The sequence below is a fragment of the Oncorhynchus tshawytscha genome, linkage group LG02 (assembly GCF_018296145.1).
Source record: "Oncorhynchus tshawytscha isolate Ot180627B linkage group LG02, Otsh_v2.0, whole genome shotgun sequence".
In the NCBI taxonomy this organism is placed as follows: domain Eukaryota; kingdom Metazoa; phylum Chordata; class Actinopteri; order Salmoniformes; family Salmonidae; genus Oncorhynchus; species Oncorhynchus tshawytscha.
The window spans coordinates 48948383-49010026 of NC_056430.1; the positions used below are offsets into that span (position 1 = coordinate 48948383).

Sequence of the window (61644 nt, forward strand, 5' to 3'; positions counted from 1 at the left end):
CAGTAGTGGGTGGTATAAGGTGCTTTAGTAACAAAATGGATGGCACTGTGATAAACTGCATCCAGTTTGCTGAGTAGAGTATTGGAAGATATTTTGTAGATGACATCGCCGATGTCGAGGATCGGCAGGATAGTCAGTTTTACTAGGGTAAGTTTTGTGGCGTGAGTGAAGGAGGCTTTGTTGCGAAATAGAAAGCCGACTCTAGATTTGATTTTGGATTGGAGATGTTTGATATGAGTCTGGAAGGAGAGTTTACTGTCTAGCCAGACACCTAGGTACTTATAGAAGTCCACATATTCTAGGTCGGAACCATCCAGGGTGGTGATGCTAGTCGGGCGTGCGGGTGCAGGCAGTGAACGGTTGAAAAGCATGCATTTGGTTTTACTAGCATTTAAGAGCAGTTGGAGGCCACGGAAGGAGTGTTGTATGGCATTGAAGCTCGTTTGGAGGTTAGATAGCACAGTGTCCAAGGAAGGGCCAGAAGTATACAGAATGGTGTCGTCTGCGTAGAGGTGGATCAGGGAATCGCCCGCAGCAAGAGCAACATCATTGATATATACAGAGAAAAGAGTCGGCCCGAGAATTGAACCCTGTGGTACCCCCAGAGGTCCGGACAACAGGCCCTCCGATTTGACACACTGAACTCTGTCTGAGAAGTAGTTGACGAACCAGGAGACTCACTCATTTGAGAAGCCTGAGACCAAGGCTGTTGAGTCTGCCGATAAGAATACTGTGATTGACAGAGTCGAAAGCCTTGGCCAGGTCGATGAAGATGGCTGCACAGTACTGTCTTTTATCGATGGCGGTTATGATATCGTTTACAGCTCTGTTTGCCATTACTACATACCCTTGTCCCTTCATTATTAATTGTGATTGTGCAACATGGAATTTTAACAGATGTTATGTGACCAATACAATATGATTTGTTTAAATGGAATCCACAAAGATTCTTACTGTATGATGATTGATTGCATGTCTACATCACTACAGCCTGCAGTTTATTTCTTTACTTCTCAACCATTGTTGCTTTTGTCAGTAAACATGTAATGATCATAAAGATCATCAAGGACAACAACCACCCGAGCCACTGCCTGTTCACCCCGCTATCATCCAGAAGGCAAGGTCAGTACAGGTGCATCAAAGCGGGGACCGAGAGACTGAAAAACAGCTTCTATCTCAAGGCCATCAGACTGTTAAACAGCCACCACTAACATTGAGTGGATGCTGCCAACATACTGACTCAACTCCAGTCACTTTAATAATGGAAAAATTGATGTCAAAAATGTATCACTAGCCACTTTAAACAATGCCACTTAATACTGTATAATGTTTACATACCCTACATTACTCATCTCATTGTTAGGTTAGATTACTCGTTGGTTATTACTGCATTGTCGGAACTAGAAGCACAAGAATTTCGCTACACTCACATTAACATCTGCTAACCATGTGTATGTGACAAATAAGATTTGATTTTGATTTTAATTCAATCACATGAAGGACAAGCCCTTCATTGTACAGAAAAGGATTAGACTATACATGTACATCAGTTCACATAAGTTACTTGGTAAACAATATGAAAGGACTAGACTACATGTACATCAGTTCACATAAGTTACTTGGTAAACAATATGCCAAGCGATGTGCCAATCAGCCAAATGCACTTGATATTGATCCCACAACGGGTGTCTGGGGTGCTTTCTCATTAAGGGTTGGTTTTCCGGGCACAGATTAAGCCTCTGAAATTGCCAGTGTAAAAATCCCCTACAATAAACAATGTGTAGCCTATAATTATGTATTCAGTTTTATTCACACTTAATAGACAATCAACACATTTGTATTGGTTTGGAGACAACAATACTACAGACGTGACAAATTGTAGGCTGTAACATGGGACACATTACAGTAACATCTAGATAAATACATTAACTCGGAAGTATTGGGACCCATTGAATTTTCACCTTTTGTTAGGTTACAGCCTTGTTCTAAAATGGATTAAATCTTTTTTTCCTCATCAATCTATACACAATATCCCATAATGACAAAGAAAAAACACGATTTTGACATTTTTGCTAATGTATTAAATATTTTAAAAAGTGAAATATCACATTTACATAGTGTTCAGATCCTTTACTAAGTACTTTGTTGAAGGATCTTCGGCAGCGATTACAGCCTCAATTATTCTTGGGTATGACGCTACAAGCTTGGCACACCTGTATTTGGGGAGTTTCTCCCATTCTTCTCTGCGGATCCTCTCAACCTCTCTCAGGTTGTATGGGGAGCGTTGCTACACAGCTATTTTCAGGTCCCTCCAGAGATGTTTGATCCGGTTCAAGTCCCTGCTCTGGCTGGGCCACTCAAGGACATTCAGAGACTGGTCCCAAAGCCACTCCTGCGTTGTCTTGGCAGAGTACTTAGGGTCATTGTCCTGTTGTAAGGTGAACATTCGCCCCAGTCTGAGGTCCTGAGCGGTCTAGAGCAGGTCTCATCAATGATCTCTCTGTACTTTGTTCTGTTCATCTTTGACTAGTCTACCAGTCCATGCTGCTGAAAAACATTCCCACAGCATGATGCTGCCACCACAATGCTTCACCGCAGGGGTGGTGTCAGGTTTCCTCAAGAAGTGACACTTGGCATTCAGGCCAAAGAGTTCAATCTTGGTTTCATTAGACCAGAGAATCTTGTTTATCATGGTCTGAGAGTCTTTAAGTGCCTATTTGCAACTCCAAGTGGGCTTTCATGTGCTTTTTACTGAAGAGTGGCTTCTGTCTGGCAACTCTACCATAAAGGCCTGATTGGTTGAGTGTAACTCTTACATAGGGACACTCAAAGTCAATCTTAAATGAATCACTCCTTATTGTCAGCAAGCTGGAAAGGTCACCATTTTTATTTCACCTTTATTTAACCATGAAGGCCAGTTGAGAACAAGTTAGAATTTATAACTGCGACCTGGCCAAGATAAAGCAAAGCAGTGCGACTAAAACAACAACACAGAGTTACACATGGGAATAACAAACGTACAGTCAATAACACAATAGAAACATCTATATACAGTTTGTGCAAATGTAAGATTAGGGAGGTAAGGCAATAAACAGGCCATAGTGGCGAAATAATTACAATTTAACATTAACACTGGAGTGATAGATGTGCAGATGATGATGTGCAAGTAGAGATACTTTGGTGCAAAAAATAAATAACATTATGGGGATGAGGTAGTTGGGTGGGCTATTTACAGGTGGGCTGTCTACTGGTGCAATGATTGGAAAGCAGCTGACCTGGAGCCAGTGGGTTTGGCGACAAATATGAAGCGAGGGCCAGCCAATGAGAGCATATAGGTCACAGTGGTGGGTAGTATATGAGGCTTTGGTGACAAAACAGATGGCACTGTGATAGACTACATCCAGTTTGCTGAGTAGTGTTGGAGGCTATTTTGTAAATGACATCGCCGAAGTCAAGGATCGGTAGGATAGTTTTACGAGGGTATTTTGGCAGTGTGAGTGAAGGAGGCTTTGTTTTGCGAAATAAGAAGCCGATTTTAGATTACATTTTTGATTGGAGATGCTTAATGTGAGTCTGGAAGGAGAGTTTGCAGTCTAACCAGACCGGTATTTGTAGTTGTCCACATATTCTAAGTCAGAACCGTCCAGAGTAGTGATGCTAGTCGGGCTGACAGATGCGGGCAGCGATCGGTTGAAGAGCATGCATTTAGTTTTACTAGCATTTAAGAGCAGTTGGAGGCCACAGAAGGAGTGTTGACTGGCATTGAAGCTCGTCTGGAGGTTTGTTAACACAGTGTCCAAAGAAGGGCCAGATGTATACAGAACGGTGACGTCTGCGAAGAGGTGGATCAGAGAATCACCCGCGGCATGAGCGGCATCATTGATATATGCAGAGAAAAGAGTCGGCCTGAGAATTGAACCCTGTGGCACCCCCATAGAGACTGCCAGAGGTCCGGGCAACCGGCCCTCAGATTTGACACACTGAACTCTATCTGAGAAGTAGTCGGTGAACCAGGTGAGGCAGTCATTTTAGAAACCAAGGCTGTAGTGTCTGCCGATAAGAATGTGGTGTTTGACAGAGTCGAAAGCCTTGGCCAGGTCGATGAAGAAGGCATCACTGTACTGTCTTTTATCGATGGCGGTTATGATATCGTTTAGGTCCCTGAGTGTGGCAGACGTGCACCCATGACCAGCTCAGAAACCAGATTGCATAACAGAGAAGGTACGGTGGGATTCGAAATGGTCGGTGATCTGTTTGTTAACTTGGCTTTCGAAGACTTTAGAAAGGCAGGGTAGATATAGGTCTGTAACAGTTTGGGTCTAGAGTGTCTCCCCCTTTGAAGAGGGGGATGACCGCGGCAGCTTTCCAATCTTTAGGGATCTTAGATGATACGAAAGAGAGGTTGAACAGGCTAGTAATAGGGGTTGCAACAATTGTGGCATATAATTTTAGGAAGAGAGGATCCAGATTGTCTAGCCCAGCTGATTTGTATGGGTCCAGAATTTGCTTGGGCAAGTTGTTGCAAGGGGTACAGAGCTGTTGGCCGGGGTTGGGGTAGCCAGGTGGAAAGCATGGCCAGCTGTAGAGAAATGCTTTTTAAAATTCTCGATTATCGTAGATTTATCGGTGGTGACGGTGTTTCCTAGCCTCAGTGCAGTGGGCAGCTGGGAGGAGGTGCTCTTATTCTCCATGGACTTAACATTGTCCCAAAACTTTTTGGAATGTGTGCTACAGGATGCAGATTTCTGTTTGAAAAAGCTAGCCTTTGCTTTCCTAACTGACTCTGTATATTGATTCCTTTCCTGAAAAGTTGCATAACGCAGGGGCTATTTGATGCAAATGCAGTACACCACAGGATGTTTTTGTGCTGGTCAAGAGCAGTCAGGTCTGGAGTGAACCAAGGGCTATATCTACAGTCAAACGTAGATGCATAAGTACTGGTCTGAAGTGAGTTCTAAAAGGGTATTCCTTACATAGTCTTATATACTGCTATCTAAACCTACATCAACATGATTCCTTGGATCGGTTCCTACATGTGACTGGCTCCGTCTCGTATCCTAACTCAAAGTACATATTGTGGGAGTTATGCCAGATGTGTGCCTTTCCAAATCATGTCCAATCAATTGAATTTACCACAGGTGGACTCCAAAAAAGTTGTAGAAACATCTCAAGGATGATCAGGATGCACCCGAGGATGCACCCGAGCTCAATTTCGAGTCTCATAGCAAAGGGTCTGAATACTTATGTAACTAAGGTATTTCTGTTTTTTTATTTGTTATTAATGTGCAAAAAAATCTAAAAACCTGTGGAAAAAGTCAAGGGGTGTGAATGCTTTACGAAGGCACTGTATGTTGTCGCAAGTAGGATATTTAACTTATTTATGTCAGCAATTTGCACATGTAGGTCTATGTCATTTGATACAGCTGTTTTACATTTTTAAATAGTCATCCACCCAAAACAGTAAACATGCAGTGAAAACAACCAATGATAGGTGGCGACATCAACCATTTCTGAGCATGTAGTGCTTTTTGCTTCTAAAATAAACAGAAGGTGGTCTCCCACAATGCTTTAGCTCCAACTTGAAGTTGCAGTTGGTGAGGAGCAACTGCAGAAATTTCCTGTCGAAAGTTCATAACCTTTGATCACATGGTTGTAAAGGTCATGCAGTTGACATGTAGGTGGTGGGAGGTAGCTAGCCCTTGATCATGACTCGGTGCCATTACATGACACACTAGAGTCATTGGACAAAGGCGTCTTCTGTGCGTGGGAGTTTTGTTGAGAGCCCTGATGCTTGGTCTGAACATTAACATGCATCACTTGTGGTATGGTTTTGGAAGCATAAGGACCTTATTTTTGATGTCAGCGAGCAAAAAAAAAAAAGAAAAGTTAAATTGATACACAACTTTATAGGGTTAGTGTTCCCACACGGCCATATTACAGTGTGTGTTTACGGAAGACAGACGGAAGACAAAGGGACCACCTGTGCTAATTAGCTATCTAGTATGCTGCCAGAAATCGGTTGTACCTGAAAAATACTGTAGGCTGCAACTGTGCCAAAGCCAGTTAAAACAGTGTACAGTAAGTGTATATTTTGGATTTGTGAAATTATTTTGATGATGTATGAAAGTAAAATGCTTTAGGTTTCTAGAACCATATCGTAATTGAGAGATCAGAGAGAGAGACACAACTGCATGTGAGCTCCTGCATTTATCATCATGTTTTTACAAAAAGATAGATCTGCTTTAGTTTTCAAGATGATCTCTCTGCCAAGGGAAGAGCTGGTTTTTACATATTGTGTATATTTATTTATTCTGAACACATTTCCTTTTGTTGGCAATGTCAATTCTTGCAATTTTTTTCGAAATACTTTTATGTTTCGCTAGCTAGACAGGAAAACGCCTCGGTAAGTACTAAATTGTAAACAAATCAAAACTCATGTACTATCCATGGCACTATCTCTGCTGATCATGTCTGTGAATCACTTGATCCATATCTAATGTGGTAGATAGATAGCAATAGAGGGTTGGAGGAGGTGAGATGATGCGAAAGCGTAAGTATGGCACAGTGAAGAGCGCTCTGACGTTGAGCCAGTCCAAGATGAAGTGGGACTACTTGCAGCGACAGGTGTAGTGGAGACTTCCAATGTTTGCCCTGAGAATCCTACCAGAAAGGATTTGAGACCGGTAGGAGTGAGATTTTCTGGATTCCTGCTTTTTGGCCGACCCATACATTGTGTCAGGCTGGGTAATGGACAAACTGGCAATGGTTACATCTGTGAACATTTCGAGAAGTGGAATTGCTTCAATTTGTTTGAGTATCCGCCTCCCAGAAGAAGCAGGTGCTGTGAGTCACGTGGCTCGGGGCTCAACCTATGGTAGTGCTTTGCTCTCCGGAGCAGGGCGGTGCTGAAAGTGTTGTAGCGTTGAGTTTGTATGGGGGATACAAGCATTCCAACTCTGCAGATTTTGCTGGGAAGAAACAGAATCATTAGGCCATTTTTTTTGTTGGTATTTAGCTTGTTATCAGTCGCAGGTTTAGGAATGCAAATGTTCTAACTCTGCAAATAGCACTGTGGGTGATTTAAAAAAGTCATAGTCAATTTCTCAATAATATCAATTTTGGACTCATCAGACCAAAGGACAGATTTCCACTGGTCTAATGTCTATTGCTCCTGTTTCTTGGCCCAAGAAAGTATCTTATTATTATTATTGGTGTCCTTCAGTAGTGGTTTCTTAACATCAATTCCACCACAAATGCCTGATTCACGCAGTCTCCTCTGAACAGTTGATGTTGAGATGTGTCTGTTACTTGAACTCCGTGAAGCATTTATTTGGGCTGCAATCCGAGGTGCAGTTAATTGCTGATTTCTGAGGCTGGTAACTCTAATGAACTTATCCTCTGCAGCAGAGGTAACTCTGGGTCTTTCTTTCCTGTGGCGGTCCTCATGAGAGGCAGTTTTATCATAACGCTTCATGGTTTTTGCGACTGCACTTGAAGAAACTTTCAAAGTTCTTGAAATGTTCCAGATTGTCTGACCTTCATGTCTGGAAGTAATGATGGACTGTCATTTCTCTTTGCTTATTTCAGCTGTACTTCTATATACCACCCCTACCTTGTCACAACACACCTGATTAGCTCAAACGCATTAAGAAAAATAACTTCCACAAATTAACTTTTAACAAGGCACACCTGTTAATTCAAATGCATTCCAGGTGACTACCTCATGGAGCTAGTTGAGAGAATGCCAAAAATGTGTGAAGCTGTTATCATCTGTCCTTTGGTCTGATGAGTCCAAAATTGATATTATTAATAAATTGGCTACTTTGAAGAATCTCAGATATAAAAATACTTATATTTAACACATTTTTTTGGTTACTACATGATTCCATATGTGTTATTTTATAGTGTTGATGTCTTAACTATTATTCTACAATGTAGAAAATAGTAAAAATAAAGAAAAACCATGGAATGAGTAGGTGTGTCCAAACTTTTGACTGGTACTGTATATGTTTTTTGCAATTCGTATGATATGCTACGAATCCAATTTGTACTATATACAAACAAATGTGTTGTGCTTAAGATCCTGGAGTGCATCTTGAAGTACCAGTACTTTAGTTTCCACCACTGCTGATAGCATCCCAACCCACCATATTTCAGCCTGCACAAGCCCTGTGATATGTGTTAGCCAACTGAAAACCGATCTCCTCATTGGCACAACTCTGCTTAGATCGCCATTTTTTAATTTACTTGTTTAGCGAGCTGGTTAATGCTGTCACTACTGGCAAGTACTAAGCTAGCCTAGCTATTAATGTTAATTATAAACTGTGTGGTTCAAGCCCTGAATGCTGATTGGCTGACAGCCGTGGTATATTATATCATATACTGGTATGACAACTTTTATTTTTACTGCTCTTTTTACATTGGTAACCAGTTTATAATGACAATAAGCCACCTCTGGGGTTTGTGGTATATTGTCAATATACCACGACTAAGTGCTGTGTCCAGGCACTCCACGTTGTGTCGTGACCATATACCACACCCCCTCGGGCCTTATTGCTTAACCTGGCTTCCAAAAGCACCCGACCTCAACCCAATTGAGATGGTTTGGGATGAGTTGGACCGCAGACTGAAGGATAAGCAGCCAACAAGTGCTCAGCATATGTGGGAACTCCTTCAAGACTGTTGGAAAAGCATTCCAGGTGAAGCTTGTTGAGAAAATGCCAAGAGTGTGCAAAGCTGTCAAGGCAAAGGGTGGCTACTTTGAAGATTCTAAAATATATTTAGATTTGTTTAACACTTTTTTGGTTACTACATGATTCCATATGTGTTTTTTCCTATTTGTGATGTCTTCACTATTATTCTACAATGTAGAAAATTGTACAAATAAAGAAAAACCCTTGAATGAGTAGGTGTGTCCAAACTTTTGACTCGTACTGTATACTGAACAAAAATATAAATGCAACCATTGTTGGACCCATATTTCATGAGCTGAAATAAAATAAAACATCCCATATACACAAAAAAAGCTTATTTCTCTCAAATTTGTTTACATCCCAGTTAATGAGAATTTCTCCTTTGTCAAGATTATCCACCCACCTGACAGGTGACATATCAAGAAGCTGAATAAACAACATGATCATTACACAGGTGCACCTTGTGCTGGGGACAATAAAAGGCCACTCTAAAATGTGTAGTTTTGTCAAACAACACAATGTCATAGATGTCTCAAGTTTTGAAGGAGTGTGCAATTGGCATGCTGACTGCAGAATATCCACCAGAGCTGTTGCCAGATAATGTAATGTTTACTTTTCTGCCATAGCCGCCTCCATTGTCGTTTTAGAGGATTTGGCAGTACGTCCAACCGGCCTCACAAGTGCAAACCATGTGTAACCATGCCAGCCCAGCAGTTTAATGAAGTAGCCTACAAGTTGCTGCAGTTCCTTCTCACCAACTACACCATGCAGCCATCGCCTGTTTTCGGTTTACCCATGCACACGTGACCAAATACATGACTGAAACAGGAACCAACTTTGCCTTTATTCTAAAAGCTACAGGGGAGACACATGAAAGTGATCTTTAACAAATTAATTGTACACCTGTTATGTTTTAAGTTTATGAGTGTGTGATTTATAGATTTAATTTATTTTGACATTTAGAAAGAACAACTTTTATGAACAATAGCAGGTATGTTGACACTGCCATGTTGGTCTGAGCCTATGACTGTATATATGAAAGAACAAAGCCATCGATCACGTGACACCGTTCGTTGTGGAAAAAGTACCCAATTGTCACTCTTGAGTAAAAGTAAAGATACTTTAATAGAAAATGACTCAAGTAACGGTGAAAGTCATCCAGTAAAATACTACTTGAGTAAAAGTACTTGGTTTTAAATATACTTAAGTATAAAAGTACATGTAATTGCTAAAATATACTTAAGTATAAAAAGTAAATATATAAATAATTCCTTATATAAAGCAAACCAGACGGCATCATTTTTATTTTATTTTTAAGGATAGCCAGGGGCATGCTCCAACACTCAGACATCATTTACAAACGAAGCATGTGTTTAGTTTGTGAAGCATGTGTTTTGAGTCTGCCAGATTTGAGGCAGTAGGGATGACCATTGATGTTCTCTTGATAAGTGTGTGAATTAGGCAATTGTCCTGTTGTGCTAAACATTCATAATATAACGAGTACTTTGGGGTGTCAGGGAAAATGTATGGAGTAAAAAGTACATAATTTCTTCAGGAATGAATTGAAGTAAAAGTTGTCAAAAACATAAACAGTAAAGGTAAGTCGAGATACCCCCAAAAACGACTTAAGTAGTACTTTCAAGTATTTTTACTTACACACGTTAAACCACTGAAGAAACAAAAGTGCATTGAAGCCAAATGAAGTTAGTTAACCTCTATGGGATCAGTCCCCCCACAGGACATATATGATATCGTCAGAAAGCTTAAATTCTTGTTAATCTAACTGCGCCTTCCAATTTACAGTAGCTATTACAGTGAAAGAATACCATGCTATTGTTTGAGGAGAGTGCACAATTATGAGCTTAAATGTATTAATAAACCAATTAGGCACATTTGGACAGTATTGATACAACATTTTGAACATATATGCAATGGTTCATTGGATCAGTCTAAAACTTTGCACATACACTGCTGCCATCTCATTGACAAAATCTAAATTGTGCCTGGGCTGGAATAATACATTATGGCATTTCTCTTGCATTTCAAAGATGACAGTAAACATACATGTTTTTTTCTTTGTATTATCTTTTACCCGATCTAATGTGTTAAATTATCTTACATTAATTTAACATTTCCACAAACTTTAAAGTGTTTCCTTTCATATGTTATCAAGAATATGTATATCCTTGCTACAGGCAGTTAGATTTGGATATGTCATTTTAGGCTAAAATGGAGAGAAAAAAATACAAATAAAAAAAAGGGTCCAATAGTTCTTAATATGGTGTCTCATGGAGACGTAACATGTGCATTTTGAGTTACTCCAGGAAGTGATATTGCAGGCTAGCTCATTGAGTAACTCAATTGAAGGCCGACCGGGGTACTGCAGGCTGCCATTAGCAACTAAATAATCCTAAAAACTTCTTCTGTGTGCGATAAAAAAAAAACTAGGTTCAATGACATACATCTGGTGTATTCGAATGCATTATTGGTACCATGATTGTCTTCTAAAGATGTTTGTATTTACATGAAGATTGACCACGAAGATTACAATATTTCCATTCACTTTAATGGATGGGGGATCCTGTTTTCGGCTAACGATGCTTGCAGTATCGCAGTCGTTCTCCTCTGGGTTGTTGTTGTCATTCACCAAAAATTGAGACCTCTGCAAAAACGTCAAAATTAATTACAGGTGTGTTTTCTTGATGTTTCTTCGATGAATTCAGACTATTTTGAGGAGGTGTATACTAGCTATTTTGTTGCCACATGCCGCAAGAGGGACAAACAGTAATGTTGCCTAGTATGCGGGCGGGCGCTTTTAACCTAACTAATCGAACACACCCAATGCGTGCAGTGTGCACCCATCCATGAAAATCGAGATAAGAGTAATTATCTCGGGCAAATGTAATTAGCATTCAGTAGTAGTTTAATCAGATTTATTGGAGACGGTCAAGGGTCTTTATTTAAACTAAATCTAATTTCTTACATGGGATAGAGTAATTCATCAAATGAAAAACAATATATTGCAGAAATCAGAATACTCAAAATTGAAATCGTAATTGTAGCACTGTAATGTTATAAATCAGAAAACTAATTATTACTGTAGTTTACGAAGTTTATCAAACAAAAATACCTTTAATAACTTACTCTGGCCACCAGAGGGAAACCTTTGCTTGTATACAGCCCATGAAATGACACAATGGGGCTCCAGTTTGCTCCTCACAGTAGTAGTATAAAGCAAGGTATAAGTTTTCATTAGTGTCATTCCATGCTGACATTTATACACATTGCATTTATACCCATTGGGTGTAAAATAAATGGGATAACTTTGGCTACTGTTGTTTGACTTCTTATAAGAAATTGAACTGGAACTGGAATGAAAATGTGATGTTGACAAAAGTGCCCAAAAAATATTTAGCTCCTCCCTCTCAAATATTGTAGTGCCCTTAACCCAACACCTATAGTGACCTCATCAAGAGGTTCAACACTTTTGGCGCAACGGCAAAGGAAGGGCTCAATTTAATCCGTAGCGCTGAAGAACCGTTTTATAGTGTGATTGACCAATTTAAAGGCAATGTTCCAGTGGTCGTGGAGACTGCATTCACAGTAAAGGCTGCATATGTCAGCTTAATCGGAAATTAACTTTAAATGTGAGAGTCGCTGGACCCGAGTTTGAGTCCCAGTCGTGGCTACCCCCTGAATTTGCTACAATATTATTCTTCGTTGTGGGGTTCAATAAAATATAAAGATAAAAGGCCTAACTAATCATGAAAAATATTTCTAACCATTTCAAAGGGAAATTGGGCAGACATGCATGTTTTTCCAACCTCTTGGTTTTTCTCATATCTAAATTCTGAATTTTAAATTAAGAGCCCTCTGTTTATGCATAAACTGTTGTTTTATGTTAAATAAAACATTTACATTTGAAGTACAGGTTATTTTGCAAATGTAAAATGTGGTCAATGCAAATGTAAAATGTGGTCAATGCAAAACTATCTTATTGCAATAATTTGCATAGGTCTGCTTAAAGAACCTTACATCCTTTATTCACGATTTTATACAATTCTTTAGAGAATAACAATTTATATAAAGGTCTCGTTTTTCATCCATGCTCATGCTTGAGTCGTCTTTGGGGTGTGGTTTGATGTGTGTGTTTCTTGGGTGTGTCTTTGTCATTCAATCACGACAAACAATTGCAGCAATGAGTACAGCGAGGTAAACTAAACTAGCTTTGCTATGGAGAAAACAAAGTTGAGGGCTTGACTCGCCATCTTAAGATGGTCAGCGAATTCAATTCTATGTGTAGGCTAAAGCCTGCACTAACCTTGTGTTCAGTAGTGGAAAAGTTGAGGTAAAGTAAAGATACCTTAATAGACAATGACTCAAGTAAAAGTGAAACTCACCCAGTAAAATAATACTTGAGTAAAAGTCTAAAAGTATCCCACTTTAAAATGTACTTAAGTACAGTGGTGGAAAATGTACTCAATTGTCATACCTGAGTAAAATTTAAAATAAAAGCTATACATAAAATTCCTTACATAAAGCAAACCAGACGGCACAGTTGTTTATTACATTTTTTATTTACGGACAGCCAGGGGTACACTCCAACACTCAGACATAATTTACAAAAGCAGTATTTGTGTTTAGTGAGTCCACCAGATCAGAGGAAGAAGGGATGACAATGCGTTATATTGATAGGTGTGAATTGGACCATTTTGTCCTGCCTGAGCATTCGAAATGTAACAAGTACTTTTGGGTGTCAGGGAAAATGTATGGGAGTAAAAAGTATATTTTCTATAGAAATGTAGTGGAGTAAAAAGAAAAGTTCTCAAAAATATAAATAGTAAAGTAAACTACAGATACCCCAAAAAACAACTTAAGTAGTACATTAAAGTATTTTTACTTAAGTACTTTACACTTTTGCTTGTGTTTAGCCAAGCTGACAGCAGCTAGCTAGCATAGCTTTTTAATAGCTGCAGCTGGTTATCCTCCTAGCTGATATGTCTCTGTCAAAATCAGTTATTGCAACATGGCAAGAGCCAGTGTCTGGAATGTGTTTCATAAGACACTCGTTCTACAACGTCTTGCTACCAAAGTAGCTTGCAAATTAGTTTCAACGTTTCATCATGTCATGTAAATACATGTTACCGTGGAAATGATATCGACTACTGCGAGTTGAATGCCCGAGGTCTTCAGTCAGCTCAGCTGTCCTACAACACAAAATTCTATAACTGGATGGTTTTGTCTCATCTCTCCTCATGTCCGCTGTTAGATCTTTCCCGGGAGACAAATCCCAGAACTAATATCCCTACAGGTGTAGGATTAGATTCAGGCCGGTGATGCCGTTACACTATGTAACCAACTGTGACATGTTGTTCTATCGCCCTGGGTTGGTTTGGGTTTGTTGTAACCGTTTATAGTCAGAAATCAGTAGTACCACCATAGCAAGTCTCCAAAGTGCTGCCTCCATACAGGTATCTGTGAACATAGTCACTGTTCTATTACCAAATAGCAGTTAGAATAGGTCATATCTGACACACAAACAGATACGTATGTTGAAGTTTGAACGGGTCAGACTAAACCTACCTGATTCTGTTCTCCCCGTCGACATCCGTTGGTGAGGAGGCAAGAGGTGAGGTCTTTGCCAGAGCTCCATTGATGGGCATAGCAGCGTAGATCAGCTCCTCGGTCGGTCGTCCGTCAGGTCGGTCGCATGCGCACACACAGAGCACTGGTTGCATTATCAATAATGGTTATGATTAGCCTGGCGGAACCAACCTGATCGCTGCGTTCACCTTTCTATTTCACTTCTGATATCATAAAATGTCAAGTGAAATAGAATGGTGAACACAGCGATCAGACTGGTTCCACCAGGCTACATTATGCCCATGGGCATCATATGCATCTAAGAAGTAGAAAATAAGAACCAAATAATGTCAGTATAGATAAATGTTTCACAATTGGGTTATCAAATGTATCAAAGGAATGAAGTGGTTTACCTTCTGTATTTGTACAAATGATGAGCCTGTGAAAGTTGTTGATACTGACAAGTGAATGTTTCTGGACGGATACTTGCCAATATGTGGCTGACTGATCAAATTCATAGGAATGCTCACAGCGAGGGTTGGTCTGCATGATACTGATGAGGGCCCCTCCCACCCATCTCTTGAACAACTGCAGCAGGCAATCTTTCGAGGTGGTGTTAACTGGGAGGACCTGTGACGGGGTGATGTGATCGACAGCCAAGTGGTAAATTGCATTTTGTTCGAAAGAAAGGAAAAAACTTTTTGCTAATGCACTTCACAACCAAAATTAGTCTACTAGTTCCAACTGGCCTACTACTTTATCAAGCCAGGTATTTTGTTATAAAACTTTTCGCATGACACACATTACTTGTCGTTGTTGATGAAGCTGTTAGTGACCCTAATTACTGTCTTGATGACACTAACAGAGAGAGGCCTTGTGATTATGTGTCCTTTTCAAAGGGAGTCGAGGGAGACTGGCAACAACGGAGGTGTGATAAAGGGTACTTGTGTCGCATGACACACTTTTATTATGAGGCTTGCCTGACATGCTGTGAAAGTAGCAAGTGAACAGTGAATTCAAATATTTTTGGAGGTCGATGAACCATTGCAACCACATTTCTGGACATGTTACCTTTACTCCTTCTGGTAGGTTCCAGCATCCATTCATGTCCAGGGGATCAGTTTGGCACCCAGCTGTGCACTTTATCTAACTGAAAAAACAGGATCAACGATTGTCATCATCCCTCAATTATAAACATAGTTTGAGAAACAACGTAATCTCGTTTGGAAACTAATTCTATGCTTTTCAGATGTAGACTGACTGGCTCCAGATTGGATTAGATTTTGGCCGGTGACGATGTTACACTATGTAACCAACTGTGACATGTTTTACTATGGCCCTGGGTTGGTTTGGGTTTGTTGTACACTGTTGTAGTCAGACGTGACTTAGCTAGTACCACCACACCTATATACAAAATATACAGTTGAAGTCAGAAGTTTACATACACCTTAGCCAAATACATTTAAACTCAGTTTTTCACAATTCCTGACATTTAATCCGAGTAAAAATTCCCTGTCTTAGGTCAGATAGGATCACTACTTTATTTTAAGAATGTGAAGTGTCAGAATAATAGTAGAGAGAATAATTTATTTAAGCTTTTATTTTGTTCATCATATTCCCAGTGGGTCAGAAGTTTACATACCTCAATTAGTATTTGAGGTATGTAAGAGATGACAGAGATGGCCGCCTCGCTTCGCGTTCCTAGGAAACTAGGCAGTATGTTTTTTTTACGTGTTATTTCTTACATTGGAAACCACATATCCTGAGGCTGCATTCATTGTAGCTGGGGATTTTAACAAGGCTAATCTGAAAACAAGACTCCTTAAATTCTATCAGCATATCGATTGTGCAACCAGGGCTGGTAAAACCCTGGATCATTGTTATTCTAACTTCCGCGACGCCTTTAAGGCCCTCCCCCGCCCTCCGGAAAAGCTGACCACGACTCCATTTTGTGGCTCCCAGCCTATAGACAGAAACTAAAACAGGAAGCTCCCTGTTTAACGCTGGTCCGACCAATCTGATTCCACGCTTCAAGATTGCTTCGATCACGTGGACTGGGATATGTTCCGCATTGCGGCAAACAACAACATTGACGAATACGCTGATTCGGTGAGCGAGTTTATTAGCAAGTGCATCGGCGATGTCGTACCCACAGCAATTATTTAAAACATTCCCAAACCAGAAACCGTGGATTGATGGCAGCATTCGCTCGAAACTGAAAGCGTGAACCACTGCTTATAAATCAGGGCAAGGTGACCGGAAATATGACCGAATAGAAACAGTGTAGCTTTTCCCTCCGAAAGGCAATCAAACAAGCTAAGCGTCAGTATAGAGACAAAGTAGAGTCGCAATTCAACGGCTCAGACACGAGGTATGTGGCATGGTCTACAGTCAATCATGGATTACAAAAAGAAAACCAGCCCCGTCACGGACCACGATGTCTTGCTTCCAGACAGACTAAACAACTTTTTTGCTCGCTTTGAGGACAATACAGTGCCACTGTCACTGTCCACTACCAAAACCTGCGGACTCTCCTTCACTGCAGCCAACGTGAGTAAAACATTTAAGCGTGTTAACCCTCGCAAGGCTGCAGGCCCAGACAGCATCCCCAGCCGCGTCCTCAGAGCATGCGCCGACCAGCTGGCTGGCTGGTGTTTACGGATATATTCAATCAATCCTTATCCCAGTCTGCTGTTCCCACATGCTTCAAGAGGGCCACCATTGTTCCTGTTCCCAAGAAAGCTAAGGTAACTAAGCTAAACGACTACTGCCCGTAGCACTCACTTCCGTCATCATGAAGTGCATTGAGAGACGAGCCACCCTACCTGACACCCTAGACCCACTCCAATTTGCTTACCGCCCCAATAGTTCCACAGACGACGCAATCGCAACCACACTGCACACTGCCTTAAACCATCTAAACAAGAGGAATACCTATGTGAGAATAATGTTCATCGACTACAGCTCAGCATTTAACACCATAGTACCCTCCAAACTCGTCTCGACCCCGCCCTGTGCAACTGGGTACTGGACTTTCTGACGGGCCGCCCCCAGGTGGTGAGGGTAGGTAACAACATCTCCACCCCGCTGATCCTCAACACTGGGTACCCACAAGGGTGCGTTCTCAGCCCTCTTCTGTACTTCCTGTTCACCCACGACTGCGTGGCCATGCACGCCTCCAACTCAATCATCAAGTTTGCAGACGACACTACAGTGGTAGGCTTGATTACCAACAACGACAAGACAGCCTACAGGGAGGAGGTGAGGGCCCTCGGCGTGTGGTGTCAGGAAAATAACCTCACACTCAATGTCAACAAAACAAAGGAGAAGATCATGGACTTCAGGAAACAGCAGAGGGAGCACCCCCCTATCCACATCGACGGGACAGTAGTGGAGAGGGAAGTAAGTTTGAAGTTCCTCGCACACATCACGGACAAACTGAATTGGTCCACCCACACAGACAGCGTGGTGAAGGCGGCGCAGCAGCACCTCTTCAACCTCAGGAGGCTGAAGAAATTCGACTTGTCACCAGAAGCACTCAAACTTTTACAGATGCACAATCGAGAGCATCCTGTATGGCTGTATCACCACCTGGTACGGCAACTGCTCCGCACATAACCATAAGGCTCTCCAGAGGGTAGTGAGGTCTGCACAACGCATCACCGGGGGCAAACTACCTGCCCTCCAGGACACCTACACCACCCGATGTCACAGGAAGGCCAAAAAGATCATCAAGGACAACAATCACCTGAGCCACTGCCTGTTCACCCCGCTATCGTCCAAAAGGCGAGGTCAGTACAGGTGCATCAAAGCAGGGAACGAGAGACTAAAAAAAAGCTTCTATCTCACGGCCATCAGACTGTTAAACAGCCACCACTAACATTGAGTGGCTGCTGCCAACACACTGACTCAACTCCAGCCACTTTAAAAATTGAAAAATTGATGAAGCTTTAAACAATGCCACTTCATATAATGTTTACATACCCTACATTACTCATCTCATATGTATATACTGTACTCGATGCCATCTACTGCATATTGCCTATGCTGTTCTGTACCATCACTCATTCATATATTTTTATGTACATATTCTTCATTCCTTTACACCTGTGTGTATAAGGTAGTTGTTGTGAAATTGTTAGGTTAGATGACTCCTTGGTTATTACGGCATTGTCAGAACTAGAAGCACAAACATTTTGCTGCACTCGCATTAACATCTGCTAACCATGTGTATGTGACAAATAAAATTTGATTTGGTAGCATTGCCTTTAAATTGTTTAACTTGGGTCAAATGTTTTGGCTAGCCTTCCACAAGCTTCCCACAATAAGTTGGGTGAATTTTGGCACATTCCTCCTGACAGAGTTGGTGAAACTGAGGTTTGTGGGCCTCCTTGCTCGCACACGCTTAGTTCTGCCTACAAATGTTCTATAGGAATGAGGTCAGGGCTTTGTGATGGCCAACTCCAATGCCTTGACTTTGTTGTCCTTAAGACATTGTACCACAACTTTGGAAGTATGCTTGGGATCATTCTCCATTTGGAAGACCAACTTCCTGACTGATGTCTTGAGATGTTGTTTCAATATATCTACATAATTTTCCTCCCTCATGATGCCATCTATTTTGTGAAGTGCACCAGTCTCTACTGCAGCAAAGCACCCCCACAACATGATGCTGCCACCCCCGTGCTTCACGGTTGGGATGGTGTTCTTTGGCTTGGCACACCTTTTAATATAATGCATTCCAGGTGACTACCTCATGAAGCTGGTTGAGGGTCTACAAAGCTGCCATCAAGGCAAAGTGTGACTACTTTGAAGAATCTGAAATATAAAATAGATTTTGATTTGTTTAACACTTTTTTGGTTACTACATGATTCCATATGTGTTATTTCATAGTTTTGATGTCTTCACTATTATTCTACTATGTAGAAAAAACCCTTGAATGAGTATGTGTGTCCAAACCTTTGACTGGTACTGTACATAACCACACCTAGACTCTATCCACTCGGGCCAGTACATGGACCCCATGCTTGTGAAGTTGTGGACCACACTGTAGATACATAACCAGCAATCTATGGTCTAGCTAGAGGTATACTCAACAAACTCCAACAACTTATTCTGCATGGTAGGGTCTTTTTGGCAGGGCATGTAAACCATAGTTGGCTGTGCATCCTTCTGGAAGCATGCATTGTCGCATGGTCAATCTGTATAGGGCATTTTTAGTCTCAAAACGGGCCGTGATCCTTTGAACGTGTTCGGGGAGAGGAAACAAAGAAGCGCCGTTCAATGAAGGGAAGCGAAGTGGGCGGAGGGGCCATTTGTATGTGGAGCTTGGCAAAAGGCATCATTCATGGTTGACATAATTATAATCCAAACCCAACCTCCATTTACTCGTGACGCACTCAGGTTCCAAACTCTGAGATTGACTTTATGACAAATTATTCTATTTACATGTTGTAGTCCATTTTGACACTAGAATAAATGTCTCTGACTTATATTGATAACACATACGTTGTTTTCAAATGGATTAGTTGGTTTTTAGGGGCAGTCGTTAATGTGATAAACAGATTTGTTTCTTTGCACCCCATGTATGGAACAATCTACAGAGTTCCCTACAACTGGATGTACTGGTGCCTCTCGGCAGTTCAAATTGTTGGTTGGGGACATCTTTGCTGAGGAATGTCAATGTGTTTCTTGAGTGTGTTTGTAATTTTGTATATTTGTATTATATTGTATTTTGACATTTGAGTACATGCTGAGCCAAGAGACCTTGGTTTCAATGGTGACTCCCTGTTAAAAAAAAGGTCAAATAAATAAGTGACTTGGCTATACATGGTAATTACAGATAAGGTATACACATCAATGGATACATTTGGATAATAACACCACAAAGTACTGTGACTACATCTGTGCAAGGGTTAGGGTTAGATACTTTGTTTCTTGGTAGGTATTTGCAAAATTCTAATCGGAACAGCACAACAAAAAAATCTAAATAAAAACACAGAACTGATGCTACTGCCATGACAAAAGGTGGTGCCTAGAGATCCAGACAGTAGCTTGGCCGTGCAGACTGCCTTTTTAAGGAGTCCCCTAGGCAGCTTGAAAAACAACTAGGGGCTCTCCTTTAGGGGCCGGGTTCTCTGGTGTTCTATCTTCTCTTCCATCCCCTCCATCCCTCCCAGATACAAAAGCAGAAACCATAGACAACTCCTTTGCACGCTGCCCCTTTATTTTCTCTCTCTAAATAAGGCAGCCTTATCAGAGTTCCTGTCATTTCAGCCCCATTCCCAAACATCCCCTGCTCCGCTATGGCAGTGGGGAGCAGCAGGCCTGCACATTCTTTTCCCTTGTATGGGTAAACGCCTGAGCTGGGCCAGCTCTGTTTGGGACAGCCAGGACAGGCGATTGGCCAGGGGCGGAGTGGGAGGGGCCGGTTAGCAGACTGATGCTTTCAACAAACTTTTCAGCAGAGCTGCCTGCTTCCCTTCCAACTAAACAGTGAGACCCAGACAAAGAACTAGGAGGACTCCTGAAACAACTACTATTCCCTTGAAGCCAAGGTAAGATACGTTTTTTCTTCCATTTTGCCTTCTGTTTTAATGTTGTTTAGTTGAGAGGGATTTATGTTGGGATTAGATTTGTGGCACTTTAACACATTAGCCAGAGTTGTATGGGAAACTGTCAACAGTGGTAAGAGCTGGGCTAAAGGTGGGGGTGGGATAGGGTTTCTGAGTTCACCTTGTATGACAAAAGTAACCGGTCATAGGTTTAGGGTCATCTGGAGTAGCGTCTCATCATGCTGGTGCTCTGTAAGTCCCCACAACTTGTGGAAGGAAGGCTTTACTAATGTACTCCCATCATCACACCAGATTAGACAGTGGAATTTCACCACTCTGTGACCCACATAAACTCAGTCTCACTTCTAATCTAAAGCCTGTCATGTTTAGCTGTTTTCAGACAAGAGGTTGGTTAGGTTTGTTGGACTGTGTTGCGTTGTGAAACGACCCCAGTGCTGACCCCTCGGTAGTAGTAGTGACCTGTGTTGAGAGGTTAGGTGGTCAGGTCAAGGCTGAGTGATTGACTGTCTGGTGACTAACAGTCTGAGTGAGTGTACGTGTCTGCAACACAGAGGGGAGGGATACATAGAGTGCATTGGGCAAGGATGAGGTACACCAGTAAACAGTTATCAGAGAATAGCACAACACACAAACCAATGATTGAGTTGATCCTGAAACGTTTTCAACACCTCATCGGTGAGACAGGCAGTCGAGAGTGCTGAGGAATTCAATAGGTTTCAGAAGCAGTGAGGTCATTGGGGCGTAGAAATCCACTTGAATGTTACACACAAAGGTTGGCAAACACAGGTTTCCAAGGTGGCTTCAGACTGAAGAGATTTAGTTAGTTGGGATTAGATGAGGGGGTTTGGACTAGACTAATTGATCCATTTTAACAGTTGTGCTAGCCGTCACTACAAGGGGATAGGGATCTCGTTGTCCCTTGCCCTCTGGAGTCACACAAGAATGTGAAAGAGAACGGGAACATTCCAGAATTCCACCGATGAATGTTTACAGGAAGTCAGTTAACTTGGCCCTGAAAGTCACTTCTTCTAACAATCTCATTTTTGAACAGCCCCCTTTGTCATAGTGGTGTGTTATAAAGCTCTGGAAAAGAGGACTGTGAGAACTTCTGAGAAGAAACAATTTCCCCCTGGCCCAAAATCCTAATCCTCCATCTTCGAATTCCTTCATCCTCTGAAAAGGAGCTGGACAATGTTTTGTTTTGGGCTTCCTCATGTAGCAGCAGGGAGAATTAGTTAGCTTTCACACTCCCTCAGATCTCTGTTACCTCTGACGGCAAGCAGAGAGACCGAAACAGAGTAACGTAAACAAACCTAATTAAAGCAAACAAGCAACTGCTTGGAGTGCAATGCTGTGTGATTGTCAACTTTGTTAGTGAGGGCATAAGGTGCAGGTTTTACACACAGGCCTGTTTACTTCTACTGGGTCATATACAGTTGGCTGGCTGATAGCAGTAAGGATGGTTTGCATTGGAGATCTTAACCAGGTTGAAATGTGGTTACATATTACAGAGCACTGTCTGTTATTGCAGGTTGATCCAATTGGGAAAATGACTGTCCCTTTGTACCAGAGAGAGGCAGAGAGGGGGAGAGAGAGAGAGAGCAATAAAGGACAGTGAAGATAGGCAAACGACAAGCCTTAGCTAACATAGCCTTCCTTGGAAGTCTGAGTATTGCCTCTGAAACCAACTTTGGAGAAATATTCTAACCACTCGTGGCTTATGAACTGGAAACAGTTACTTGTAACTAGAGGGTTCTGTAGAAACAAGTAATGCAATATGTTTACCTGTCCGCCTTCATATGTTCCAGTTGTTCCGCGTTAACAACCTCATCAAGTCTATGTCCAGAGCGGAGTTGCCCGCAACATATGAAGGTGGACTGGTAGGCATATTACGTAACTTGTTTCTGCAGAACCCTCAAGTTTACAAGTAACCGTGTTAACGACAAGTAAGGGCGAAACAGTAGATTTTTGTTTATAATACCTGAATTTGGACGATAAGAACGCTCATTTTAGTTTAAGTTTTATAACGTTCTCCTGTTTGTTTTTTTGCCTGAACACAATCACTATTTAGTGTTCTACCATTCTACAACCTGCTATCACACGCACACACATTGTTCCAATCTACCCCTCAAAAAAGGCTTGCTAAATGACAGTATTTGCAGTGCATTCCAAAAGTATCAGACCCTTGACTTTTTCCACTTTGTTACAGCCTTATTCTAAAATAATACCCCATGACAAACCCAAAACAGGTTTTTATACATTTTTTACACAAAACAAATTAAATTTTACATTTAAATAAGTATTCAGACTCTTTACTCAGTATTTTGTTGAAGCACCTTTGGCAGCGATTACAGCATTGACTCTTCTTGGGTATGATGCTACAAGCTTGGCACACCTGTATTTGGGGAGTTATTCCCATTCTTCTCTGCAGATCCTCTCAAGCACTGTCAGGTTGTATGGGGAGCATTGCTGCAGGTCTCTCCAGAGATGTTCGATTGGGTTCAAGTCCGGGCTCTGGCTGGGGTACTCAAGAACATTCAGAGATTTGTCACAAAGCCACTCCTGCATTGTCTTGGCTGTGTGCTTAGGGTCATTGTCCTGTTAGGTGAACATTCACCCCATTCTGAGGTTCTGAGCGCTCTGGGGCAGGTTTTCAGCAAGGATCACTCTGTACTGCTACATTCATCTTTCCCTCAATACTAACTAGTCCCCCAGTCCCTGCCACTGAAAAACATCCCCACATCGTGATGCTGCCACCATCAAGCTTCACCGTAGGGATGGTGCCAGGTTTCCTCAAGAACATGAGGCTTGGCATTCAGGCCAAAGAATCCTGTTTCCATTGGTCTGAGTCCTTTAAGTACCCTTTCGCAAATTCCAAGTGGGCTGTCATGTGTCTTTTCCTGAGGAGTGGCTTCTGTCTGGCCACTCTACCATAAAGGCCTGATTGGTGGAGTGCTACAGAGATGGGAGAACCTTCCAGAAGGACAACCATCTCCACGTAGGAACTCTGGAGCTCTGTCAGTGATCAGGTTCTTGGTCACCTCCCTGCCCAAGTCCCTTCTCCCCCCTTTTGCTCAGTTTGGCCAGGTGGCTAGCTCTAGGAAGAGTCTTGGTGGTTCCAAACTTCTTCCATTTAAGAATGATGGCGGCCTCTGTGGACCTTCAATGCTGCAGAAACTTTTCAGTACCCTTCTCCAGATCTGTGCCTCGACGTAATCCTGTCTTGGAGCTCTATGGACAATTCATTTGACCACATGGCTTGGTTTTTGCTCTGACATACAATGTTGACTGTACGACCTTATATAGACAGGTGTGTGCCTTTCCAAATCATGTCCAATCAATTGAATTTACCACAGGTGGACTCCAATCAAGTTGTAAAAACATCTAAAGGATGATCAATGGAAAATTTAGCTTAATTTTGAGTCTCATAGCAAAGGGTCTGAATAATTATGTAAATAAGGTATCTGTTGTTTTTTTTGCTACAATTTCTAAAAACCTGTTTTCGCTTTGTCATTTATGGGGTATTGTGTGTAGATTATTTATTTTTTTAAATCCATTTTAGAATAAGCCTGTAACCTAAAAAAATGTGGACAAAGGGAAGGGGTCTGATTACTTTCCAAATGAACTGTATATCTCCTGTACTTAATGCCAGTAGAGAGAGAAACAATAGATACTCCATCAGTCACTGATTCAAATCCAACATATTTCTTTAATTACCTGTTCCTTCCTGCATGGCATTGGCTCTCTCATAATCAGCATTCTGAAGTGCCACCGCCCAGCAGCACTATCATCTCCTGTACACACTTCCTCAATGATGCACACTGAGCCCCGCGTGTGAGTGATAGGTCTATATTTGGCCCGTTCTCCAGGAAAGAAGGTGGCCGTCTTTTGTCATCTTGACACTGTTCACTGCAGGTGACACTTTAGGCGTAGCACCACCGGTGTCTTCAGTGCATTGAGAGAGAAAGTATGATTTGGAGGTTGATGGCATGATCTTTCTCACAAATGCAGAGAAACTGAAGATGGTAGAGATGCACGACATATCAGTGAACATAACGGAATCGGACGATATTAGCTAAAAATGCCAACGTCAGTATCGACCCGATGTATAGTTTAATGCCGATGTTAAAAACTGATGTCAAAGCTACCGTGCTTACCTATATAATGTAGGTCCATAATGACGCAACATAATATTTTGCGCAACACTAACCTAAACTAGCCCACAATGTCTGCTTTGTGGATTGAGCAGTCAACAAGTCGAGCCGTCATTTGAAAAATAACATTTCAGCGAGACAACTCGAAAGCGAAGATAACAGACAGATCACCAACCATTTCGAATCCCACCGTAACTTCGCCACGATGCAATCTGGTTTCCGAGCTGGTCATGGGTGCACCTCAGCCATGCTCAAGATCCTAAACAATATCATAACCGCCATCGATTAAAAGACAGTACTGTGCAGCCGTATTCATCAACCTGGCCAAGGCTTTCGACTCTGTCAATCAATTCTTATTGGCAGACTCAATAGCCTTGGTTTCTCAAATGACTGCCTCACCTGGTTCACCAACTACTTCTCAGAGTTCATTGTGTCAAATCGGAGGGCCTGTTGTCCAGACCTCTGGCAGTCTATGGGGGTGTCACAGGGTTCAATTCTCGGGCCGACTCTTTCCTCTGTATATATCAATGATGTCACTCTTGCTGCTGGTGATTCTCTGATCCACCTCTACGCAGACGACACCATTCTGTATACATCTGGCCCTTCTTTGGACACTGTGTTAACAAACATCCAAACGAGCTTCAATGCCATACAACACTCCTTGTAAAACTAAATGAATGCTCTTCAACCGATTGCTGCCTGCACCCGACTGACCAGCATCACTACTCTGGACGGTTCTGACTTAGAATATGTGGACAACTACAAATACCAAGGTGTCTGGTTAGACTGTAAACTCTCCTTCCAGACTCACATTAAGCATCTCCAATCCAAAATGATATCTAGAATTGGCTTCCTATTTCGCAGCAAAGCCTCCTTCACTCATGCTGCCAAACATACCCTCTTAAAACTGACTATCCTACCGATCCTTGACTTCGGCGATGTCATTTACAAAATGGCCTCCAACACTCAGCAAATTGGATGTAGTCTATCACAGTGGCATCCGTTTTGTCACCAAAGCCCCATATACTACCCACCTTTGCGACCTGTACGCTCTCGTTGGCTGGTCCTCGCTACATATTCGTTGCCAAACCCACTAGCTCCAGGTCATCTATAGGTTTTTGCTAGGTAAAGCCCCGCCTTATCTCAGCTCACTGGTCACCATAGCAACACCCACCCGTAGCACTAGCTCCAGCAGGTATATTTCACTGGTCATCCCCAAAGCCAACACCTCCTTTGGCCGCCTTCCAGTTCTCTGCTGCCAATGACTGGTCAGACAGCTGATGTGTTGTGCACTGAAGTCCACAGGCGAAGAGAAGAGGTGAGAGGAAGAGAGTGCGTAGAGGCGAGAAGGAATTATATAACGATTTGGCTGCTATGAAAGTGAACTGTGTTTGCATGTGATCAGGGGTGTATTAATTCCGTCGATTCTGTTGAAAAACGTTTCTTAAACGGAAGCGAACGAAACGGAGATAAACATACCTGAATTTGTCCAATAGAAACTCTCATTTGCAACTGTTGGACTAATGATTACACCCTAGGTCAGCTAGACGCAGGCAAGATTGTGCAAGGCGGTATTGAATGTGTCAAAGTCTGTCACCTTGATTACTCAAATTTCTCTCAACTGTGCACCTATGTTGTAAACTTTCAGTCATAGGCTAGGTTGTAGCAACCTCATGATGGTTATAGGGAGAATTTGAGTGTCATGTAGTAAGTAGCCTAAACCTATTCTATTTACATTGAGCTGGGTGAATGGAATATGAATGACAGTCATCCAATATGCTCTAATAGAAATAAGGCCATGCTTCTAAAAAATAATCATCCTCCATCATCTTAAATAGCACTGACCGTCACTAACTCATGTATGATCATTTAAAATGCACATCGTAATGACACCGACTGATTTAGTCTTGTAAAGCGTCACTGTCTACATTTTCACTTTATATACTCTTGTTGAGTGCCAAGCTTTATCCAAGAGCATTTTTCTCTAATTATTTTTTGGGACATTCCCCTTCGACAATATGCAAGTCTCTATCTTTCATCTGACTAACTATCCATGTCCTATTCTGCAACCCGTAGGCCAATCCAACCGCCACCATGTCGAGCAAACGCGCAAAGGGGAAGACCACCAAGAAGCGCCCCCAGAGGGCCACGTCCAACGTGTTCGCCATGTTTGACCAGTCTCAGATCCAGGAGTTCAAGGAGGCCTTCAACATGATCGACCAGAACCGAGATGGCTTCATCGACAAGGAGGATCTGCACGATATGCTGGCCTCACTAGGTAAGACACGGGCCAAAGGGGAACCCATTGGAAACTGTTGTTAGAGGGTTGACTATATTCTAAACATCTCTTTTTCAGGACCCTGTCTTTCAAAGATAATTCATAAAAATCCAAATAACTTCACAAATCTTAATTAAAAAGGGTTTAAACACTGTTTCCCATGCTTGTTCAATGAACCATAAACAATTAATGAACATGCACCTGTGGAACGGTCGTTAAGACACTAACAGCTTACAGAAGGCAGGCAATTAAGGTCACAGTTATGAAAACTTAGGACACATAAGAGACTTTTCTACTGACTGAAAAACACCAAAAGAAAGATGCCCAGGGTCCCTGCTCATCTGCGTGAACATGTGGTGTGTCACAGCATCATCAGACTGAGCTTACTGTCATTGCAGGCAATCACAACGCTGTGCGTTACAGGGAAAACATCCCCCTCCCTCATGTGGTACCCTTCCTGCAGGCTCATCCTGACATGACCGTCCAGCATGACAATTCCCCCAGCCATACTGCTCGTTCTGTGCGTGATTTCCTGCAGGACAGGAATGTCAGTGTTCTGCCATGGCCAGCGAAGAGCCCGGATCTCAATCCCATTGAGGTCTAGGACCGTTTGGATTGGAGGGTGAGGGCTAGGGCCATTCCCCCCCCAGAAATGTCCGGGAACTTGCAGGTGCCTTGGTGGGAGAGTGTGGTAACATCTCACAGCAAGAACTGGCAAATCTGGTGCAGTCCATGAGGAGATGCACTGCAGTACTTAATGCAGCTGGTGGCCACACCAGTTACTGACTGTTACTTTTGATTTTGGCCCCCTTTGTTCAGGGACACATTATTCAATTTATGTTAGTCACATGTCTGTGGAACTGTTTCAGCTTATGTCTCAGTTGTTGTATCTTGTTATGTTCATACAAATATTTACACATTTTAAGTTTGCTGAAAATAAACGCAGTTGACAGTGAGAGGATGTTTCTTTTTTGCTGAGTTTATATACAAGGCCTAAACATTCAACTTATGAGTTGAAAATCAAATTGGCCACACCCCACACAATGTTGTGTTTGAGTGACAGGAAGTAGAATTGAATTCAGTGCAATTAAAAGAAATTCCACTCAGTCATAGAACATGAGTTTCATTGAATCTGTATTGCAACAGAAATGCATTTCCCAGCTAAACACGAGTATACTGTAAAATAGAGATAACAATAAGCAGGCAGATCAATAATAACATTTAACCATAATCTACCAAAAAACAAAGCCTGACCTAATTAATCAATGGCTACTGTTGAACAAAATTCAGATTTGACTACTTAAAGACATGCTCCAGAACTTTGGCGATATCTAAGTATTTTTTAAACCTCCCGCTTTGGGCTGGATGTGTCAATGTGTAGTTCATACATGAATATTCTATGAGCAGAATTACTGTCTTACCTAGTTTGAAAGCAACTGTTTTTCTGTAAACTGTGCAGCGCCATTTTCCCCCACGTACGGTTGGCCAGCCCCCTAGAAATTTGAGTTCAGCCCCTCGCCATATGAGTGACAGCTAGCAAGAGGAACATCATGCACCCACAGCAGAGCGAGAGATAGAGCAACGATGTGGTGCGCATATCTGCACAGTGTGAAATAGTATGCAATTTTCGGGAACCACTTTTGGCTAGTGAAGCTACTTTCAGAACTACCGGCTAAAAAGTATTCAAACGACCGGAGAAGCGCTGAAATGTTGACCATGGTGTGTGTGTTTTGTTGTGTTCCTCAGGTAAGAACCCATCTGATGAGTACCTGGAGGGGATGATGGCTGAGGCGCCGGGGCCCATCAACTTCACCATGTTCCTCACTATGTTTGGAGAGCGCCTCAACGGCACCGACCCCGAGGACGTCATCCGCAACGCCTTCGCCTGCTTCGATGAGGAGGGCTCTGGTGAGACACACAAACACACACAAACACTCTCCAATGTCAACCCCTAGCCTCCACCATAACAAACATCAAACGCTAAAAAGGAAAAACAAATGGGAAAATTATAGGAATTTAATGATACACAGATATGCATCAGTCCCCGGTTTAAAGTTGAACTATGCAGAAAATGCTCCACCTTTTCCTGGTTGCTAAAAATCTAATTTCAGTTTATGTAACAAAATAAGCTAGTCTAATGTAGAGAATCATTGTACCTAAACTGCTGTGAAATATATTTTCCATAACCAAAAATATTGTTTCAGCTGTCTGAAGCTGGTGTACAAAACCAAAAGTAAAAGAAGCAAAAACAAATGTTAAGAACCAGAAGCATAGAAATAGTGCACATAACAGATCTACTGCTTCTTAGACTTGCTTTCAAGTAGGATGACAGATCAATAACTGACATTTCTATGTGAATTTGGTCAGCTCACCCAAAAAGTTACATATTGCTACTTTAAAAGGCCCACCTCAGAGGAAGTTGCTTCAACTATTGAGTAATTCCTGTCGGTTGAAAAACATTATTTCAGAAAATGACTACCTGTCACGCTGTATAATGATAGGAGACAAGCGCAGGAATACATAACAGGGGTTTTTATTTTCTCCACCCAAACAAAGAGCGAGGTATAAACCTCTAAATAATACACGGGACGAGACCCGTAGAAAAAAGTGCACAATAACACGTAGCATGGAAGCCGATACAACAGCACAGGTGCTCACAAGACCAACGGACATGGTAACAATAACCGACAAGGACAATGGGGAACAGAGGGCTCATATATAACATACTAATCAGGGGGAATGGGAACCAGGTGTGCATAATGAGACAAGACAGTCCTGGGTTGGTGGTAATGAATCCAGTTCAGTGACGCCTAGGAGCTGGTGAACGGAATGAGCAGCAGTACCGGGGATCAGTGACACTACCAGCCTACCTGTCAAGAGATGAGTCTCAGCTAAACCGTGCCTATATGAGCTGTTGATAGCTATGTATCAATGCATTATCTGAATTGCGGCCGCAAATCCGTCATAGAAATAGAAAGAATATTGCTGGTAATATGGATAAAGTAACTACTGAACGGTTCTTCTTCTTTTAAAGTTTTATGGCAGACTACACCTATTGGTGTATTGCCCCGCCTACTGTACAGGGTATTGAAATAAAACTAAAATAATATATTCAATTGCGGGAAGGGATAATACAAAAATAAATCAAAATAACCATCCCACTCCTTCAGTCACATTCAAATCACAATCCTACTCAGGCTCAGGTGCCTGTGAGGACGGAGCATTCATCGACAGGATTACTTGTAATGCCTGCAGAAAAGTCACCAAAAAACGCTCAGCCGCACTCTCAATGATGCCTATCTTCTCTGTGCAGTTGATAACCAAAGTAATAAATGCTACAAAGTCCACTTTCTTAACATGCAACATGTCAGGATCCCTCTTGACAAGGAATATCATCTTGTGTCTCTACTCCTACTACCATTTCTGATTCAACTTCACGCCTTTCTTCCATTCTTCTCAATGCCACCGGATAGGAGATATTCTGGACAGACCTTATTCTTGCCACCTCTGTCTCCTTCACCCTAACAGGACACTTCAGAAATTCGGGTGCATGTTCACCACCACATTTGCAGCATTTAGGCTCAGCTGGCATATAATACTCCTCCTGTCTACATACTAGAGGTTGACCGATTAATCGGAATGGCTGATTAATTAGGGCCGATTTAAAGTTTTCATAACAATCAGTAATCAGCATTTTTGGACACCGATCATGGCCGATTACATTGCACTCCACGAGGAGACTGTGTGGCAGACTGACTACTTGTTTTGCGAGTGCAGCAGGGAGCCACGGTAAGGTGCTAGCTAGCATTAAACATATCTTATAAAAAACAATCAATCTTAACATAATCACTAGTTAACTACACATGGTTGATGATATTACTAGTTTATCTAGCTTGTCCTGCGTTGCATATAATCGATGCGGTGCCTGTTCATTTATCATTGAATCATAGCCTACTTCGCCAAACGGGTGATTTAACAAGCGCATTAGCGAAAAAAGCACTGTCGTTGCACCAATGTGTACTTAACCATAAACATTAACGCCTTTCTTAAAATCAATACACAAGTATATATTTTTAAACCTGCATATTTAGTTAATATTGCCTGCTAACATGAATTTCTTTTAACTAGGGAAATTGTGTCACTTCTCTTGCGTACTGTGCAACAGAGTCAGGGTATATATGCAGCAGTTTGGGCCGCCTGGCTCGTTACAAACTGTGTGAAGACTATTTCTTCCTAACAAAGACAGCCAACTTCACCAAACGGGAGATGATTTAACAAAAGCGCATTTACACAGAAGTATATATTTTTTAAATCTGCATATTTAGTTAAAAGAAATCCAGGTTAGCAGGCAAAACAAATTAGGGAAATTGTGTCACTTCTCTTGCGTTCATTGCACACAGTCAGGGTATAGGCAACAGTTTAGGCCCCCTGGCTTGTTGCAAACTAATTTGTCCGAATTTTATGTAATTATGACACAACATTGAAGGTTGTGCAATGTAACAGGAATATTTAGACTTATGGATGCCACCCATTAGATAAAATATGGAGCGGTTCCGTATTCCACTGAAAGAATAAACATTTTGTTTTCGAAATGATAGTTTCCGGATTTGAACATATTAATGACCTAAGGCTCATATTTCTGTGCGTTATTATGTTCTAATTAAGTCTATGATTTGATATTTGATAGAGCAGTCTGACTGAGCGGTGGTAGGCAGCAGCAGGCTCGTAAGCATTCATTCAAACAGCACTTTAGTGCATTTGCCAGCAGCTCTTCGCTGTGCTTCAAGCATTGAGCTGTTTATGACTTCAAGCCTATCAACTCCCGAGATTAGGCTGGTGTAACCAATGTGAAATGGATAGCTAGTTAACGGGGTGCACGCTAATAGCGTTTCAATCGGTGATGTCACTCGCTCTGAGACCTTGAAGTAGTTGTTCTCCTTGCTCTGCAAGGGCCGCGGCTTTTGTGGAGCGATGGATAACGATGCTTTGAGGGTGGCTGTTGTCAATGTGTTCCTGGTTTGAGCCCAGGTAGGGGCGAGGAGAGGGACGGAAGCTATACTGTTACACTGGCAATACTAAAGTGCCTATAAGAACATCCAATAGTCAAAGGTACAGTGCCTTGCGAAAATATTCGGCCCCCTTGAACTTTGCGACCTTTTGCCACATTTCAGGCTTCAAACATAAAGATATAAAACTGTATTTTTTTGTGAAGAATCAACAACAAGTGGGACACAATCATGAAGTGGAACGACATTTATTGGATATTTCAAACTGTTTTAACAAATCAAAAACTGAAAAAGTGGGCGTGCAAAATTATTCAGCTCTTTACTTTCAGTGCAGCAAACTCTCTCCAGAAGTTCAGTGAGGATCTCTGAATGATCCATTGTTGACCTAAATGACTAATGATGATAAATACAATCCACCTGTGTGTAATCAAGTCTCCGTATAAATGCACCTGCACTGTGATAGTCTCAGAGGTCCGTTAAAAGCGCAGAGAGCATCATGAAGAACAAGGAACACACCAGGCAGGTCTGAGATACTGTTGTGAAGAAGTTTAAAGCCGGATTTGGATACAAAAAGATTTCCCAAGCTTTAAACATCCCAAGGAGCACTGTGCAAGCGATAATATTGAAATGGAAGGAGTATCAGACCACTGCAAATCTACCAAGACCTGGCCGTCCCTCTAAACTTTCAGCTCATACAAGGAGAAGACTGATCAGAGATGCAGCCAAGAGGCCCATGATCACTCTGGATGAACTGCAGAGATCTACAGCTGAGGTGGGAGACTCTGTCCATAGGACAACAATCAGTCGTATATTGCACAAATCTGGCCTTTATGGAAGAGTGGCAAGAAGAAAGCCATTTCTTAAAGATATCCATAAAAAGTGTTGTTTAAAGTTTGCCACAAGCCACCTGGGAGACACACCAAACATGTGGAAGAAGGTGCTCTGGTCAGATGAAACCAAAATTGAACTTTTTGGCAGCATTGCAAAACGTTATGTTTGGCGTAAAAGCAACACAGCTCATCACCCTGAACACACCATCCCCACTGTCAAACATGGTGGTGGCAGCATCATGGTTTGGGCCTGCTTTTCTTCAGCAGGGACAGGGAAGATGGTTAAAATTGATGGGAAGATGGATGGAGCCAAATACAGGACCATTCTGGAAGAAAACCTGATGGAGTCTGCAAAAGACCTGAGACTGGGACGGAGATTTGTCTTCCAACAAGACAATGATCCAAAACATAAAGCAAAATCTACAATGGAATGGTTCAAAAATAAACATATCCAGGTGTTAGAATGGCCAAGTCAAAGTCCAGACCTGAATCCAATCGAAATCTGTGGAAAGAACTGAAAACTGCTGTTCACAAATGCTCTCCATCCAACCTCACTGAGCTCAAGCTGTTTTGCAAGGAGGAATGGGAAAAAATTTCAGTCTCTCGATGTGCAAAACTGATAGACATACCCCAAGCGACTTACAGCTGTAATCGCAGCAAAAGGTGGCGCTACAAAGTATTAACTTAAGGGGGCTGAATAATTTTGCATGCCCAATTTTTCAGTTTTTGATTTGTTAAAAAAGTTTGAAATATCCAATAAATGTCGTTCCACTTCATGATTGTGTCCCACTTGTTGTTGATTCTTCACAAAAAAATACAGTTTTATATCTTTATGTTTGAAGCCTGAAATGTGGCAAAAGGTCGCAAAGTTCAAGGGGGCCGAATACTTTTGCAAGGCACTGGTATAAGAAATACAAATGGTATAGAGAGAAATATTCCTATAATAACTACAACCTAAAACTTCTTACCTTGGAATGTTGAAGTCTCATGTTGAAAGGAACCACCAGCTTTCATATATTCTCATGTTCTGAGCAAGGAACTTAAACGTTAGCTTTTTACAGCTTTTTTACTTTCTTCTCCAACACTTTGTTTTTGCATTATTTAAACCAAATTGAACATTTTTCATTATTTATTTGAGGCTTAATTGATTTTATTGAGGTATTTTTTAGAGTTAAAATAAAAGGGTTCATTCAGTATTGTTGTAATTGTCATTATTACAAATAAATAAATAAAAATTGACCGATTTTAATCGGTATCAGCCTTTTCTGGTCCTCATGACCAAATCAGTTACATTCATCACACTGCATGGATTTGGGCACGAAGGCTCACGAGCGATGGTGTGGCAATGACTAAAATACAGTAGAATAGAATGAGTAAAGCAGTATGTAAACATTATTAAAGTGACCAGTGATTCCATGTCTATGTATATAGGGCAGCAGCCTCTAAGGTGCAGGGTTGAGTAACTGGGTGATGACCGGCTAGTGATGGCAATTTAGAGATAGAAGCTGTTTTTCAGTCTCTCAGTCCCAGCTTTGATGCACCTGAAATGACCTCGCCTTCTGGATGGTAGCGGGGTTTGAGGGGCCAAGACAAATTTCTTCAGCCTCCTGAGGTTGAAGAGGCACTGTTGCGCCTTCTTCACCACACTGTCTGTGTGGGTGGGCCATTTCAGATTGTCAGTGATGTGTAAGCCGAGGAACTTGACGCTTCCACCTTCTCCACTGCGGTCCCGTAGATGTGGATAGGGGCGTGCTCCCTCTATTGTTTCCTGAAGTCCACGATCAGCTCCTTCATTTTGTTGAGGGAGAGGTTATTTTCCTGGCACTACTCCGCCAGGGCCCTCACACCTCCCTGTAGGCTGTCTCGTCATTGTTTGTTAATCAGGCCTACTACTGTTGTGTCGTTTGCAAACTTGATGATTGAGTTGGAGGCGTGTGGCCATGCAGTCATGGGTGAACAGGGAGGACGGGAGGGGGCTGAGCATGCACCCTTGTGGGGCACCTGTGTTGAGGATCAGAGAAGTGGAGGTGTTGTTTCCTAAATTCACCACCTGGGAGCGGCCCGTCAGGAAGTCCAGGACCCAGTTGCACAGGGTGGGGTTCAGACCCAGGGCCCCGAGCTTAATGATGAGCTTGGAGGGTGTTGAAGGCTGAGCTGGAGTCAATGACCAGCATTCTGACATAAGGTATTCCTCTTGTCCAGATGGGATAGGGCACAGTGCAGTACGATGGCGATTGCGTCATATGTGGATCTATTGGGGCGGTATGCAAATTGAAGTGGGTCTAGGGCGTCAGGTAAGGTAGAGGTGATATGATCCTTGACTAGTCTCTCGAAGCACTTCAAGACGACAGAAGTGAGTGCTACGGGGTGATAGTAATTTAGTTCAGTTCCCTTTGCTTTCTTGGTTACAGACACAATGGTGGACATCTTGAAGCAAGTGGGGACAGCAGACTGGGATAGGGAGAGATTGAATATGTCTGTAAACATTCCAGACCGCTGGTCTGCGCCTGCTCTGAGGACGCTGCTAGGGATTCTGTCTGGACCGGCAACCTTGCGCGGGTTAACATGCTTAAATGTCTTACTCCTGTCGGCCACGGAGAACGAGAGCCCACAGTCCTTGGGAGCGGGCAGCGTTTGATTGCTTTACAGATGGAATAACTACACTTTTTGTATTCAACCATATTCCCAGTCACCTTACCATGGTTATCAACATCGATCCAAAACCCTTATTCCAACCCCCCAAAATTTTATTCAGAACTAGGTTTGGATTTACTGTTTTCCAAAACCACTTTACTTCTCTTATTTCCTTTTGTGTTCGCCACTGTAATCCAACTCTTCTCACTGTCATCTCCACGTCATCTGATTCAAACAGAACATCCGATTCAAACAGAACATCCGCTTCTGCCATTTTCCCCTAACGCCCCCTATTGAACTGTTTGGAGCGTGTATTGAAGCAAAGTTTGCCTTAAACTTTAGTGGACAAAACCATACATCTTGGGGTGAATGGTCATGTTTGTTTTGTTGTTGCAAACTAGGTCAAAAATAAGTTCAATTGGACAAATTATCCAATGGATTATGATAATCTGCTGGTAAAGAAGGGGAGGCACAAAAACATTTGTTTTACTTGAATTTTCTTCATGGTAAGCCGGCCAAGTGTAGGGTAGTCCCTAGTTAAGCCACAAAGTCATAAACCCTGTCTATTTCTACATTTTCTCTTAATAAAATCTGTTTGATGACCTGATTAGAAAAAATCTTGTCCCATCATAGCAGATTTATCACTGTCCTACTGTAAGAATATTCCGAAGATAAATACACAACGCAGAGGACGAGAGGTCAATAGAGTACTAACGATCAATGGAAATAGTGTTTTTTTCCTGCAATATCAACGGGCCAGTGACATGGGAGGAATTTCAGTCCGGGACTCATAGCAAGTTCGCATTGGCCCAAATTGTTTATACATTGAATCTGAAATAAGATACTTGTTATTTGGCCATTGGCCTCCTTCTCTCACAGGAGAGAATCACTGAGGACAGGGGAGCATGAACATCTCCCTCCCCACATGATTTGTTCTCTTTGAATAAACCTATTTTCCTCCCCTTGATTTGCTTTGGAGTCTGTGTTATTGAAGAGTAACATCAAATGCTAATAATACCATCCAACTAGGGTGCAAAGTTTTAGCTGGTTAGGTTAGCCCAGTGGTTCTCAAACCTCTCCTCTGAGACCCCCAGACATTTCACAATTTTGTTTTAGCCCTGAAATAGTTTATCTGATTCACATTAATCAAGGTTAAGTTGATATGTTGAATCAGATGTGCTAGTTCTGGAATAGATAAAATACATGAACTGTCTGAGGGTACCCGAGGAGAGGTTTGAGAACCACTGGGTTAGCCTAACACATTAGGAAATCTCTGGGCCACAGGGAAACAAATCTTGAAATTTCGACTTACACTGAACAAAAAACATAAACGCAACATGTATGGTGTTGGTTCAATGTTTCCTGAGCTGAAATAAGAACCCAGAAATGTTCCATACGCACAAAAATATAATTTCTTTCAAATGTTTACATCCCCGTTAGTGAGCATTTCTCCTTTGCCAAGACTATCCATCCACCTGACAGGTGTGGCATATCAAGAAGCTGATTAAACAGCATGATCATTACACAGGTGCACCTTGTGCTGGTGACAATAAAAGGCCACTCTAAAATGTGCAGTTTTGTCACACAACGCCACGAATGTCTCAAGTTTTGAAGGGGTGTGCAATTGGGATGCTGACTGCAGGAATGTCCACCAGAGCTGTTATTCAGATAATTGAATGGTCATTTCTATATCATAAGCCGCCTCCAACGTTGTTTTAGAGAATTTGGCAGTACAACAGCAGACCACGTGTAACCATGCCAGCCAAGGATCTCCACATCCGGCTTCTTCACTTGCTGGATCGTCTGAGACCAGCCACCTGGACAGCTGATGAAACTGTGGGTTTGCACAACAGAATAATTTCTGCACAAACTGTCTAATGAAAGCTCATCTGCGTCCTCACCAGGGTCTTGACCTGACTGCAGTTCAGCGTCATAGCCGACTTCAGTGGGCATATGCTCACCTTTGATGGCCAGTGGCATGCTGGAGAAGTATGCTCTTCACGGATGAATCCCGTTTTCAACTGTACTGGGGCAGATGGCAGACTGCATATATGTCGTCATGTGGGCGAGCAGTTTGCTGATTCCAATGTTTTTAACAGAGTCCCCATGGTGAGGTTATGGTATAGGCAGGCATAAGCTAAGAACAACGAACAAAATTGCATTTTATCGATGCCAATTTAAATGCACAGAGTTACCCTGTCGAGATCCTGAGGCCCATTGTCGTGCCATTCATCCGCCGCCATCGTCTCATGTTTCAGCATGATAATGCACTGCCCCATGTCGCAAGGACCTGCACACAAAAATTATCCAGTTCTTCCATGGCCTGCATACTCAGACATGTGACCCATTGACCATGTTTGGGATGCGCTGAATCGACGTGTATGACAGTTCCCCGCCAATATCCAGCAACATCGCACAGAAGAGGAGTGGGACAACATCCCATAGGTCACAATCAACAGCCTGATCAACTCTATGCGAATAAGACCAGATATAGTATTTTTCTGATCCACACCACTCCTATTTTAAGGTATCTATGACCAATAGAGTCCACTACCACTGCATTGGTTGACATGACTGACCAGTGGCTCAATGCTATGGATAATGGCAGGTTTGTAGGTGTACTATTTTTAGATTTCAGTGCAGCATTTTATTTAGTGGATCATGAAATTATTTTGACAAAATTAATGCATTATGGTTTTAAGGAGGTAGCATTGAATTGGGTACAGTCATATCTAACTGACAGGAAACAGTCCACCTATATCAATGGTTCATTTTCTTCACCTAATGTGTTAAACTGTGGAATACCGCAGGGCAGCTGCCTTGGGCCACTTCTCTACTTAATATACACCAACGACCTTCCCTATGCCTTGGTTGAAACTCAAGCTACTATATTTGCAGATGATACTACAATTTATGCAGCAAGACAATCGGTTCAACAGGTACAGCAAGCTTTGCAAGGAGATTTGGAGATTATCAGGAAATGGGTTTGCCAAAACAAACTTGCTTTAAACACCAAGAAAACCAAAGTTATGTTGGTCTGTTCATCTAGGAAAAGGCCAAAACAGCATGGGATACAATTAAGTATGGGATGAGTACAAATTGAAGAAGTGGCAGAAACCACACTATTGGGAGTGCAGCTAGACAACTGCTTATCATGGTCGTCTCAAATAACTAATCTTTGTAAAAAAAATATTAAAACAGCATGCATAATCAGAAGGATAGCTAAATATTTACTAGGGAAAATCCTTCAGCAAATAACACAGGCATTGGTTGAGAGTCAAGTGAACTATTGTTCGGTGGTCTGGGGAAATGCATCATCTAGTGAAGTTAGGAGGCTGCAGAATGCACAGAATAAAGCAGCAAGGATTGTTTTAAGGCGGAGATATGGTTATTCTGTTGCAGTCATGCGCAGTGTTCTTGGTTGGTCATCAATCGACAAGATCATTGAAAAAAACATGCTTATCTTATTTTATAACATACATCATTTAAAACGGCCAAGTTCTATTCACAGTGGTATTCAGTTGGTAAGAGACAGACATTCCGTAAATACTAGGAATAGATTGTCCACCATCTATGCGTTATCCAGACAGAAAAAAATAAATGGGAAAAAGAACATTTCGATTTAGAGCAATAAAGAAATGGAATAAATTAACTGAGCAAACTAGAAACCTTTCAATATATAAGTTTAAACATTATTTAAAAACAATTTAAATATAGTATATAGAAATGTTGTGGGACTATAGTAGATGAAGAATCAATATTTTAATTTTTTAAATTTTTAGATTGAGTATTTATTGTGTCATTATGCTAGTGTATTATGTATGTTTGTAATAGTGTGTTATATGTGAAAGTGTGTTTGTATTATAAATTGTATTTTAATGTTAAGGACTCTTGGAAGATTAGTCCAAATGGGGACTAAAAGAGATCCTAATCAAATCACATCAAATAGATGCATATCTGTATTCCCAGTCATGTGAAATCCATAGATTAGGGCAGTGTTTCCCAAACTCGGTCCTGGGGATCCCAAGGGGTGCACAATTTAGTTTTTGCCCTACACTCTTAGAAAAAAGGTGCTATCTAGAACCTAAAATAGTTATTCGGCTGTCCCCATAGGAGAACCCTTAGAAGAACCCATTTGGTTCCAGGTAGAACCCTTTTTGGTTCCATGTAAAACTCTTTCCACAGAGGGATCTACCTGGAACCAAAAAGGCTTCTCCTAAATGAAGAGCCGAAGAACCCTTTTTGGAAGCCTTTTCTCTAAGAGTGTGGCACTACACAGCTGACTCAAATAATCAACTCATCATTAAGCTTTGATTATTTAATCTGTGTAGTGCTAGGGCAAAAAATCTAAACGCGCACCCATTGGGGTCCCCGGGAACGAGTTTGGGAAACACTAGAGTAGGGCTGATTTGATTTCCTCATATGAACTGTAACTCAGTAAAATCTTAGAAAATGTTGCGTTTTTACGTGTTTTTTTTCAGTGTAGTATCTTAAAATTTGTAGATAGTATCGACATTGAAAAAAATGTGTCGGGAATGGCCTTCCATACATAGATTCACTGATCTGTAAAGGAGAAGCTCTAAGTAAAATTCCAAAAGATCTACCATTCGCTTTTGAGACGGTAAAAATCCCAAACTCATTATATTAATGGCTAAATGACATGCAAATTTTTTTTTAAATGGCACCGGAGAAGAAGACTGACGTTTTACGTGTCCCCAACCGATTGTTTTTTTGTTAATTTATTTCCGTTGTTTGTAACTATTTTTTTTGTACTTATTTTGTACATAATGTTGCCGTTACTGTCTCTTATGACCGAAAATAACTTCTGGACATCAGGACTGCGATTACTCACCACGGACTGGCAGAATCCTTTTTTTCCTTTAACGAGTCTAACGCAAATTATATACTGCTTTCTCGGGAACAGGCCCAGATCCCTGTGATTTGCGTGAAGAGGAGGTGGAGAAAAAGGGGCCTGAGGGCGGGCTGCTTTCTGAGAAGTCATAGGCAATCAAATAAAACCCCACTTCCTTCCATTCTGCTAGCACACACACACTTCTTAAACTGAGGGCTAATCAATTGTGAGAAGTTATCCCATCAGCAGCAATATTCATTTAAAATGGAAAATGAATTTGTTCATGCAAAAAATGTAGTGCATCGAATCGTATTGCACCGAATCGCATCAATTCCTCCTCCGAATTGTTTCAAAATAAAACGTATCGTATCCGAGCCCATGTATCTAGATGCTTATTGAACCGCTCATGAAAGGCGAGATGCACATCCCTAGAAAATTACAAACCCAATTAGTTTGGTCCAGATGTAGGTTGTGCAAAGTCGTCATTGTAGCCTGGTCTAGATCTGAAGCTAGAGCTGATCAACCCTCCTTAGCACATACAGATCTGGACCACAGGACCAGAGATATACAGGCTACAGCCCATTATCTTGGAAAGAGAGTCCACGAGGCTGAGTCCACGAGGCTGAGTCCCAGATCTGTTTGTGCTGTATTACTCCATTGCTGGCATGACAATGACAATACTAGGAGTCCGTGTGACACAGGCCCAATAACTCTCCCCTGTTTGCAGGGGTGATCCACGAGGACCACCTGAGGGAGCTGCTGACGACCATGGGTGACCGCTTCACCGACGAGGAGGTGGACGAGCTGTTTCGCGAGGCGCCCATCGACAAGAAGGGCAACTTCAACTACGCCGAGTTCACTCGCATCCTCAAACACGGCGCCAAGGACAAGGACGACATGTAGAGAGAAAGGCGACTGCCTCGCGGCCCACACACATACAGTGCTTTCTAGCTGGGATGGACTCCTCTTCAGTGAGTTTTATTGTCAATGGTGATTATCCATTGAGGAGGAGTGTATCTCAGCTAAATGCATCTTAACAAGTCTTTAGTGGCTTCGTCTCCATATGTCCTCTCTGTAATTCGTAGTCTCTCATAAATCAGTGCAGATGAAGGAAAGGTGACAAAGTGGTAGGAAGCCGTGTTAGACTTATAAGATGCACTGAACACCTTTGTGTGTGTGTGTGTGTGTGTACTGGCCAAGTTTACCTCTCCTTCTCTCACATCAGCACCAGCACTGCCTTTGTAAGAAACTGCACCTTCTATCCAGGAGCTGTGTTGGAAAACCACATTTTAAAAGGACTATTTTGTTCTATTCATGTAATGTTTTTGACAATCAAAGCAGGTTATAGTTTACCCTCATTGCTTAAATGCTTATTATTCCACCTTTTGTTTGACATGTTGCTAGTCGTATCCCCTTGTCAGCTGGTCAGGTCTATTCTAACTATGCCTGCATTGATGCATCAAAATCATGCAAGTTGGAACACTCAACATGAATGTTGCTGAAGGATTGGACATGTTAAAAAAAAGAAGCCAGGGGCAACGTTGTGGAGGAAGTCAGCCTTGAAATTGTGTTTTGCCGAGCAACGTCTTATGCGTTGCCCTTCCAAGGATGAAGAGCAGAAGGAAATGGTCGGGCTGGGTTGTTTGGGTTGAAATGTTGTGGAAAAGTAGCATGCCTATAAAGAACCAACAAAGGACCCTTGTTTAAAAATAAAAAAGTAATGTGTCCTTTATTCCAAGATGAAGAGTTGTTTCAATGTCCTGCTGCATTCAGTGTAGCAGCTGTATACCTTTTATATTCTGTATTTGAGAAAATAAGACATTCCCATACCAAAAGTACCGATTTGATTTCCTCACATTGCAGTTTTGACACCATTTTGACAAGTGATAAAATTAAGTAGTCCACTATAATGAAACACTGGATCCCACTTGTGAATGGTTTTAGTAAAAAGCAGCAGATAGTGTTAAGAGCCACCGAGCCTTTAAGGTCAATAACATCTAGACATCTAAAAGGGCTGTTGTTCTCTCGTGGTAACCTATACGCTACGAGTCAGGAAGCAGATGCAAAAGGTGAGTTTAATAAGAATCATAAAGATAAAAACAGGAGAAGTGTACAGAAGGTGAACAAAACCAATACTGATGACTGGGGGATAAATAAAAGGGAGAGAACCAAGGTGATGATGAGGTCCAGGTGTGCGTAACGATTGCCAAGACCGGTAGTTAGTAGACCGGCAACGTAGAGGTGTTTCTGGGTCTGGGTGTTTCAGCAACGGGCGGAGGTGAAACACCCCTTCAATAGGTGGAAGGTCTCATCGGCTGCAGGACTCCACAGCCACTTAAGGGGACCACCCTTGAGGTGAGAGGAGCGGCGATGGAGTTGCAGTTATTAATGAAGCGGCTGATCCAGTATCCCAAGAAGGAGACATCGACCTGATAGAACAGGCACTTCTCCGCTTTGACGTACTTTGACGTCCATAAGGCATCACCAAGAACTCGTAGTGCCCAGACATTGTGCTGAAGGCCGTTTTCCATTCATCCCCCTCTTGGATGCGGTTTAGGCACTCCGCAGGTCCAGTTTAGTAAAATAAAATGGGCCTGGTGGAGCTGTTCGATGGCGGGGGGTAGCGTGACTTGGTGGTGATGGTTTTGTGGCCTCTAATCGATGCACGGTCGTGGACCTCCCTCCTTGGTCATGAAGAAGAAGCCTGCCGACTCAGGGGAGGTGAATGAGTGGGTGAAACATTGTTGGAGAGCCCCCTGGATGTACTCCTCCAGGGCCTCAGTTTCAGCCACAGACGCAGCTGCGCAGAGTCGGCAAGCAGGTTGATGGCACAGTCCCAAAGAGGATGAGGAGGGAGACTGGTGGTGCGGGTCTTGGAGAGAACCTCCCAGAGATCCTGGTAAACCTCCAGGATGTCAGGCTGGAGGGCAACCACAGGACTCTCAACTGACATGGAACCACAGGGTAAGGGAAAGCAGGTCTTCAGACATCCTAGTGCCCAGGCAGTGATTTCCATCCTCGACCAGGAGATGGTGGGGTCATGACGTTGGAGCCACGGGAGGCGGGGGATTACTTTGTGTACAGGTGCCTTGATGATAAGGAAGGAAAGGCTTTCTTGGTGCAGGGGTCCCACGGTTAGGGTGAGCGGTGCTGTGATATTTCCAGATCCCAATGGTCGACTACCCAACGTTTGGAGTCAGTATTCTGTAAAGCTGGGAGTCAGGTGATTTTAATAAGAATTACGATAAACAAAACAGGAGAAGTGTACGGAACGTACACAAAACCAATATTGCCTGATGGAGGCTACTGAGGCCTAAATAAAGGGAGCGTAATCAAGGTGATAATGAGGTGAATGTCTCCCAGTGTCTGTGGGAAAGCAGACTGAACCAAGTATTTCTCTAGGAATTTGTCTGTGCTTAGCTCTATTCCGTTTGTTTTTATCCTTAAACGCCCTAGTCCTTTCCAATGACAACCATACCCATAACATGATGCAACCACCACCATGCTTTAAAATATGAAGTCGTACTCAGTGATGTGTTGCGATGTTTTTGCCCCAAACATAACACTTTGTATTTAGGATAAAAAGTTAATTTTTCTGCAGCATTACTTTGGTGCCTTATTGGAAACAGGATGCATGTTTTGGAATATTTTTCTTAAATGTTTTCTTTTCTCGCCATTCTCAGTTCTATCCACAGCCGTTTAACTCTGTTTTAAAAATCAGCATTGGTTTCATTCCTCTCCAGCAGAGTTTGAATGGACGCCTGTATCTTTGTAGTGACTTGGTGTATTGCACAGGAGGTTGGTGGCACCTAATTTGGGAGGACATACTAGCAAGTATGGGTGGAGCGGAATGGTTTCAAATACAGAAAACACATGGTTTCCATGTGTTTGATGCCATTCAGGCCATTATGAGCCGCCCACCCCTCAGCAGCCTCCTGTGGTATATTGATGCCACCATCAAAAGTGTAATTAATAACTTGAATGCTTGACTGAAGACATCTAAGCTTCTCATCATTAATTTGTAAACATTGAAACAATTGTGTAGATGAGTGATAAAATCTCAAATTCATTCTAAATTCAGGCTGTAGCAAAATGTCAAGGGATGTGAATACATTATGAAGGCACTGGTATTGTGCTGGAGATAATCAAGTTGAAGTGTCCTTGAACCCTACAGATGGTCAAAAAAAAGTACATCAGGGACACCCCTATGGATAGAGCAAAAGGGTTATCTGGGGGTCTATGGGAGTCATCTGGAGTACTCCAGATAAAACCATCTAGTTGGTTAATTACATCCAAAAGGTTATGTACAACTTGGACCTGCCTTGAATGAAAATCATTTGATAAACTGGGGTGGAAATCCAGTGTACAATATCTTGCCCATGTAATTAGTTCCAAGAAAGGAAGTTGTGCTGTTAAACTTTGTTGAGACAAAAGAAACCACAAGGACATGGTTAATTCTACACACTTCTCAAGTTGGATTTGTAAAAATGCACAAGGAACAGCGTATGAAAAAGGTTTTATTCTCTGAAATGCTTGTACAAAACACATTTAAAGTTTAAGGCATATATTGCACAGACTATTCAAAAGTTTCTATGTAGAAGGAGCATGTTCCCTCAATCCCAGGTTTAAGGCACGATAGCCAGTTATACTGTCCCACACATCAGCCATGATTTCACAGTGAAATGGAAAAACATTTTGGATGCATTTGGTCGTATTGAGATGCTACACATTTGAGACAGTTCATGGCCCCGTCACCACAGTGACATATTTGCACACATTTTTCCCATTGGCATCTACGACTCAAGTGTCATTCTGCATCCAAAACCTGATATTAATAAAATAGCCTTTCTAAATAATGTTCAGTATCCAGCAGATTCCAGTATCACAATGAGTAATATGTAGTAACGTAGAAGTGTAGTAATGAATAAACCACATACCCGCTTTATTGTACTGCATCTATATTCAAAACCTGTTAATAGTTAACATTCTTTGCTTCGTATTCAGACTCAAGTCTGACCGAACCCTACAGTCGACCCAAAGTGTGTGAGAAAGAGGTGACTCTTTTAGCATATCTCCGTTAGCAGAGGATCTAGAACATCTACCCTTCCCCACTGACATTCTAGACAATTCAGGAAATGGTGCTGACATTAAGCCTCACAAAAGAGCAGAAAACAAGAGGAAGTGAAGGAATGGGGATTTGTGCTAGTCACAAATCTAGGTATATAATAACACAAGATTCCATATCTGCTCTTCTCATGTATCTAGCTGTAAAAAAAATTCTCTTAAAAACACCACCAGGTATGGCACCGGTAACAGCTATTAAAGACTAAGTTAGTCCCATTTGAACTGACCTATGGACAGAAGAAATTTACTTTGCAGCAGCACTGTTTACGTAGTAGGGCCCCAACTAACTTTGTGCAGCGTCGATTTGGCCATAACATGCAGTATGAGAGATTGTTTCATGGAAACTACAACCATATAAGAAATAGTAAAATAGTCTAACGAGAGGATATGCTTCGCTAAAACAGAGGGAAAAGAGAGAGAGAAAGGAAGTCAGACAGTTTGCTTCTCAATAACTTACTCAACATTAAAATCAACTAATTCAATACAGCACTGACCAGATTGTCATCCAAGCGAACAGGCGTTTCAATTAAGATATATTTGTTTGCAACACAAGGACCAAATCTTAAACCGCCAATGATTCGCTACTTGGGTCAATCCCTCTCCAAACAGGAGGGCCCAAAAGCTTGAAATGTTTGTGACAAGCTTCATCCATAAAAGACTATGGCATAATAGGGCACTTATAGCAAGTGTTACATTACCCTTAAGAATGAGGAGACGGCCTGTAGGCGTCACCAAACTAAGCCTTTAGCTTCGCCACAAAATCGATTTCTATAACGGGACCTCCTGCCCCATCGCTCTCAAACACACAGACAGGAATTCCACCTCCTTCACATCCACAATAAATCCCTGGAAATTGTACATGATGCATAAAGATAGCGCAGAAAGTAACAGACCAAAAAAATAATTTCATTCCTAGTGAGTTCACACACAAAAACATTTACCTACTAAGATACTATTTTGGAAACAGGTTTAAATGAACATTTAAAAAAGTTATAATAAAATATAAAAAAAAAAGAGTTCATATTATTTGCAACTCATGATTTAGTGTCTCAAATGTAGAATCCATGGTGGCCACTTTTTTACAGTAGCTTTAATTAAGGCAAGGAGAGAGGAGACAGACATTGGAGCTGTGCAGTCAGGCACACTGCAATTACAATCAATTTCCCCTTCCGCCTGTCTTCCGGCACTGTGTGAAGATGTGGACATGAAAATATCTAAAGTGCATAAACTGTACTGGAGGAGCGCAACACCAGGGCTTGAAAAACACTTCTCAGCCCCAGGTCCACCCTTGGTGGGAATGATTGACAGGCTAGACTGCCAGAGATAAAAGTAACCTTAATACATTCAACCAAGTCCAGTATTGCTACAGATAAGCCTAGCTCTACTGGTGCAACTTCACTGTTAAAAAAAAAAAAAAAAACATCACAGGGGAAGGAAATGTCCTCCTTGACCCCTTTTGGAAATAGTTGAGATAGTGGAAAAGGGAGTTAAAAACTACATCATGGAACTTGGTGTCGTCGTTCTTATGTCAACCGTCGCAACATTTAACCTATACTCTGAAATGTTGATTGAAAAACACATTGAAAGGGTCCACCCAGCAACAGTCTGCATTGGATAATTCCTGATAAAAATGCTTAAAAAAAGCACCGTCTTTAAAAACAATTGTCTTTCCATCCCTCGTATCCGTCCCGGCATCTGGTGTATGAGCCGTATGCATGAGTTCTGCCATATCCAAACTGCAGAGCATAGTGTCAGAGGGGCCGATGAAGGGACCGTACACACAGGTAGGGGCAGTCTGAGTAGGGATACGGGGCTCCCTCACATACACACAGACAAGGGAGTGGCAGTGGCTCTAGTTGACGGTGCGCAAGGTGTGCTGTGGCCCCCACATGGCGGCCATGGGAGTCTGAACCACGGGGACAGGCTGTCGGACTGTAACATCGCCGTGGGCCACACTCCACACACTAGGCACCGACTGGGCCCTCTGGACACTGCTGTTGGGGATGGAGGAGGAGGACAAGGGCTGGAGGGAGGCCAGACCCAGGAATGGGTTGAGGGCTGGTGGTGCTGGGGCTAAAGGTTGGGCCGGGGTTAGGACAGAGGTTAGGGTTGGGACCTGGGTAGAGCTTGGAGCTGGCACATTTGGAGCCGGTACAGAGGCCATGGCAAGTTTAGGTGCAGAACAGACTGGGACATGGATTAGAACTGAAACTGGGGACACCCAGTGGAGTGGTCGGACCCATAGCACTGCTGCTGTGGCTACAGCCACCCGTCGCTTCTGCAGTGGCCCTGCTCTGGTACTCTGGGAGCAGCCTCTGACTCTCGTGCTCGGCGGCCCTCTGGAGAGCTGCATCCACCAGCAACCTCAAGTCACTGAAATCCTGGCAGGGGCACAGCTCCGGAGGCGTGGGGGGCGGCGTGTTGAATAGCCCGCCAGTGGGGCTGGCGCTGATAACCTTGGAGCCATTCTCCTCTGCCTCCCTCCTCAGGAGACTCTGCATGTCCAGCTGCATCAGGGCCTGGACACAGTAGCCCTCTTGGCTGGGGTAGCCAGCGCCCAAAAGGATGGCAGTGGCAGTATTTCCCAGGAGGCTGAGGTCCAGTGTGGGGGCTGGTCGGATGACAGAGGGCCTGAGAGGGGGCAGGGCTGGAGAGTGGACTGAGGTGGGGCTTTCAGGGGAACTGCCAAATCCTCCAGTGGCTGGGCGGCCCTCGCCCTTCCCCGCCCGCCTGGAGATGGTGAACTGGGTGGGGTCTTTGCCATCCTTGCGGAGAAGATCGGGGAGGAGGCGGCGGCGGGCATTGATGAACCAGTTGCATATCTGGAAAAGAGTCAGTAACTTTAACAACAACGCCTGCAAAAAACAACAGGGGTGCATCTCAAAAGCCTAACAGATTCCCTGAAGAACCATACTGCAAGAACAGATGACAGTGGACAGTTTATTAAGTACACCACCTCATTCACGAAAATGGATCACCAGTCACGAGGCCGTGGCTCGCTATATAATGCAGGCAGACAGGCATCCAGTTACTGTTTGATTGAATGTTAGAACGGGCAAGACGAGTGACCTAAGCGACTTTGAGCGTGGTATGATAGTACCAGGCTCGCCGGATCCAACATCTCAGAAACGGTCTCCCTCCTGGGTTTGTCGTGCACAACAGTGTCTAGGATTTACCGAGAACGGTTCGACAAACCAGAACTCTGCAGCAGTCCAGTGGGCAAAAACAGCTTGTTGATGAGAGATTGAAGGACAATGACAAGAATCATGCAAGCTAACAGGCAGGCCAAAAACAGACATAACGCCGCAGTACAACAGTGGCATCTCGGAACACAACTCTAACCGATCCTTGTCAAGGATGGACTATTGCATCAGATGACCACACCGTGTTCCACTCTTTTTCAGCTAAAAACAAGAGGAAGCGACTCGTGGGGACACGACCACCAACACTGGACAATTGAGGAGTGGAAAAACATTGCCTGGTCCGACAAATCCTGTTTCCTGTCACGTCCCGCTGATGGCAGCGTCAGGATTTGGTGTAAGTAGCATGAGTCCATAGCTCAAACTGGTCCGAGGGGTAGTTTGTTGGAATGAGACTTCCGCCCACATGTTCTCATTCTCCTGCTCTCCTCCAGGCCTTGTTTACTGCCATCTTGTGGTAAAAACCTCCCACACGCAGTGAGATGAGTGGCCTCAGACAGCTGGCATTAATGAAGTCTCGGGTGAAAAACACTGAGCGGCAGAGCAAGTAGAGCAAAGCCAACCAGGGACATTTCACTGCAGTGACTACACTATGGGTCTGTCAGCGCTGCTTGCTCTCTGCTCAGTCCAGGAATACCTCATGCGCCACTCCTGGGGTGTGAATGTGTGTGTGTGTATTTGAGGAGAGAGAGGAAACGACAACAAATGGTCGGCCTACAGGGTGAGAAGTGAAGACTGCGGTGACAGTGTCAAATTAATCTGTACATTAGTACCTTGCCCATGTGACATTTGAATATTGTTGTATGCTAAGCTGTTGAGAAACACCCTAGCGCTGAAGTATGATAAGTACAACGTAAGTATCATGGGATGAATCTATTTAGCGCCAGCCTGAAGTAGACCTATCTCCCCGCACACAGAGACACTTACAAGGGGCCAATAGAGAACACACAATAAAGAAACCACCATCTTCGACAGAGTACGTAGTCATGGCTCCATCTGGGCCCCAAGTGCCTGCTATGATCAACTGTTTACACTACATCAGGCACTAATCTGGAACAATTGAACTGGAGGAAAATTGTAAATCATTCATTTCAACTGTAATTGAGGGAAACATGCCAAAACCAGACCTGATACTTTGTTAGACTAATTCAAATGAAAGCCCTGTTACAGTATAGGATGTGTGATATATCTAATATTTTCATTAGAAAACCCTTTTGCAATTATGTTGGCACATCTGAGAACTGTTGTTCTGATTAAAGAAGCAATAACACTGGCCTTCTTTAGACTAGTTGAGTATCTAGAGCATCAGCATTTGTGGGTTTGATTACAGGCTCAAAATGTCCAGAAACAATGTACTTTCTTCTGAAACTCAAGTCTATTTTTGTTCTGAGAAATGAAGGCTATTCTATGCGAAAAATTGCCAAGAATCTAAAGATCTCATACAACGCTGTGTACTACTCCCTTCACAGAACAGCGCAAACTGGCTCTAACCAGAATAGAAAGAGTGGGCGGCCCCGGTGCACAACTAAGCAAGAGTACAAGTACATTAGGGTCCAGCAGCAATTTAGCCAACTGTTACACTTGCTGTCCAGTATGTTTTATAAATGTGTGAAGCATAAAACAATTATATAAAGGAATTGGCAACTTGTTCTCAATCTGAGAAATTGGGTATGCCCCTTCAACATCTGAACACTGTAGACAGGATACTGTGCTTTTCAAAAAGGGTGTGTTCATAACTTTTCAACTCTGTTAACTAGCTTGATTAGGCCCAATTCAAGCATTTTGGAGCAAGAATTAACTTTAATTTGTTTAATTATTTAAATAAACGATTTAAAGTCTGATCCCGGTCCACTCACCTGTAGCACAGAAAGGCTGGTCTGATCTGACAAGCTGAGTTTCTCCTGCTCTGAGGGGTAGGCGTTGAAGCGGTGCTCGTACAGCCAGCTTCGCAGCACCTGCACCGCCTCCTTTGGCAGGTTGCCACGGCGACGCCGCTTGCCCGAGCCCCCACCCCCTCCAGACAGGTCCAGGGTGCTGCTGTCATCCTCAAAGGGGTCACTGTCAGACATGGCTGACAGCTCCTGCTCTCGCATCCGCTCCTCTTCCAGAACTGAGGACAGGGAGAAGGGGTTCAGAGGGGGTTGTTGAGTCGGTGATAGTGTTTGTACTCATAGGCCAGGGTTGGACATTAACTTGTTATAGAATGTATTGCTTTCCCCCCAAATCTTGACAATCTACTTGTTGAGTAGGCATGTGCTTCTTGTTTGTTATTTAATGTGCATTCACCCAGAGGCAAGTGTGGGTGTAGTAGTTGACAACAAATGTACAAGCATGCATGAAGACGCAATGAGACACGCCCTCATTAAATTAAGTGATGAGAAGCTAATTGGAAGAAAATAAATACATTGAAAACCAGATTTGTCTTCCTTCCCCAAATCACTATATTTGTGGCACTGGGGAAGACCAACTCAAAATGGAGAAATGGTTTCTCCCAGGTTATAGAATGAAGTAAATGTCTTTCTCCGGGTGAAATCTGACCCCTAGAGGCAGCGCCTGACCTCACAAAAGAAGATCGTGTGCATGTCAACATCTCCAGCCGCTAGGGATCTATAAACCGTGCGAGGGGCTATTTTCACCTTTGGCCAGGGAATTTAAGTCCCGGAGCAATTTATTTTAATTTTTAATTCAATGGCTAACAGAGTGTGTGGCTAGCTACTAACTATAATCTTAAAATCAAGTTAGAAAATTTGCGCATGAATGGGCAAAACATTTTAAATATGCTAGCTACCAAACTTGGTAGCCAGAATTCCGACTGCATTACTTTTCTAGCTGGAAGGTAGCTATGCCAAGATCAAGACAGCGCCCGCACGAGAAACGGGTCAGAAAACGTACAGTATACGTTCAAAGTTTGTTTTACAGCAATAAATGCTTAAATTCAACACGAGTTAATATTAAGGCCACGAGAGGTTAGTGTCCAGATTTCTATTTAACCCATCTGAAAAGTATAGGGATGCAGTTCCCTTGACATGCCACAGGTCTATTTGAAGTCCCCTTCGTGTGACTCAAATGTGTATAGCGCCTCACAATCACACCGCCACCCTAATTTAACATGACTTTTCTGGCCCACCCCTTCTGTTATTTTCTCATTTCAATTTCGCAGCATTTCTCGTAATGAAATCAGAGTCAGCCTTTTTGCCTTGGATCCACATTCAATTGTTCTGGTAGTTCGCCGAAAAGCATGTGGTGATTGTCTTGTAGTGTCTAAAACGTACCCAGTAATTCCAGATAGCCTAAAATAACTAAAGAATAGATATAAAATGCACAATAATGGTACATTTATGAATTTTAAGATACGCTCTCTTTACTCAACCCGTCAGCTACCCACGAAATATTTCATGACCCTGAACCCACCCACCCGAGCCGCAGGTTTACGAGTCAACTCGCGCATCACTAGTAGAGGTACAGTCCGCCCACTGGTGGTCTCCGTTGATGTTGGAGTAGCGATAAAGTTACGCTAGAAAACGGCTTTAAAATCTATGGTAGCAACAAGGTGGAGTTTTACTTTGCTAGCCAGCTACAGTAACGTTACATGTCACACGCTGTTCCTGTCAAACCTCAACTTTTTGTTTGCATAACAAAAGGGCGTTATTATTTTTCTTATACGGAGTTAGCCATCTAGTCAAAATACGTTGACAAACTTAAGGCAAAAGGTGTGCATAATTTGAGTTTGTTCAAATGTACTCATTTCTTCAAAGGCGGATTTAGCTAGCTAGTTTCTGGCTAAAGTTAGCAGGCTAGCTAACAAACAATGAAGCCATTTCGTGGAATTGTCTCGTTCTAGTCAATGTAGTCTATCGTGGGGTTAAGATTACTGTTGCAATGACATCGAATAGCTACCGAAATTGCTATCAATTTGCCAAATGCAAAAAATAACAATAAGACGTAACATGATAATTATAAATTAATTTTAAAAAACGAAGTTGGCTAGCCATCTTCCCATCGTGTATCAAACGTACAAAGAACCCGCTGAACGCACGCCTTCGCGGATGTTGGACTGTTCTGTCGCTCCGCCAGATGGACACCATGCGTGCTTCCAAAGATAACTTAGCTGGTTCGTTGTCCCTCCAAATTCAAACAAACACACGCTGCATTTGCTCGCAACAAAAAGCCGCATTCCATTAACACCAAAAAGCCGGGCACACTTGGCAAACTGTCAGGGTGATAATGAATGCCTGCCAATATTTTCTGTACTAAAATCCCCATAAACGTACGCCTACCTCGTTTGAAGGATTTCATTCTTTGTTGATGGCTTGTTAGAAAACACGCAGCTGTCGAAGTGCCTGTAAAAATAAAAAGAAGTGTGCCCCCGACCAAACGTTGACACGATATTTTCTTTCCAAGGTGTTGCACGCTTTTATTTTGCCGCTCGTGGGTTCAATTCTTCGTTCGTGTGACATAAACGTGTTGCTCGTCAACAGAACAGTGTCTGGCCATTGCGTTTCGTTGTCTAGTAAGGTAGGACAAATACTGTACGTTACCTCGTTTGTGTTGCTTGGTTCTCTTTACCTGCACACAGCAACGCCAAGCTCCAATCTGACAGTCGAATATTTATTGATCCCGCCTCCTATACCAGTGCCCTCCAATCACGGCTCTTCATTTCCAGTAGACAGGCCCGTGTCATCACTCCTTGAGTGAATGACAGGATTAGCATTTAATTCAAATTCAGGCAGTAAAAGATTTCATTAAAAATAGTATTTTGTTTCCGACATGATTGCAATTCCTTGGACAGGATTAATCAACACACAAGCCCCCTGTTTGCCAACACGTTATAGTGGCCACTGGCCAGCAACACAAGAGGATTTCCTCGTGTCGTTGGAGTTCTGCGTTTATTATGTAACCGAAACGATCATGTTTTCTTGTTACATGAACGGGATAAACAGTGTCGACAAAAAACAGTGAGCCACTAATGGATGCAATAATTAAATAATATTCTGATAAAGTATTGACACAAGAACAGCAATATCTTCCCAACGACGGCTGGAGAAAGTCGAGGCTTCCTCACCTTGATCCCGTACACACATCCTCTTTCATTTGCAGGAATTTTCTATGTAAAACTGTAAAACAGTGCTGTGGAATTGCTTCTGAAAGGTTGTTGTTGCCACTGCAAAACGACATGTCAGGAACTATTCCATTTGTTTCTGCAGAATACTCTGATTGACCAATAAATCAAACAGAACATTATGTAGGCCTACAGTTGTGTTTCAAAAGTCATGAAAAGGGAAGTTTTGGAGAAAATCTAATTGTCACTGCAGTCCAATTATTAACATTTGTTAACTATGAATTAAATATCAATACAGTTTATAACTAAACGACAGAAAATACATGAATATAGGCATAGTCTATCACCTATTTCGAAAAAGACAGTAGGAATGTGCATTATGTGACAATACAATGGGAAAGCATGTATACTGGCATGGCAGATTAACCAAATGTCTCACTACAGTTGTTATAGATTACAGTGGGTATCATAAATATTCAACCACTTGGATTTCTTTACATTTTATTGTGTTACAAAGTGGGATTAAATTGTACATTTTTGTCAACAATCTACACAAAAAATACTCTATAATGTCAAAGTGGCAGTAACATTTGTAATATATTAAAAAATAATTGAAAATAAACATGAATATACTTTGATTACATAGAAACGTATTCTCCCCGAGTCAAAATATGTTACAAACACCTTTGGCAACGATTACAGCTGTGAGTATTCTTGGATAAGTCTCTTGGAGCTTTGCACACCTGGATTGTGCAATATTTGCCCATTATTATTTTCAGAATTCTTCAAGCTCTGTCAAAGTGTTGGGGATCATGGCTAGACAACAGTTTTCAAGTCTTGCCATCAGTGGCAACCTGTCATTCAGGGAAGGTGGGGCAGTGCCTTCGGAAAGTATTCAGACCCCTTGACTTTTTCCACATTTTGTTACATTTTAGCCTTATTCTAACATGGATTAAATAAACACAACTCCTCAGCAATCTACACACAATACCCCATAATAACAAGGTGAAAACAGGTCTTTAGAAATGTTTGCCAATTTATTAAATATAAAAACAAATACCTTATTTACATAAGTATTCAGACCCTTTGCTATGAGACACAAAATTGATCTCAAGTGTATCCTGTTTCCATTGATCATCCTTGAAATGTTTCTACAAATTGAGTGGAGTCCACCTGTGGTAAATTCAATTGATTGGACAGTATTTGGAAAGGAACACACCTGTGTATGTAAAGTCCCACAGTTGACAGTACATGTCAGAGCAAAACCAAGGCATGAGGTTGAAGGAATTTTCCGTAGAGCTCTGAGACAGGATTGTGTCGAGGCATAGATCTGGGGAAGGGTACCAAAAAAATCCTCCACCTTTGACGGTCCCCAAGAACACAGTGGCCTCCATCATTCTTAAACGGAAGACGTTTGGAACCGCCAAGACACTTCCTAGAACTGTCCGCCTGGCCAAACTAAGCAATTGCGGGAGAAGGGCATTGGTCAGCAAGGTGACCAAGACCCCGATGGTCACTCTACAGAGCTCCAGAGTTCCTTTGTGGAGATGGGAGAACCTTCCAGAAGGACAACCATCTCTGCAGCACTCCACCAATCATGCCTTTATGGTAGAGTGGACAGACGGAACCCTCTCCTCAGTAAAAGGCCCATGACAGCCCACTTGGAGTTTGCCTAAAGGCACGCAAAGACTCTCAGACCATGAGAAATAAGATTCTCTGGTCTGATGAAACCAAGATCGAACTCTTGGCCTGAATGCCAAGCACCACGTATGGAGGAAACCTGGCACCATCCCTACAGTGAAGCATGGTGGTGAAAGCATCATGCTGTGTTGTTGTTTTTTCAGTGGCAGGGACTGGGAGACTAGTCAGGATCGATGCAAAGATGAACAAAGCAAAGTGCAGAGAGATCCTTGATGAAAACCTGCTTCAGAGCGCTCAGGACCTCAGACTGGGGCAAAGGTTCACCTTCCAACAGGACAACGACCCTAAGCACACGGCCAAGACAATGCAGGAGTGGCTTCGGGACAAGTCTCTGAATGTCCTTGAGTGGCCCAGCCAGAGCCTTGAACTGGATTGAACATCTCTGGAGAGAGCTGAAAATAGCTGCCCAGCAACACTCTTCATCCAACCTGACAGACCTTGAGAGGCTCTGCAGAGAGGAATGGGAGAAACTCCTCAAATACAGGTGTGCCAAGCTTGTAGCATCCTACCCAAGAAGACTCAAGGCGTGAGTAAAGGGTCTGAATACTTACGTAAATGTGTATTTTTTTTTTTTTTTTTTTTTTTACATTTGCAAAAATTACTAAAAATCTGTTTTTTATTTGTCATTATGGGGTATTGTGTGTAGATTGATGAGAGGAAAAAATGATTTAATCAATTTTAGATTAAGGCTGTAACATATCAAAGTGTGGAAAAAGTAAAGAGGTCTGAATACTTTCCGAAGGCACTGTATATACAGTACCAGTCAAAAGTTTGGACACACCTACTCATTCAAGGGTTTTTCTTTATTTTTAGTATTTTCTTCTTTGTAGAATAATAGTGAAGACATCAACACTATGAAATAACACATAAGGAATCATGTAGTAACCAAAAGTGTTAAACAAATCAAAATATATTTTTGATTCTTCAAAGTAGCTACCCTTTGCCTTCATGACAGCTTTGCACACTCTTGGCATTCTCTCAACCAGCCTCACCTGGAATACTTTTCCAACAGTCTTGGAGTTCCCACATATGCTAAGCACTTGTTGGCTGCTTTTCCTTCACTCTGCGGTCCAACTCATCCCGAACCATCTCAATTGAGTTGAGGTTGGTTGACTGTTGAGGCCAGGTCATCTGATGGAGCACTTCATCACTCTCTTTCTTGGACAAATGGCCCTTACACAGCCTGGAGGTGTGTTGGGTCATTGTCCTGTTGAAAAACAAATGATAGTCCCACTAAGCGCAAACCAGATGGGATGGCTTATCGCTGCAGAATGTTGTGCGTTGAATTCTAAATGAATCAGTGTCACCAGTAAAGCACCCCCACACCATCACACCTCCTCCTTCATGCTTCACGGTGGGTATCCCACATGCGGAGATCATTCGTTCACCTACTCTGCATCTCACAAAGACACAGCAGATGAAACCAAAAATCTCAAATTTGGACTCATCAGACCAAAGGACAGATTTCTATCGCCGTTCTAATGTTCATTGCTTGTGTTTCTTTGACCCAAGCAAGTCACTTCATGTTATTGGTGTCCTTTAGTAGTGATTTCTTTGCATTAATTCAACCATAAAGGCCTGATTCACGCAGTCTCTTCTGAACAGTTGATGTTGAGATGTTGTATGTTACTTAAACTCTGTGAAGCATTTATTTGGGCTGCAAATTCTGAGGCTGGTAACTCTAATGAACTTATCCTCTGCAGCATAAGTAACTCTGGGTCTTCCTTTCCTTGGCATTCTCTGGTTGAGAGAATGCCAAGAGTGTGCAAAGCTGTCATCAAGGAAAAAAGTGTCTACGTTGAAGAATCTCAAATATAACATTTATTTTGATTTGTTTAACACTTTTTTTCTTACTACATGATTCCATATGTGTTCTTTCATAGTTTTGATGTCTTCCCTATTATATGTAGAAAATAGTACAAATCAAGAAAAACCCTTGAATGAGTAGGTGTGTCCAAACGTTTGACTGGTTATGTATATAATTATTTTTTTAAACAAATTAATAAAAATGAAATATCTTTTCACTTTGACATTATAGAGTATTTTGTGAAGATCAATGACAAAAAGAAATCACAATGAAATGCATTTCAATCCCACTTTGTAACGAAACAAAATGTTTTTAAAAAACAAGGGGGGGGGGGTTCTGAATCTTTATCAGCTTGAGGCCCAAATTAGAATTTGAACGTCCTCCTGTGACCCAAATCATCCTCCAACGACCCAAGTTTAAAAAATAAATAGTGTGTGATTATGGATGTATTCTCAAAACTCGCGACCCATGTATCACATGCCCAGGGCCCACTTTGGGTCCCAACCCATAAGAAACCCTCATATAGATTATAGTCTAGGTTGTATAGATCAAATACTATATGATCAAAATATATTATAGACTAAATCGGTTTACTCACTATATCAAAAATAATCTGACACCCATCAACCCAAAAAGGATGAACAAAATAACCATTGTGAACGTTTTGAAAAGGTATTGTGTGCAATTTATTGAATGATATTCTCTCTTCGTTATACAGTACATATTTGAACAAATGAGCTCTTTGAAATTGTATAAAGAAATCTACAACATTGTAAAAGATTAAGCGGTTCTCTGCCTTCAGATTTCGTTCTTATTTACAACAGAATATGATTTTGATGAGCACATGGGGAATTACTAGCTGGTCCCAGATCTGTTTGTGCTGAGTTACAATGACCATAAGCCAAGACATCACAAAACAGATCTGGGACCAGGCTAGTGAATTACTTTATCATTACATGTTCAACTTAGCATAGAACCAATTTACTCAATTAATTTTGTATTTCATAATATGCTTTAATGTTACCAGAGTAGATAGTCACAGGAATCATAGTAAATCTAATTGCATCTCAACCTTTTACACTAACCCGAAAACCCTGACAAATACAGCCTAACTTGTATAGCATTATCAATAATGAACAAATCCTATTCAATACAATATGTGCTTGTTTCATAAAATATTTCATTATTTTTTGTTATAGTGTCTCTTTTTTGCTTCATATCTCCTGTGGTAAGAGTGTTGGTTCTTTCCCTCTCCCAACCCTTGTGGGCCAAGGGTACAATGTAAAGCGGACAGACAATTCAGGAGGGGGCTTATTTTTGCTTCGTAGGCCTTTGGACCAGGGAGTGGAATGACATGTACTCCTACCCTGGAGTACCCTATCTGGGCACCCCCTGAAATGTATTGTTGTATCCTAGCCTTGAGAGTCATATACTGTAAATCAGTTCAAATTGACTTCAGTCTCACAGAAATGAGTTTGCTGTGAGTCCAAGTGAGAATGGCAAGTGTCCACCACGACAGTCATGTCTTCTAGAAGTTTGAAGATGTAGAAAAACGTTCAGGAAATGGCCCGTAGTCAGAATTCCATAGTGAACACATCCAAAAAGATTGTTGACCACCCTAATATGTCACACTCACTAACAGCACAGATGAGTCGAGTCAAAACTGGTGATGTGAAAAACACTTCTGAATTATAAGAAGATTAAGTCAAGACAAAACAGCATTGACAAGACAAACAGCATCGCTAAATGCAGTAAGGAATTGGAACATGGCCACACTTTACCAATATTGTAAAGCCTTGAAAATACCATTATAATAAACAAGAGCTGTGAATTATAAGACAGTCTAAAACATCTCTTCCTTGTGGAGGTTTGCTACCAATGCAGACCTACAACTCATGAGAATATCAAGTGAACACTTTTAATGCATGAAAACAGCATGGTCAAATGCAGTTTCATGGAACACATCAAGTCAGTGTACACTGTGTAATCTACACCAAAGGGACCATGATAAAGTTGTTGTTGGTTTAAGAGTATTTCAACTGGCCTTTGTCAATTAGTCACTCGATTTCCTCTAAACAAAAACAATGGCTTCATCATTTCAAGCAAAATGTGACATTGTGAATATCGACCAATCCATTACACCTGGGTAAGGCCTAGATCTAAATCTCCGAAACAAACCGCTTAAAACATTATGTTTTAAAACACCTCAACACGTGTCATAAGATCTTTCATGCCTACAGAGAATCAGGACATTGGTTAAACATCTTGAGGAAATTGGCCTAGGTGTGTCCCTCAGGTTTGTGTATTGGAGCAGTGGGTTGTTTAAATGTATGAGACAAGCCTCTGCCGTAGTCTCTCAGGGACAGACAGTTGCTGTCATTTACGTATTCACGCAGATTAGAGCAGAAGTGGACTGCCTTTGTCATCCTGTAATAGCTTTTTTTGTCCTTGACTCTCACTCACTCACTCACACTCACTCACTCACTCACTCACCACTCACTCACTCACTCTCACTCACTCACACTCACTCACTCACTCACCATATGCATACCACTTACATTATTCACTCACTCACACTCACCATATGCATATTACATTATTTCAATTCCTGTCAGGAACTGACTCAAATCAAAATAAAGCTGGCAGTGTTGACAGATCTCAGTTGTCTTTCCTCTGAAACTAACAGGATTATCCCTGATTAGTGCTTGGATGGGAAACCACCTTGGAAAACGGGTGTCTGGAAGTGGTTTTGGAAGGCCAGAAGGGGCCCGCCGGAGCCCAAGTGAAGTGATAGCGGGGGGGACATCCATTCTTATCAGTATTGATAGTCAGTTTCATTATTTTCTTCATATGACCATTACCCTGTTATCGACTTACAATATAAATTGCTTTGCGCAATCTAGCAGGCTCTCATATAGTGGTACAAATAACACTTGTTACCCCTATGTTCCCCCTGCCTGAAGAAGACTCTTTTAGTCAAAATGCGTTGCAGTCGTGCGTTCTGATGTTATATACACTATAGGCCGATCTGCTCCTTATACAGTATGTATTCGTTGTAAAAATGTTCTGTATCGTACTGGCCGCCTACTTGTTTTCTTTCTTGGCCTACCTTCCACTGCCCTCATCTTACCAATATGTTGTTATCTTTTTTTTAAATTACCTTTATTTAACTAGGCAAGTCAGTTGAGGACAAATTATATTTACAATGACGGCCTACCCCAGCCAAACCCGGACGACCCTGGGCCAACTGTGCACCGCCCTATGGGACTCCCAATGTGGTGTAGCCTGAATTCAAACCAGCTCCTGCAGTGATGCATCTTGCACTGCGATACAGTGCCTTAGACCACCGCGCCACTCGGGAGCCTCATGTTATAACAGAATGCATCCAAGTCCAAGGCACTGGATTACAAAACACCAGAGAAACGAGTTGGAATGGTCCAGAATAAGCATGAAAAACAAATACCCACGTCTAACTACATTGGTCACAAGAGCAAACCAAGAACACAACTTGTCAGACACACCCAACCCCCTTCCTGGTAAATGATCAAATCACCAATGACAAGTGATTGTTACACAAAGCCTGGAGATGACTTATTCACAGAGAGGGAGCAGAGCCATTGACACCCCGCCGTTTACTGAGCAGAGCAAAGGGGGCCATCAGCAATTCAGGCAAACACACAACAGCAAACAATGGGCTGCAATCAAGACCGACCTTTTCCCAGGAGGGGGGATGATGGCCAATAAAAGCCAGGCCTTTCCAATGCAAAGCCTGATGCTCAGGCTATTCTGTCACTGTGGTGGTGGGGAGAAAAATAACCCCCAAATGAGAAACGAGAAATGGAGCAACTAGCTGACAAGCAACCAGGCATATGGTTGGAATGACTTAAGTTAAAAAAAAAAAGTGAATGTCGTTTTTATTCAAGCGAACACATTGTATATGTCCCATGTGGTGACCCGGGTGTTGCGAGCACCATCTTCAACAGACTGAGCCATTGGAACAACTGAGGAACCACTAATTAATGAGCAGGGAAAGGTAGTGTTTGTCGCCGGCAATATGGTGCAGGAGAACATGTTGGGGGGGATGGGAAGGAGAAATGGAAGAAAAGTCATTGGTTTTGACTCTGACATATAGTGAAGATGTAGGTAG

The 61644-nt window shown here is 42.2% G+C and overlaps 2 protein-coding genes and 1 long non-coding RNA gene across 3 annotated transcripts; 1 reads left to right on the top strand and 2 right to left on the bottom strand.

Moving 5' to 3' along the window:
• Positions 1–13570: 13570 nt before the first annotated feature.
• On the bottom strand, positions 13571–15758 carry LOC112223099. The gene is made up of 3 exons (XR_002949245.2): positions 15348–15758; positions 14277–14906; positions 13571–14168 (listed from the first exon to the last, which is right to left on the bottom strand). It is a non-coding gene; the product is annotated as an uncharacterized LOC112223099 (long non-coding RNA).
• Positions 15759–20680: 4922 nt separating this feature from the next.
• On the top strand, positions 20681–42338 carry LOC112214243 (myosin regulatory light polypeptide 9). The gene is made up of 4 exons (XM_024372853.2): positions 20681–20834; positions 27083–27284; positions 29031–29192; positions 41334–42338. Exons 2-4 carry the CDS (start codon positions 27101–27103, stop codon positions 41507–41509), a joined length of 522 nt encoding a protein of 173 aa, XP_024228621.1. The 5' UTR covers positions 20681–20834; positions 27083–27100; the 3' UTR covers positions 41510–42338.
• Positions 42339–45105: 2767 nt separating this feature from the next.
• LOC112214236 (homeobox protein TGIF2-like) lies at positions 45106–53517 on the bottom strand. The gene is made up of 3 exons (XM_024372842.2): positions 53208–53517; positions 50787–51040; positions 45106–48552 (listed from the first exon to the last, which is right to left on the bottom strand). Exons 1-3 carry the CDS (start codon positions 53224–53226, stop codon positions 47902–47904), a joined length of 924 nt encoding a protein of 307 aa, XP_024228610.1. The 5' UTR covers positions 53227–53517; the 3' UTR covers positions 45106–47901.
• Between the last annotated feature and the right edge of the window lie 8127 nt (positions 53518–61644).

What these genes read in the sequence shown, in the direction of transcription:
- LOC112214243 (XM_024372853.2), top strand. Translation starts at nt 27,101, where the DNA reads ATGTCGAGCAAACGCGCAAAGGGGAAGACCACCAAGAAGCGCCCCCAG. An exon ending in CGATATGCTGGCCTCACTAG is followed by an intron (nt 27,285 to 29,030) that starts GTAAGACACGGG and finishes TGTGTTCCTCAG; the next exon opens with GTAAGAACCCATCTGATGAG. An exon ending in CTTCGATGAGGAGGGCTCTG is followed by an intron (nt 29,193 to 41,333) that starts GTGAGACACACA and finishes CCCTGTTTGCAG; the next exon opens with GGGTGATCCACGAGGACCAC.
- LOC112214236 (XM_024372842.2), bottom strand. An exon ending in CCAGCCTTTCTGTGCTACAG is followed by an intron (nt 48,553 to 50,786) that starts GTGAGTGGACCG and finishes ACTCTTTTCCAG; the next exon opens with ATATGCAACTGGTTCATCAA.